General features: G+C 35.1%; 1 non-coding gene across 1 annotated transcript; it reads right to left on the reverse strand.

Annotated features, from left to right (window-relative positions):
* Positions 1-19,355: 19,355 nt before the first annotated feature.
* Positions 19,356-19,431, reverse strand: TRNAN-GUU (transfer RNA asparagine (anticodon GUU)). The gene has a single exon. It is a non-coding gene; the product is annotated as a tRNA-Asn (tRNA).
* Between the last annotated feature and the right edge of the window lie 52,658 nt (positions 19,432-72,089).

Here is a 72,089-nt window from a genome sequence, read left to right on the forward strand (position 1 = left end):
AAAGAATTATTTTGAAAAGTTTATAAGTGACTTTATCATAGTTCAGGAAAGAAACAGGAAACTTAAGGATAGGTCATTATAAATTACCCATACTGAACTATGTAACAAGGAGTATTGTAGAAAAAAATAAATAAAGGAGAGCATTCAAAATCTGTGGGACAACTGAAAAAAAAAATGTATATGATTAAATCCCAGAAGACAAGGGAGAAATCAGGGAAGAAAAAACAATTAAAAGAACAATGGCTGAAAATTTTCCAAAAATAATGAAAAAAGCATTGAACTTCAGAATGTCATCACAATATACACCAAAAAAATGACAACAAAAAGTCACAGAATCACAAATGCACACATGTACACACATATAAACACACACAATCACTTATACATTTCATACTTAAGGGGCTGAAAAATCAAAGATATAAAGTATCAAAGGTAGTGACATAAAATGATATATTACACACGGAGAAACATAGATAAGCATAGCAAGCTTACATTTTAAAACTGTGCAAGCCAAAAGACAATGAATTGACTTCTTCAGAAAAGTGAAAGAAAAAACAATTTATTTTTTTTTGTATTTCTCTGAAGCCGGAAACGGGGAGAGACAGTCAGACAGACTCCCACATGCGCCCGACCGGGATCCACCCAGCACGCCCACCAGGGGCAACGCTCTGCCCACCAGGGGGCGATCTCTGCCCCTCCGGGGCGTCGCTCTGCTGCGACCAGAGCCACTCTAGCGCCTGGGGCAGAGGCCAAGGAGCCATCCCCAGCGCCCGGGCCATCTTTGCTCCAATGGAGCCTTGGCTGCGGGAGGGGAAGAGAGAGACAGAGAGGAAGGAGGGGGTGGTGGAGAAGCAAATGGGCGCTTCTCCTATGTGCCCTGGCGGGGAATCGAACCCGGGTCCCCCGCACGCCAGGCGACGCTCTACCGCTGAGCCAACCGGCCAGGGCCGAAAAAACAATTCTTGATCTAGATTTTTACAGTCAAAATATATTGAAAAATTTAGGAAGAAAAAGACTCAACTAAAAAAACTGCTGGCAAAACATTTATTGCCAGCAGATCTGTGCTTTAAGAAAAATTAGAGAAAAAGTACAAGCTGATAAGCTTTTTGCTCAAGTACAGGTTGTAGGTAGAAACTGATATAAGTACAAAAATGAAGATTTCCAGACTTGTTAAAAATATAGAAAATTTAGAAATCTCCTTGCTTAAATCTAAGGAAATTACCACAATGTTTCAAAGGGAAGTACAGATAATGTGACATTGTTTCTATGCAGAAAATAGGCCTCTCTCTTAAATTTTCAACTGTCATTCATGAGTAGATTTAGCATGTATACTAACATGTATGCTAATTAAAAGATAACTCTTCAAATCTCTACTAATGTACTTTGATTATATTGAAACCAGCTTTTAACCAAATCGTGAAAAGTATAAAAAGCCTATTGATGATACTTTATTTAAAAAGCACTTCAAAATCTGTGAAGCTTTTGAGTTTTGCATTGCGTAGGTACGTGCATACTCTATTCATTTTAACTATATGTATTTGATATTGAATATATAAAATGGATAAGATAATATAAGCACTTTTAATATATATGATACACTAAAATATGAGTTATTTTAATTAATATTTAAATCACTCCTCACCTATCATGTAAAAGGAAAGCAAAGGACATAATGTCAAAATAATATGATGAAGATGTATTTGTGGTTAATATGCATTGAAGAAATACATTTATTCCAGTGAGGAATATTGAGACAATTAAGATACTTGCTAGAAAAGATAAATGGGGAGAAATAAATTTGTAATGAATTATTTGACTTAGAATGACATTGTGCAAAATACAGTGGTATACAATATTCATGCCCAAGAAAGCAATCTGGAGAGGAGTTATAAATTTTGGTGGGATAGCCAGTTAGAGGAATGTAACAACCCTGTCATCATCTGGAAACCGTTTGCAGATTGAGAAGTGTACTGGAATTATGGTCACAAAGTTGAGTCCAGATACAGAGAAATCAGATAGGCTAATTAAAATGATTTATGTGAGCAGTACTAAAAAAAAATGATTCAGAAAGATGAAAATGGGATAAAAAAATAATAGATTAGAGAAATATTTCAGTAATCAAATGTGCTTAACGTGATGATAAAGGAATCAATACTTTTAAATTTTATAATAAAATAGCTTTGTAGAGTGTTCTTTACTGACTGTATGTTTTGAATATTGCTAATACACCCAATATTAATATATATTATATTTTTTAAAATAAACACATATTATAATTTTAATATAAAATGATTAGATTTTTAAAATTTCATGTTTTTGAATTTTTTCCACTCAGTGTATTACTCATTTATAGATTTCTTTAAAAAATAAATTGTTATAACGTTTGTTCTTTATATTAACTGCAAATGGAAAAAGCTTTAATGTAGATAAGCACTTTTCAGCTAAATAAGTTTAGTGCTTCTCAGACTGTAATGTAAACATAAATCACATAAAATCTTGTTAAAATACAGATTTCTGACATGGTATCAGGATAGAAGTTGAGATAATGCAATGCAATCATACACACTGGCAGTATCTTGCTATTGTCTGAAAATTATAGTTTTAGTAACAAAAAACAAAAATAAATGGTATGCAAATTCAAATTTTTTAACTGGTGTGATTAATGAGACAGCAAATGTGATGCAATCAGAGGCTCCACAAGAAGTGTTTGTTAATTAAATTTCGCACTTTCTTGCTGCTCTCAGAAACCAGAAATCACTAGGTAAACATTCAGAGGTAGCCTGACTAGTTGAGACATAATAAATTGAAGAGAATTGGGTGCATCATAAAAGAGTCATCTAGTCAAATACCAAACATATGAATAAAGGCATCTTAGCTCACCCAGGCACCAACAAACATACAAGCTGCCTACAAATTAATGAGAGAGCCTAGCAGAGGTCATGAAAGTTGTCTGAGAGAGAAAACTGTACAACAAACCCACAGAATTGTCAACTAAATAAATTGTGATGGTTTTAGTGTATAAGTATTTGTGTGATTTATTAGTCAGTAAATGCTACATAGAAAGTTTAAAAACCTAAATTTCTGTAGGAGACAAATGGTATCACATTAAAAATATCAAACTAAATTTTTCTGCCTCTTAAATTATCAATTTACATATGATCTTAGATTCTATTAAAATCTTCCTTGTTTTATATTTTTAGGTTCATGGAGGTTATTTCTTTTTTCCCTCTACTTCAATAATATTCATGACCTTAGTTTCCTTCATCTTGTTGGTTGCCTATAAAGTCATTTGATATGGGGAGAGAGCTCAGAATTGTTTATATATATGGTGTTCACTGGATCAATGTCAATGTCTGTACTTGTTGTGCTATATTCTGATTCCACTAAGCTAGGTCACTAGCATGCCAAGGTAGTATTGTTTTTCTGGGAATCCTGAATAAGTTTCTCTCCAATATCACACACTGTCTTCCTCTTTTTTGTTTTGTTGTTTGTCCTCATACTTAAAAGAATTTTTGAGGGGAACAAATTCAGCTTATAACAAGCATTCTTTATGCTTTCAAATGGAATTAGTGCCTGACAACATCATGAAACATGAATTGCTTTACAATTCTAATCTAAAACATTTAGGATCCAGCCCTGGCCAGTTGGCTCAGCGGTAGAGCATCGGCCCAGTGTAGGGACATCCTGAGTTTGATTCCCGGCCAGGGCACACAGGAGAAGTAACCATCTGCTTCTCCACCCTTCCTCTGCTCCTTTCTCTCTATCTCTCTCTTCCCCTCCCACAGCCAAGGCTCCATTGGAGCAAAGTTGGCCCGGGCGCTGAGGCTCCATGGCCTCCACCTCAGGTGCTATAAAATGGTTTCAGTTGCAACAGAGCCATGTCCCAGAAGGGCAGAGCATCGCCCCCTGGTGGGTATGCCAGGTGGATCTTGGTTGGGGCACATGCAGGAGTCTCTCTGCCTCCTTGCTTCCCACTTCAGAAAAACAAACAAACAAACAAACAAACAAACAACAAACATTTGGAATCCTTTGCAGGGGTAGGGTGTTGTTACTCTATGAGTTGATTCCAAAGGGTTTATTTTAGCTTTTTCTTTCCCTAATTCTCTCTGTTAAACTTTCACCTGGCCTGGCTTATAATTTTCTTATTATTTGTATCATAGAGCTACCAGTTTCCTCTTGTCTTTTAGTCATGAACTTACCCACTCTTTGTTCCAAATAACGGCAGTATCCTTTGACACCCAGGATAGAATCTCAGGACCACTGGCCTATGTTGAGGTTGAAGAGAGTGGCCTATTTCTGCTGAGTAACATTCTTGCTCTCTAAACAGGTCACAGTCCAAAGGTGGTAGTCACTGGTCTCTTGGCTTGTTCCACCCAGTATGGAGCCTCAATCTCAAGAGCAATCTGCAAAGGGGCAATGCAGACCCAGTCTTCTCAGCCTGTTGTTTAGTATAGAGCATGTGCTCCAGGGATGGGATTCAAATAGTTTAACAACCACTTCTCTGATCTAATGACCATTTTAAGTATTAAAACTACAATATACTGAAGGGTAGTTTATTATTTCATGCATTTAATACTTAAATAAGAACAATAAAAGAAGTACACAAAACTAAATTATAAAAGAAAATTTTAAAATATTAATGAAAAAATATTAAATAACACCTGACAAAAAACAATATAGTAAACTGTTATTTAACATATTCCTATCCTCACTTACAATATTTTTCACCTATGAATGGATTGAACATTACTACGGGCACTTAGAATACACTGTTGTGCAGATGAACATTAAAAAAAGAATAAGAAATGTAAATTTGGGAGTAGTTTGTGGAGTACATACACAAATGGATAAAACATACCATTTAGAAGTTTTATGAAGAGGCTTTGATCATGTTCCATTCTGTTAGTTATTTGTGTTAGTAATTCTATTCTACTAAGACAATTTGACCTGGTGGTTTAAAAATGAGTTATTTCCTTATAGTTTTGTCCTTATATGGAGGGGAAATATTTGGCTATCTACGTACACAATGTTTTTCATAATGAAAAATATGCCCCCTCCTGCCAACTCAATCCCCTCTTCACTATATGTTAGAGAAATATGATTACACATAAAGTTGAAAAGATTCACAAGAATTATTGATAATGCCATAAATTATCAATAATCACAGAATTAAATTGTATACTTTAGATAATATTGATTAACCTTTCTATTTCATTTATTTATTTTTATAACTATTTTTTTCTCTTCAATTATATTGATATCTATAAATTTCTTGAAATGCTTCTCTATTATAATCCAATTCCCCTTTTGTCTATCTAGCATTTTTGTTTGTTTGTTTGTTTGTTTTGTATTTTTCCGAAGCGGGAAACGGGGAGGCAGTCAGACAGACTCCCACATGTGCCAGACCAGGATCCACCCAGCATGCCCACCAGGGGGCGATGCTCTGCCCATCTGGGGTGTTGCTCTGCTGCAATCAGAGCCATTCCAGCACCTGAGGCAGAGGGCACAGAGCCATCCTTAGTGACCGGGCAAACTTTGCTCCAGTGGAGCCTTGGCTACGAAAAGGGAAGAAAGAGACAGAGAGGAAGGAGAGAGGGAGGGGTAGAGAAGCAGATGGGTGCTTCTCCTGTGTGCCCTGGCCGGGAATCAAACCCGGGACTCCTGCACGCTAGGCCTATGCTCTACCACTGAGCTCTATCCAGCATTTTTAAGCATCTGAATCTTAAATTATTTTATATTTCTAAAGTAGTATTATATATGTTTCTGAAGCTGGATAAGCTTTTCCAATCCTACACTTAATTTTCCTGCTTAGGTATTTCTTTGTCTTTAGAAGTCCATGTTTTAGTCTGTAACATGCAAGTAGCTTCCTATAGGAGAGAAGAGTCAGTTTCTTAAAGAATAGAATTATTCAGAGACAAGAGGGCACCCAAGTAGTTTTATAACATTGTGTTCACCTCTCTTTTATACCATTGACTCAGTTTTACTTATATTAGATTTATATATTTTTATAAAAATATTCTTCAGAAATTACAACTTTAGAAAATAAGCTTGTCCTCCACTGATACTTTACAATGACTTGCTAAAAATCAGAAGCAAATAAACTTAATTTTGACTCATTCTGCATCTGTTCTGTTTCTACCTTTTTATGCTTTATTTGTCATTCTTTAATCTTCAATTAGATCAGAACCTAATAAGAAAATAGATAAGGTTATCAGTAAATACAATAGAGGATAATTTATGCCATGGTACTATGGTGGTGAATGTTCTCCACATTGTATACTCTGAAGAAATTCTAGGCTTCTCCTCTGGCTCCTAGAATTAAAGCTCTCGTGTGGCCCAGGAATTGGGAACTGCATTATACCATCAAGCTAGATGCAGAATATTTAGTGGGAAAACTCAGTTTGTCTTAACAGCTTTTTCCCCTCTGGTTTTTATCTTGGAATTCATTATTCCTCATGTAACTTTTTCTACACATCTGATGCAGGTAGAAAAATTGGAATTGAATCTTCTCACACTTGAGGTGAATGTATTAGTCACGTTAGGCTGCCTTAAGAAGATACCACAGGTGGGTTTCTTAAACAGAGTTTTTCACAGAGCAAACATTTTTATTTTTGATGATATCTAATTTATTATTTTTCTTTTTTTTAATCTTTCTTTTGGTGTTAAGTCTTTGCCTCACCCTAGGCTTTCAAAATTTTCTCTATTTCTTTTTCATTTTTTTCCTGTTTTTATTTTTAGAAGTTTTATATAAGTACACATTTTTGGAAAATGGTTTGATAATTCCTTTATAAACTAAAATTAAACTTACCAATGATTTCACAATTACACTCTTGGGCATATATCTCAGAGAAATAAATGTCAATTTTAACACAAATGTTTATAGCAGCTTTATTAGTAATAACCAAAAACAAGAAACTGCCCAAATATCCTCCAGCAGGTAAATGTTTAGACAACTTGTGATGCATCCATACCATGAAATACTACTCAGTAATAAAAAGAAAAGAACTATTTATACATATTACAACTTCAATAAATCTTAAGGAAATTACACTGAAGGCAGTTTCAGAAGGATATATTACATGAGTTCAACTTTCTAAGATTTGAGAAATAACAACTATAATAATGAAAAACAAATTAACAATTGTTTCCTTAAGTTGTTTTAATACTTATTACCACCTAGTTTTGGTCAATATATCATACACATAATAAATATATTGAACCTCTCACAAAATTCAAGAGGCAGGATTTGTAACATACCTATGTGGCTCTGACTTTGACTTATCTGATGAGCAATTGAAATCCATAATCTATAATGGAGCAAGGGGCTGAATGCTTTGTAATTTTCCAGAGACCAATATACAATCACAGTTTTACAAGATCAATGCTTTTGTTTTCTTCACGTTATTTGTTAGAAAACCAACTAAGGGCTCAGAATAGATTCTAAATAACAAAAAGAATAAAGAAAAATTAGTGATTTTGTATACCATCTAACTGTAAGTGGAAGGTTTATAATTTTGAGTATTTTGCTTCAATATTGCGAGGAATTCAAAGTGGTACAATTTTTCCTGTATTATTTTAATTGATTGTTTAACATTTCAGTTAAGAGTTTTATTTTCTACCTCGATAGTAAAACATAATATAATAATAAAATGGAAACGCAAGAACAGAAGATAAGTTACTGGCAATTATTTTACTCAAATTAGATATTGATTATTAAATTTAAAAAATCAACTTCTAATGACAGTTTAAATATTTAAAATCTGTTATAAATAAATGCCAATGAACATCTCTTAAAGAGTCTTTCTAATCATTAGTAAACAACATAAACAACTATCATCACCTAATCCAAGTATTAACTCCTCTCCATTTTGCCTTTCAAAGGGCACAGAGGAAAGAAGAGGCTGGGAGATAATCAAAGAACTCTTAAAGCTAATAAGACTTCCACATGTAATCTTGAAAGTGCACCAAAGGTTCAAGGATGTATTTGAGTATCATTCACCATCAAAGCCACACAATCCAAACTCTTAGTTCAAGAATACAAATTAGGAGATTATAGGGCAATTAGATCATCTGCAATCCTTGCTTTTGATCTATAATATATGATAGAATTTTTATGACATCTCAGATTTAGTTATACTAAAATCTTGAAGACATAGGGTAGTTGCATGGAGAGGAAAATTTTATATACATATATATTAATTAAATAATATATATTTAATAATAATGTATAATATATATTAAATATCTATTTAAACACATATATTATTTAAATGCTGACCTTTTTTGACATCACAAGCTGTTCAATATATTTGCATTAATCACCCATTTTTGAGCGTCCTTTGTAACTCAAAAGAATGTGGCTTACACAACAGCCTAGAGAATAGGCACACAGGAACAAAATTAAAATGTTTTATAACAGATGTATAGCTAAGATTTAAAAAAATCAATTTGTAGTCTTGGGTTTGAAGTAGGATTATGAGTATTGGGATAACTAAGATATAAATATTTCTATTATTGCTATATTTCTAATGTTACTATTACTGCAGGTACAATGACGGTACAAAATCCTTTCTTCACAGTAAAATGTAGAGGAAATCCTATATGTAAAACTGACAAAAGCAGATGTCTTCTGTAGTAATTGAGGGATATTGTATCTGTGCCTCCTCAATTGTGCCTTACCATACCTCCAAAGTCACCACAGGTAAACCATCAGGCATAGAGGGAGTACAATTTGGGACCTCTGAATAATGACACTTTATGACAAAAATTGTGTTATAAAACAAAAATAAATCTATTTTAACAGATTTAAACCAGTACTTTTGTTTGGCTGTGTTATCAGAAAAAATATAATGCAAAAAAACTCCACAAAAAAACAGGCACCTAAGTATTGAGATAAAGTAGCTATTGAATAAATAAGTTTTTTTTAAATTAAGATTAAAAATAGCTTGGCCCTGGGTGGATACCTCAGTTGGTATATATTGTCCCCATATACCAAGATTACAGTCCAAGCCCTGGAGTCAGTCAAAAAATAAGTAGAACAAGAAATTGATCTTTCTCTCTCCTTTTCCTTCCTCCTCTCTCTCTATATAAATAAAAACAAACAAATAAATAATTGCTTAAATATAGAAAGAATAAATGAAGTTTGGTAACTGATAAACCATGACAGAGATAAGCACTTAGTTAAGAAAGATGGCCTATAGCTGTGTCTACTAATGGTCAGTGATTTTCAACCAGTGTGTCATGGCAGGCACAATGGTGATCTACAAAAATTTTTAAGATATGTAATACCTTACTATTTAGTCAGGGGCACTGGCTTTTTTTCCCTTAGATTGTCAAATCAAAAATGACAACAGGGCCCTGGCCGGTTGGCTCAGTGGTAGAGCGTCGGCCTGGCGTGCTGAATTCCCGGGTTCGATTCCCGGCCAGGGCACACAGGAGAGGCGCCCATCTGCTTCTCCACCCCTCCCCCTCTCCTTCCTCTCTGTCTCTCTCTTCACCTCCCGCAGCCGAGGCTCCACTGGAGCAAAGATGGCCGGGGCGCTGGGGATGGTTCCTTGGCCTCTGCCCCAGGCCCTAGAGTGGCTCTGGTCGCAACAGAGCAACGCCCCCTGGTGGGCAGAGCGTCGCCCCCTGGTGGGCGTGCCGGATGGATCCCGGTCGGGCGTATGCGGGAGTCTGTCTGACTGTCTCTCCCCGTTTTCAGCTTCGGGGGAAAAAATAAATAAATAAATAAATAAATAAATAAATAAATAAATAAATAAAAAATAAAAAATAAATAAAAATGACAACAGGCAACAGAAGAATAGTTGTCTGATGTGAATGATTCAATATTATACTGATTTTTTTTTGGTCAGATAGGCAAAAAACAACATATTTTTTGGTGTACCACAGAATTTTAGTAATTGATTTGTGTGCCATTAAATGAAAAAGGTTGAAAATCCCTGTTTTAGGTTGTATAGAGATATATGAACCTTAGACTCCCAGTTCTGATATTAATTAGCAATGTGATAGTGGGCAAGTTACTGAAACCTGGTTAGCTTGAGATTCTGCATTGGTAACAATAACAATAACTTCCTATTCCAAACATTAATTTGTTTGTTCAGCAAATGCTTATTGACCAAATGCTATGTAGCAGTCATATTTTTATTGATTTTCCCATTAAAAAAGCAGATACATGTCAAGAGGATCTTTAACATGGCAAAGATTCAGTGGAAAAAATATAAACTAAATATATGTTTTCAGTTGTAATGAATATGAGAAAAGATAAATAGAATCTGCCATGGTATTATACAACAGGATTATTGTGAGTAATTAATATGATATAACATAGGTAAAGGTTACAGTACAATTCCAGTTCTGGGTGGTCTGAAATGTCAGTGATTATTGTTATTGTGTTGGCTTTGGAGATAAATAGGGAGCCTGACCTGTGGTGGTGCAGTGCATAGAGCATTGACCTGGAATGCTAAGGTCGCCAGTTTAAAACCCTGGGTTTGCAGAAGTAACTATTATAAATTGATGCTTCCTGCCCTCCCCACCACCTCCCTTTCTTTCTCTCTCTCTTCTCTCTATAATCAATCAATAAAAATTATTTTAGGCCGTGGCCGGTTGGCTCAATAGTAGAGTGTCGGCCTGGCATGCAGGAGTCCCAGGTTCAATTCCTGGCTAGGGCACACAGGAGAAGCGCCCATCTGCTTCTCCACCCCACCCCTCTCCTTCCTCTCTGTCTCTCTCTTCCCCTCCTGCAGCCAAGGCTCCATTGGAGCAAAGTTGGCCCAGGCGCTGAGGATGGCTCCATGGCCTCTGCCTCAGGCACTAGAATGGCTCTGGTTGCAACAGAGCGATGCCCCAGATGGGCAGAGCATCGCCCCCTGGTGGGCGTGCCAGGTGGATCCCGGTCAAGCACATGTGGGAGTCTGTCAGACTGCCTCCCCGTTTCCAACTTCAGAAAAATACAAAAAAAAAATTATTTTAAATAGAGAAGCATTGATACTAAAAATGTTTGAATGATGCTTCATAGGATAGAACCACAAGAAACTGAATCAACTGATCTGAAAGGTGAAAGATCTCAAAAGATAAAACAAATTCTGACTATACATATTAGATTTGAGAATATGATTTAAAGAAACTGTCTCTAAAACTGAAAAGTATAAACCTGAAAAGATAGAAAAAATTAAAAGAGAGTTACAAATTAGTCATTATACATACATGGTGGAAAACAAACAAAAATAATCATAAAATATTAATTTGAGCTAAGGGGTTTAACAGAAAAGAACTATAAGTCTATGATAGAATATTAAGTCAGAAATTCTAAGTTTTATTGAAATGGTTGAATTTTACATTTAAAAATGTTGCTGTGATTTTTGTTGTTATTGTCATTGCAAAGCAATGATTAAAAAGGAGCTAGAATTTTATAGGGTTCATTTGGTTATATAATGAAGATTAATGTTCTCTAGAGTTGACCTAAATTATCAAAATAACACTTTTATTGGAAGTTTTATCTAAGTGCAAGGGATTGTCAGAATCTAATAAGATAATTATTATTAAGTGAGTTTTTAAAATCAATATTACTTCTATTATTTTTTCTATTTATATTATGAAGATATGACAATCATTTTTTTGCTTATTGGGTAATTTTGATTGGTTATAAAATTATTCCCATTATTTTTTTACAAGTACATCTATTGAGGAAATAAAAGAATGTATAGGGATAGAAAATTATTCAATAACTTTTAGTACACTGCATATTTTTGGCTATACCTATTATTTTTTTGGCCCAGACGTATTTATACCAAAGTGGGAGATAAAAGAAACTATTATCAATGATCTGTAATAGATAATAGAATAGGTATGTTGTTTAAACTAATGTAGACATCATTCTAATTTAGGTTCAAAATAAAATAGAATTCTCAAGTCATATGTACTCATGCTCTGATTACTTCATGTTTCCAGTTCACCATATCCCTAAGGCACCAAGACCTAAAGATTAGGCACAAAATAAATTAATTAGTAAAACTAACTATATTTACTCTATTAAACCAATAAAATAGAAAGTTAGAATATCTTGCATTCTATAAAGCTAAAATGTCTGTTAATTAGTTTAATACAATGTTTATTCTTTGATTGCTTCTTTCCACACATGAGAAAGTAATTTATGTGAACAAGAGCTGGATTCCGTACAGGAAATAAGGGGACACAGAGGGAAGAGTCAATCTGCAAAGTATCTTAGAATTGTTTGGCATATCACTTAACCTTTCTACATTTTTTCCTCTCGCAATTCCTTTTTAAAAACCCCTCTATTCTTTTTTGGTGTAGGGGAACCTTCTGATTAATATGCACCCAGGCACCACATGGTTGCCTATCTATATAGGTCAGTTTTGAATCACTGATCAGAGCTTAAATTGAGTTGAAATTTAGCCAAATAGTCAGCAACAATGACCTTTAAACCTGTCACGGCTGACTGATGGGTAGCTCTAGAGAATTTAATTTGTTTTAAAGCTTATATCTCATATTCATTTCTTATTTTTAAAATACATTTATCTCCCCTATTGATCTTTGCTTTTTGGATATTTAAGTTTTAGAACTGTATCTTTCAATTCCCCAAAGCAAACTCATCAAATAACATTCTATGAAAACAATAACTAGAAAAAATCAATAATTCAATAAAAATCTATATGTATTTATGCAATTTTGGTAAAATAAATACTGTCTTCTTTTTTTCTTTTATTAGGTAAAGGCAATTCATCTATGTGTTTCTCCCTTTAATCACAGCTGACATACTTCAATTAATAGCTAGAATTTATTATCTAGAATAGACAAAAAAAAGTTAATTCATTTAAAAACTAGGATAAATGACCTTTTAAAAATGAATTGAATTTGGCTAATTATGTACATTTTGAAAGAAAACTAAAAGCTTATATTTTTATATCCTTTATTTGAAAAATAGATCTATAAAATTTTCTAAGGCAAAACAAAGTTAATTATCTTTTTATGTTCCTAAACCATTCTTTTTGTGTGTGACACAGACAGAGAGAGACGGAGAAAGGGGAAGATAGGGACAGATAGACAGGAAGGAGAGAGATGAGAAGCATTAATTCTTCCTTGCAGCATCTTAGTTGTTCAGTGATTGCTTTCTCATATGCGCCTTGACAGGGGGCCCACAGCAGACCGAGTGATGCCTTGCTCAAGCCAGTGACCTTGGGTTCAAGCTGGTGAGCTGTGCTCAAACCAGATGAACCCGTGCTCCAGCTGGCAACCTTAGGGTTTTGAAATTGGGTCCTCTGCATCCCAGTTCGATGCTTTGTCCACTTATTCACTGCCTGGTCAGACTTCCTTAACCATTTTTATTTTTTTATAAAATTGATGGAAAGAGTTACATGTCCCTAGATATTTCACGTATGCAACCAATATAATTGTTATATTGTTCAGTATCAGATATCTGTATCAGAGGGGAGAAAATTTTAACAATTTTTTTTTACTGAGAGAGGTCACCAGAATCATCAAAAATCTTCACCTTCTTGATCTATCTTTCTTTATCTCAATTTAAAAAATCTAGAATATGCTACCTCTTTTCAAGAGGAACAATAGAAATAAATTCAATAGATTCCTTTCAAGATAAGATTTTTCCTCATATTGTAGGTGGTGCTAAGTGTGTCCTCGTCATGTATTCTCATTCTGCATCCCAGCTGGAGAAGTAACACCTATATCTAGGATATGCAATCATCATGAAATAGGCAACACAAGGAGTAACAGAAGGAGCCAATCATGCCTTTTTAAAATTTGTTCTTGGTTATAACATATATTATGCCTACTCACATTCCATTAGACAAATGGTCTATCTCAAAAAATCAACAGGGTTAGGATATATATTTCTCTTACAAGATGCATAGCAATGGGTGAAGAAACAAAGGGCATGATCAAACATAATCTACCACAGAATTCTATCTTGATTATGTATATTTGTTTCTCTTTTATAGAACTCAATATAGCACCCATACATGGTATAAACTCTTAGCAAAGTAGAAATAGAACTTTCTCAACTTGATAAAAAAAATTTACAAAGAACCTATATCTGACATACTACTGTATGTAATAGAGAAACTTGAGGCCATCCTAATATCAGATACAAGGCAAGGATGTTTCTTTTCACCACTTCTTTGTAACACTGTATTGGAAGTACTTGCTAATGCAACAAGACAAAAAATAAATAAATAAAAGTACACAGATTGGGAAGAAATAAGTAAAACTATCTTGTTCAAAGATGGCATAATTACCCATATAGAAATCCAAAAAACATTGACAAATATCTTCTCAAATTGATGAGGTTTTAGGATACAAGGTTAATATACAAAGTCACTTACTTTCTTACACACCAACAATAAACGGAAAATGAAAAAATACAAAACACCTTAACACTCAAAGATACAATTTTCTTTAGTATAGGTCTAATTAAATTTGTAAAAGATCTACATAAAGTAAATTATAAAACTGAAAAAGCAAATCAAAGAAGGACCAAATAAATGAACAAATATTTTACATTCATGGAAAGGAAGACTCAATATTGTCAAGATGTCAGTTCTTCCCATTGTATTCTATAGATTCAATGCAATTCTCACAAAATTTAGTCTATACACTATAAAATCTTATCTCATATATTATTTTATAGATAATGACAAACTTATTTTAAATTTTTATAGAGAGGAAAAAAATATACAAACATAATAATGGAGAATAGAAATTTGGATGACTGACCAATGCTACAATAATCAAGGCAGCATAGTATTGGTGAAAGAAAAGACACATAAATAAATAAAACAGACAAAGGGCTCAGAAATAGACTCCCATAAATTGAATCAATTAGTCTTTGACAAAGGCACAAATGCAATACAGTGCAGCAAAAATAGTCTCTTCAACCAGTGTGCATCTAATTTCAAAACCTTATTTAAAATTTACAACCATAGTTCTGCACATATACCAGTACAGGTACTTACATTTGATTACAGTAGCCCCTTCTCCCCCCACTTTAACAAGAAACGCATTTCAGGATCCCCAGTGATTGCATGAAACCATGGATAGTAACCAACTCTATATATACTAAGCTTTTTTTCCTACACATATATCCTTATGATAAAGTGTAATTTATAAATCAGACACAGTAAGATATAAACAACTCATTAAAATCAAACAATCATAACAATATATTTTATTAAAGTAGGTAAATGCGGTGTCTCTCTACCTCTTTCTCTCTTAAAATATCTGATAACTAATATGATAACAAAGACAGTTACTAAGTGGCTAATGTGTGTGTAGCATATAGTATACACAAGGTGAATACACTGAACTGAAGAATGATTAATCTCCTGGGCAACATGTAGCAAAATAATGAAAGATTTTATACATTATTCAGAATGGAATATAATTTAAAACTTGTGAATTGTTTTCAGAATTTTTTATTTAATACTTTAGACCACAGTTTACCATGAGTAACTAAAACTTCAGAAAGAAAAATTGCAGATAAGGGAGTCTATTGTATTTTATTTATTCCTTTAAAAAAAAATGTTTACCAAAGTATGATTATCCTAAATCCTGGTACAAGCTCACATGTCTTTCTCTTAGAAGACTGCCATGGCCTGCTAACCGACCTAAGAATTTCTACCATTGGTCCTAGTGTTGGCTTTCAATCTACCAGCCAAAATAGTTCTGTCAAAGTTAATTAGATCATAACATTCCTCTGATCAAAACTCTTAAGTAATTGCTGCCCAATGAATGTATGTTTACATGTTAATGTAACAGACATGTAATTAATGTGTGCTATTTAAAGATTTTTTTAATTAAAAAATAAACCATTATTATCAAACTGATGGGTCAAATTATAAAATCTTCATGCATTATTTATGTTCATTGTGTTGGAGTCACTTTTCTCTTCACATAGAAATATGTAGTTTCTAACAATAAATTATGTTGTCACCCTACCCTTAACCTGTGGAATTCTAGACAGTCTTATTACTATATTTATTTTCACCTTATCTCTTAACTAAATCTCCTTTCTCCTACAAACTCTACCTCAGCCACTTCCTTTTTTTCCCTCCTCCACACAGCTAGGCAAATGCATGCTTCAGTGTTTACAGACCACCTGTTCTTTCAAGCAGCAGAAAGATTTTTTACTAGATATCTATATGGTTCATCCCATTGTTTTTCAAATGTTTTCTCAAATGCCAACTCTTCAATGAAATCTACTACCCTGGATGCTGTATTTAATTTGCAAACAAATAACCCACATTCTTACCACCATACACTTTGTAAATTTTAATTATTTTCTAGAGCACTTTATTACCTTATTACATATATACTTTATGTATTTCTTATTCTTATATTTTATTATTTTACCATTAACATTTAAGTTATGCAAAGGCAAAAACTTTTATTCATATTTGGCACTTGGCACCTTGTAATCACACAGTAAATATGATACATGTTAAATTGAATTTTTGGCAATTTGTTTTTATTTTAACATAGAAAAATGCATGAAAGATTTTAATGTCCATAATAAAGTTTAATGGATATTTATATATGTAATAAATTAAATTCCATGTATAATATGTACTATTGTATAAAATAAATTTAAAATAATTGATTATCCAATAGTACATTGATAAAAAAAATTTTTAATTATAATTTAGAAACTGAGCCTTGGCCAGTTGGCTTAGTGGCAGAGCATCACCTGGGCGTGTGAAAGTCCCAGGTTCAATTCCCGGTCAGAGCACGTAGGAGAAGTGACCATCTGGTTCTCCCCCTCCTCCCCCACCTCTCTTCCCCTCCTGCAGCCATGGCTCAATTGGTTCAAGCAAGTTGTCTGTGGGTGCTGAGGATGGCTCCATGGCCTCACCTCAGATGCTAAAATAGCTCAGTTCCTGGGCAATGAAGTAATGGCCCCAGATGGGCAGAGCATCACCAGGAAGGGGGTTTTCCTGGTAGATCCCATCTGAGGCACATGCAGGGATCTGTCTCTCTGCCTCCTCACCTTTCACTTAAAAAGAAATTTTTTTTTAGAAACTGAGATGCAACTAAAATCTTTGTTCTTGAAATCTTGTATATATCTGCATCCGTACAATGGATATGTATAAGTGGAATTGCTGAGTTAATTTTTATGTATATTTTGTATTTTCATAGATATTTTTAAAAAAATTCTGTACTTTCTCCAGATAGTTGCATGCTGGAAGGATTTAGTGAGCACATTGTTGACTATTGGTCATTCAGTAAGCACCCTCATACAAAGTATAACCTAAACAAACTTATATGATGGCCCTTACTCTCCGAACATGTTGTATAATTTCTTATATATTAATTAATGAATATTAATGCATGATATTATATGTGTATATACACATGTATATTGATAGATAAAGCAATTATTTTTATAATATATTGTTTTTCATTCTGTAATCTTACTGTATAAAAATCTATGGCAAAAATATTTTGATATTTTTATCTTATTTCTTCATTATACAGTTTATGTAGATTAATATAAATTAACTTATACACCATTACAAATACTTATTCTTTATAATGCCATTAAAATATATTTTCTAGCTACTAATTTAAAATACCTTAACTATTTATTGTTACTGTATGTATGAGTCTTTAATATTATTCTGTTTACTTATTATACTTCTAGTATTAAATTTAGATATAACTGAACTTTAATATATTGAGTCTTTCCATTTATTAACATGGCACTTTTTTGTAAGTTTTTAGAGCTTATTTCTACTCTTAAATAAACTGTCATCACTCTCTTCATAAAGATTATGCATGTATCCTGATAACTTTATTCATAAGTGTGTTATTGTTTTTCTTTGCTATCTATGAAAAATTATTTTTCCAAGAGATATTCTATCACTTCTTTCTGACTAATTGGATTACTATTATTTTGTATACTGATTGTACAGCAAGCTACCCTGCCAGGCTCCCATATTAATTCTAGTAGTGTTTTAGCTGGTTTTTTCTACCTCTCACATGATGTTTCAGGCCAAACATCCTGGTCGCTATGGTGACAGGTTATATCCTGATTCCATACTTTAGTTTCTATCTTGGAACAAGCAAATGAAGAGAGGTGCCAATTAACAAATAGTTTACGATGTAACAGGAGTCATATAGCGTTACTAGCCATCAGCAGGCATCTTTATTATCATGATGAACACTCAGAGCAAAAGAATGATCTGCCCTGAGACAAAACATGGGATATTATGGAAAATGGTATTTTGTTATTAGTACCCATGCCTTTGCCTACTGCAACCGTGAAGTAATTCTTTTAAAAAGCAAGTGTTTAAAGTTTATTGTTTAGAATGCTCAACTTAATCAGCTAACAATGGGCTAGCTAAAGAAGAGAATTGTAGAAAAAAATTCTTTTTCTCTTAGACTGCTTCCTTCTAATTTTCATGGCAGTTGAAATCCGTATACTTAGAAAATATTCAACTATTTCTTAAACTCTAATATAATATACTATAACTCTAGTTGAATAAACATACTCTGTAACAAATATATCCAGTTGAAAATATATCAATTGCAAAGATAACCTGAAAATACCAAATATATCTGTAATTTTCCATTTTTTCTCATTAATTTTTACTCCTATTTACCAACAATTCTGAGTTAAAATTTCATTTTATTGTCCCGGAAGTCCTAGCTTTCCCTTGGGTAAGCTTATTGTCTCTGAAAAACATAAATCTAATGTGTTCTTTTTGGTGCACTCTTCTTGTTCAATTTCCCAGATCTGCCCAAAGGTTATTTCTAAAAAAAGAAGAATTCTTATATTTGCCCAAGTATAAATATTTATTTTTCTCTGAGGCTGTTGTGTTTTTTCTTTATACTTTATCATTTCTACCCAACATCACTATATAAGAAAAATCTTTTTCTTTACAGTTTAATTTTCAGTTTTGTCCTTCAGTACTTTATCCTTAGTAAAAGCATTTGGGCTATTAGAGCTTATTTTCAAAAAATAAAAAAAAGGAAAAAACAACTTAGTCATTCTCATAATTAACTATATACAAAATCAATTAAATATACTCTTTTTTTTTTCTTTTTATTCTGCAGCTGGAAATGGGGAGAGACAGTCAGACAGACTCCCGCATGCGCCCAACCGGGATCCACCCAGCACGCCCACCAGGGGGCGATGCTCTGCCCCTCCGGGGTGTCGCTCTGCTGTGACCAGAGCCACTCTAGCGCCTGGGGCAGAGGCCAAGGAGCCATCCCCAGCGCCCAGGCCATCTTTGCTCCAATGGAGCCTTGGCTGCGGGAGGGGAAGAGAGAGACAGAGAGGAAGGAGGGAGGGGGTGGAGAAGCAAATGGGCGCTTCTCCTATGTGCCCTGGCCGGGAATCGAACCCGGGTCCCCTGCACAACAGGCCGACGCTCTACCGCTGAGCCAACCAGCCAGGGCAAATATACTCTTGTGTACCCTGGAATGAAATTGCCATAATATGATCAAAAAGTACAACAAATTTCATAGCCACATTAAAAAATGTAATCATAAATGGGGTGATACTGGAGAACACCAAAAACAATCTTTTTTTCATAATATTATAGCACAACCTTATCATGTATACCTTCTTTATAAAACAGTTTCCCTGACTTCAGTGACTGCTTCCAAAACCACCATTTATACTACACTACAGTCTTCTGTTATGGATTACTATAGTAATTAAAAATATTAGCATATTTTATTTTTTACTTTTTAACCCTTCTACCCCCTCAAAAAATAAAGAAAAAATCTCCTAGAGCATAGACAATGTTTCCACAGCTCTTAACAAAATGACAAATACATATTACCAACAACTAAAATATGGATTGAAGAAAGAAAAGAAAATTTACCCCTCACATATATACATATACTATATATATATATATATTAATGTTATTAAACACAGTGCTATAGATTAGGTCCTTTTTGTTTTCCTGTTCATTATTATTATGCTTGCATAATTCTAAAACATAAAAACTATGCTTAGAATTATTTTTAATTTTTTGTTTTGACCAAGTACAAACAGTTTACAAGTTGAAAATAAATGAATATGTCAAGCTCTCTGCCAATATCAGTTCAAGTTCTAAAATCACCAGTTCTTTAAATGAACAATATGGTAAGCATCTTAAAAAGCTGTGGTACATATACACAATGGAATACTAGATGGTCATGAAAAAGAAGGAAACCTTACTTTTTGCAACAGCATGAATGGACTTGGAGACTATTATGCTAAGTGAAATTAGCCAGGCAGAGAAAGACAAATATCATATGATCTCACTTATGTGAAATCTAAGGAACAAATTGAACTGAGGAATGAAATAGAGGCAGAGACAGGGTCATAGGGACCAGAGGGGCAGCTGTCAGAGGGAAGGAAAATGAGGGGATTAATGAAATTATACATCTATAACACAGAGATACAGATAACAAGACAGCAAATCCCAGAGGGAAGGGGGGAGGGAATTAGAAGAAGGGGAAAAAAGAAGTGTAAATAGGGACACAAGGGTGGGGGGTGTTATATTCAATAGGACATTTGAATCCATGTTAACAAAATAAATTAAAATTAATAAAAAATTGAAAAAAATTAAAAATAAATATCTAATAATTATAGATCTAATGAAAAAAAAATAATATAAAAAATATGCTCAAGACATTTTTTTATTAAAATAACTTATGTTATTACAAACTTTTAGCTTTTTACTCAATTTATATTCTTTGGATTGCAATAAAACACAAATAGAATAGATAATCAACAGTAATAGAAAACTTCAAATACTGCATTGTCTGTGTGCATGGTAGAGTAACAATAATTCTGGTCTTTGCTCTAAAAGAATATCAGAGTAAATATCATTATGAGATCAAAAGCTAAAGATCTAGTGACAAAGTATCAATGCTATCTTTCTTAGGAATGGGGATATTTGTAAGATTTTTAAAAATATTTTTTATATAAAAATCTAAGTGGATGGGTATAAAAAATAGATTTGCTGGTAAGAAAGAATAACATATAACATAAAATAATCTCAGACATCATACTACAAATTGAAAATTTATAATGGATTATCACCTTTCCAATGTACTTTTAAACACAAAGAAAAAATTGATATCTACCTTTATAAGCATGTTTGTTTTGGGTATATGTACTCCCTGGACTTTTCAGAGTTGATGACCAAACACAGTGATTATTTATTCTATTACATAATAAAAATCTGTTTTTCATTATCAAAATATGTCATATCCTATATGAACACACATTTTACTTTAACATTAGTATTGGTAGTAATAGCCATGAATACACACATACATACACACATATTTTCTTTATCTTTCTGTTGCAAAATACTGTATAATCTGTTTACAAACATTATAAGTCTTTATCTTGACTTTTCATGTAGCTGGTATATAGAAAGCTATTGCTTTGTATATGCAAAGTTTGTTATGAGGTCAAATTTGCTGAATTCTTCTTTTAGGCAGAAGTTTTTTGTTGACTGATGATTAATTCTATTGGCTTTCTGTGTAAATAAACATATGCTTTACAAATAATGTTTTAGTAATTGTGTATGATATTTATAGTTTATTTTTTTCTTTTTCATTGTGGTGTCTAAAATGTACAATAAAATTTTTTGAAATGGTATTAAAGAGCATAAATTAACTTTCAATTCTAGGTACTAGAAGTCTGAAATGAAGATGTCAACAAGGTTAGTTTCTTCTAGGCCTCTCTCTTTGGCTTGTAAATAATTATCTTATTCCTTTATCATCTTTCCTCTCTGTGTCTGTGACCTAAATTATTTTCAATCTCAGCATGACTTCTTTATATCCTTAGTTATGTAACTTTTGTTTAGCTAATATCAGGTGACTCGCAATGATGGCTGTTCTAAAATTTAGTTGCAATTTTGACGCGGACATGGGAGGAGACAAGCACAACATTGACCTAATCAGCCATCTTGACCAAAAGTAAAAAAAGTCTGAATGTATATTTTGTTGGAGGATACCTTTAAATTTGACTTTAATAAGTATCTTTAAGTATTTTGATTTGGATTTATTTTTCCCTACTTAGAATACCAATTTATATCATATTAATCATTTATTTTGAAAAATCAATATATTTTCAGTGCCTATATGAGTTTTTCCCCATATTTTGAGAACTTGAACACATATTGAATGATTAAATATGTCCAGGGGATATAAACTAAGGAATCCTAAAGACAAATTTATTTAGTGTCACTAACACATATAGTTGATATTGATTTCTCAAACATTTTTGTATTAATTTAATTAATACAATTTAACAGAGAAAGATAATAAAATATTATTTTCTGCATGCCAAATATCTCTTTTAATAACAGCAACCCTATATTCATAACAATGTCATCAATCCTCCTCAAAATGAGCATAAGGATAATCCTCAAAAGGAACACAGTTCAGGGGTTGCTATATGTAGAGTAGATACCATCTGTGCAAAGTCTTAATGATTCCAGGCAATGAATTTTGGGGGAAATTTTAAAAAGCAAAAGAATCACATGAGTACAGTGATATGGTGACACTGGGACATAATGTAATTCTGATCATGCAGATAAAGAAATTAGCAATTTTCTCTAGCTCAGTGCAAAGAACAATGAGACATCTAATGCTCCTTTTTACAGCTTGCTTTCCCCTCAGAGGCAAAATATATTTGAGCTCATAGAGTTTTACATCTGTCCATCCTTCGTGTTTTTCAAATGCTGTTCATAGTCATTGGGCTTATGTTCAGAGAATTGATGTGGAAAAATTGGATTGATATAAAGGGATATGTGCAAATTTATACAGAGAAAATAAGCAATAACTTGCACCTGTCAGCCAGAATCAGTTGGATTTTGTTCACAAATATTTATAAATCCATTTTCTTTGTCAGGCACTATGTTATATACTACGAATAAGAAGGATTATGTGCTTTCAAGGCAAAAAGATATAATTGGGAAAAATCTCAGAAGTAGATAAATTTTACAAATGGATTCAAGACTATGGTAAAAAAGAAATGCAGGTATACACAAATAGGTACGAGAAAGAGTGAAGAGTTAATAAAAACAACCTTATGGATGGGTGTTCTGAAAATTTGTACTTGTGTATTCTTAAAGGATAAGTAGAAGACAATTAGACAAATATTAGGGAAAGATAATACATACATTGTAATTCAAACACTCCAAGTTGCAGAGACATAAAACAGTATGGTTGATACTAAAGAACAGTTTCATGTTACTTGAAGTAAAGTGCAGATAGCATGTAGTAAAAATGAGGAAGAGGGGTAAGATGGGTTTACATAAAGAAGAAGGTCGGTTATAATTTTGGGAAAGTGTTAAGAGTGTCTGTCAAATGTTTAAGCATGTATTATGGTCAGATTTATCTTTCAATTAGATTAGGATGGCAGCATGGTAGAACACTGGTCTTAATGAAGTCAAGCAGGGAAGTAAATTAGGAGAGATTATATTTGTTCTAAGACAAGAATGTACAGAACAGAAATGAATGTCCTTATATGTCCACACCACCAGAAAGAAAGCAATTCTCTAGATGTCAGCGGAGCATCTTACTATACAACTAAACTCTGACACTACCTGGAAATAGAATCAGATTCCACAGGTTATGGGCTCAGCCCCCAAGACCACCCTCCACTTCAGGTGCCAGTTGCAAGCCTGTGTTTTAGGCCAAGTACAATAGCTATAAACAGACCCCTTTTTTATGTTTGATCAATTTGCTAGAGTAGTTGACAGAAAGGGAAACCAATTTGCTGACTAGATTACCTTTGATAAAGAATATCAAATGGTACAAAACAATAACCAGATGAAGAGGTACATAGGGACAGGTCCTGAACTGGCTCCTTGTTTTAGGGCTTCTGATTGATTTCAGTCAATGTGTAGCCCCAGAATGCAATTGAAAGGAGGGTTCAGAGTATGATGAGGATATAGAATTCCCTGGATTTCTCCCCGTAAGTCTACTTGGTTGGTATGTCATTCTTTAAGGGAGTGATTCGCTTTGCTTTCTCTGATAACTCCGCCTTCTTATAATGTCTTTGGTTCTCAGTAAGGAGGCAATTTGTGGCTCTCATACATACTCTCCACACTTTTCTAAACAGTACCTTTATTAAAGATCTTTTGATTTGTTTTAACTTAAAAGTGTCATCTTCTTCCTATAGAGACAATGACTAATGAAAGTACTAAAGCAAGCCCTTGAGAAAGGTAGCCTGTCGTGAGGGGAGAGGTACAGAGCATGAGGTGATACAAAGTGACTTGGAACAAATCCTTCTGTAAAGTTAAAATTATCTAATAAAAAAATAGAAAAATATTATTTTTTAAAATTATTTCATTATTGTACTTTAATTATTATTTAATTATTATACTTTAAGTATTATACCCCCGATCATGCATGTAGTATTTGCTTGATTTATAGTATAAACTTTGTCAATGTAATTTAATGTTTTATAAGAAGGGAAAGAAAAAATATATAAATTTAAAATGTTATTTAATTAAGATTATTAAATAAAAATATTTTTATGAAATAAAGATAGCATTAAAAGACAGGTTTAGTTTCATGATAGTAATAGGTTAGCAATTTTTTTAAATACTCAAATGTGGTGCAATATTTTGTTATCTGTTTTTTAATATCAAAATTTAATATTGACTAAGAGTCAGAATTGAATCAAAGTTACAATCATGGTCACTAAGAACTACACACACAAAATGTTTTAGTTTTCATTTACTCCAAAATGAAGAAGATATAAATAATGCATAGAAAATTTTATTTAACATTTAATTAAAATTCCCAATTTAATACTTTCCTTAGAATCTGTAATGAAAAAATAAAAAAATTAAGTCATTGTGTACATGTGGTAAATTCTCATTTTGGAACAAGAGTGAGGTTAGTTTTAATATTTGGCTAATGTGTGTAAATTAAAAAAAAACAAATTAATAAATTTGTTTTTATATTATTATTTTTGGTTGTTTTTATATTATTATTAGCAAAAGTAATTTTGTGTTAAATTGAGCATTAAAATTTATATGTACTTGAAAATGCAAAGATATGGAATTCAAATACAAATAAATTTATTTAATGTGATAATTGACTTACAAGCTTTAACTTTCAAGACACATCTCTTTCTTTAAATGTGAAGTATATACTGTGTGTACAAATATATTCATATGTATATATCAGTATATACACACTTAGAAATAGATACTACATATATACAATATATATATGTTATTAATATGATTTACAATCGCTTAAGCAAGAAGTTACGTATATTTTGATAAATTCTTTCAACTTTTTCCTATTAAAGTATAAATTTTCAGAAAGGTTTAACAAACAACTTATTACCTGTTGAAAAGAGTTTGCTCATAGAGAAAGTATATGTACATATTGTTATAACAAAAATCCTGTGTTTTAAAGATAAAACTCCATTCACTAATACAGTAAATTTAAAAAGGATATATTTTGGTACATGTAAGTAGTATCATAAAAACTTTCTTCAAATCTAAAAAGAAATATTTCAATGAAATGTAGACATTTCAATTAGTTGATTCATTGTTTTTAGAAAATTAAATAGTAGATTCCTGAACTAATTGGCTCATTTCTTTTAAACTTGGGAAAGATTAGTCAAGAAAAGTATGAATTTATCAAGGATTTTCCTGCTGTATTTTTCTGGCTTGAATGTCTTGTTTCAGCTTCTATTCTTCCCTATCTACAGTTACGATAGAGGAAAATGGTTTCTGAGAGTCCCTACAGACCACCAACCACTAGCAAGTTGCTTTTGGGAGTTTTAGAACTAAAAGTAATTTTATTGAATAAAACTTGTGAAAATTACTTTTATGAAATGTCTGTAAAGACATAATCTCTTTATCAAGTCAGAGAAAATCAGGGTTATTTATAAAAGCCACAATATTGTTGTTTTGGTTTTTTTTGTTTTGTTTTGTTTTTATCTATGACAAGGATGTTTGCATTGACTCAGTTTTTCCTCACTCTATTTTCTAAATATTTTGTGTATGTATTTTTCTGAAGCTGGAAACAGGGAGGCAGTCAGACAGACTCCCGCATGCCCACCAGGGGGCAATGCTCTGCCCATCTGAGGCATTGCTCTGTTGCAACCAGAGCCATTCTAGCACCTGAGGCAGAGGCCATGGAGCCATCCTCAGCGCCTGGGCCAACTTTGCTCCAATGGAGCCTTGGCTGCGGGAGGGGAAGAGAGAGAAAGAGAGGAAGGAGAGGGGGAGGGGTGGAGAAACAGATGGGTGCTTCTCCTGTGTGCCTTGGCTGGGAATCGAACCCGGGACTCCTGCATGCCAGGCCGATGCTCTACCACTGAGCCAACCGGCCAGGGCTCTAAATGTATTTTTAACTCATGGATATAAGAGCATTACACACACACCCAACCCCACTCTCCCACACACACACATTCACACAAAGAGATTTAAATTGCTATGTAAAACAAAAAGTGGTCCAGTCAGGAAGGAAATCTACAACCTGTGATCTTGTTTTAAATATTCATGATAAAATAGAATAATAAGTAATAACATCTCTCCTATGGAAAAAAAAATGTTATTTCATGAATTATGGACAGACCAGCAACATAAAATCTAAAATAACAGAAACTCAGTACACCCAAATCTTTGTTATTTGAAAAAGATGGCTTTTTTGTTGAAAATTATTAATCTATATCATAAAAAAGTATTTTTATATCTAAGAATACAATAAATAGGTTGGTATACCACATTTTTTTAGACATTAATTTTGAAATACAAAATTATTTAGGTAGGTTTTACATTTCTTTATTTCTTGGAATAAAACTTTGGTAAGGCTATAGAAAAATCTTTGAAGAGAAAGTTGTATGTTCTTGTAATAAAGTTTAGGAAAATTTATTTGTTATACTTATAAGTTATGGCTCTTTTATTTAAAGTACCAAAATGCAGGAGTCAGCACTTTCATTTGCCTACATTGTTAATTTTAATAAATTATAGTTCCCATTCTTCATTAATCCACCACACTTTCTGGAAGAAAGGAAGTAGTTATTGTTCTGCTTGCCTTTTACTTAAATCCAGTGGATATAGATCTTTTAATGAGCATTTGAAATGAATAGCTAAGCTAAGCTTGACTCATTTATAAATCTCTCTAGCATATAATTTGTTTTTCATGGCTTGATTAGTGTTTTTGCTAGTCATGATTAATTTGGTTACCATCAAGTAATGATATTGAAAAATTGCATTATTATTATTTTTTAAGTTTAGCTACTTGAATGTTCTATATATATTGTTCTCTAGACCACTCAAGTTAAAACCACAGGCATGCAAGTATTTGAATTTTCAATGTCTCTGAATGAAAATATATAAATAAAAATTACTTTCCTTATTCATTTTTTCTTTTTGAGGTAGAAAGTATGAATACAGATATAAAGGCTTTCTTAATATGCATTGTGCATATATTTTTACTTATATGACCATGTGGAGTGATATAACCTTATACGTATCTACCATATTAAGACATTTTAAAAGATATAAAATTAACTGTTACCAAAGTTTTAATGTACCGAACCACACTTCCTCAACCCACACTATTTAGGCACAGTTTGTATGGTAGGCAAACTTCTAAGATGGACAACACTTTCTTCAAATAGTCACACATTTGTATAATTCCTTTTACTTGAGTGTGAGTTGAACCTAGTGACTCACTTTTAAAGAAGAGAAAACAACAAAAGTAATAAGATATCAGTTCTGTGATTAGGTTACAAAAGACATGGACTTCCATCTGTTTGTTGGCTGTACTCAATGCCTTTTTTGTTTGGATATTTGATGAAGCAGACTGCCATTTTTGAGAGGCTAGCATGGCAAGAAAGTGAGAAGCCTGTAGCCATTAGTCAGCCTGAGACTTTTAGTTCGATAACTCACAAGAAACTAAATTCTACCAATAACTACATGGGTCAGTTGAGAAGTGAATCCTTCTATGTTCTAGTTTTAAGATGAATGATTGCATCCTTGTCTGACATCTTGATCATAGCCTTGAGAGTCTTGAAGAATAGGAACCAGGTAAGCTGTGCCTAAATTCCTATACCACAGAAATGACGAGATAATAAAAGTGTGCAAGTGTGTGTTTTAAACCACTAAATTTTGATTACTTATAATATGGCTGAGAATCCTATGCACTTTTGACTTTTGAAGCTATAGCGAATCTCTAAATTATATGCAAGTATACACCAGAAGTAATTTTTTCATTCAAATAGAGATGTTGTCAATGGATAAATGCTTCAGTCTTCTCCTACTTAGTGGGATAAGATTGAAGCATGTTCTTTGTGGTTTTTAAAGGGTCTACTGTTCAAATGAGTGCTTTTTTCTTACTATGTGACAGATAAATAAGATGGACAACAGAGCCTCCAGGAAATATAGGGTATTAGAGTATGTTGCATGAGGTAAACAGAGAAGTAAACACCCACAGTTTAATGAATATTCTTAAAACTGTGGGAGCTTAGCATTCTCTGGTATCTTGCACAAAACAAAATGAGGAAGGAGAAGAAAGGAAAAAGAAAGAAAGGAAGGAAGGATGAGAGGAAGAAAAAGAGAAAAGGAAAGAAAAAGAAAGAAAGAAAGAAAGAAAGAAAGAAAGAAAGAAAGAAAGAAAGAAAGAAAGAAAGAAAGAAAGAAAGGGAAAAAGAGGGAGGGAGGGAGGGAGAGAGAGAGAGAGAAAATAACTGGTTATTTAAGCTAAGAGTTTACTGAGGAATCATGTGCCAAAACATTTTTTATGCAAGCCTACAATTTCACAGAGAAGACAATGTTTACATTCTCATGAACGTTGAAAGATCCTGGAAAATAAGCCTTTTGCCCCAAATGATTCATTAAACTTCTCATATGTCATTGGAGATTGTGAATATTTTATAATTGAGTGGCTTGTGTGGAATGAGAGTAATAATACACAGTACCTTTCACAGCTATTATTTATTAATAAAATTATGTATTTTCCTCTGTCCTATTATGATCTTTGTGTTTGAATCTTACTCACTTGCTTTCCCTCTCCCCCTACTGAAGAAGAATTAATATTTCATCTCTAATTTTATTAAGTCTTTTATATATCTTTATTATAGCATTTAACTCACCATTTTCTGATTACATATGTTTATATTTTATTCTATAATATAAAAACATTGAGGAGAATAATATAATTTTATAGATGCAGTCCAAATTAACACTTAGCAAATGGCAAATGTTGTGGTTAGACTTTACCATTTGTTTTTGAGTTCCAAATGGAGGACGGTTCTTTAAGAAAACCATGCCTAATTTTATGCTACACTCTCTTCTCTATTCCCCAAGAAAAGAGAATGATTTATATGTTTGGTGTGTTTTAGAGAAAAAAATTGAAAATGAATGTTTCAGTTCCTTCTATTTTTCGTTTGTTTGTTTGTTTGCTTTTACAATTCTCCTGCTTGCAGAGTACACATGTACTCAGCTCATTGCTATCAGAAGGTTAGGGATGGACTTACTTGGAGAGACTTGCCATTACCAAGCTATAACTGGGTGCATATGTCTTTCTATATTAGGAAACTCATGTGCCTACCTAAGAAAGTTACATTCTCCAGTCAATCCTTATTACTATTAAAGTTGATATTTGACCCCACCTCTCTGGACTCAGAGAGAAAAAAAAAAGATTATTATTCATTAGTCCTATCCAATCACAGCATCTAATTCATTGGCCACAAAAACTGAAAAATAGTGAATAGAATTATAGAAATAAAACATATATATTATGTTGAGCAGAACTGAAATACTGTGTAGTGTTCAAAGATATCTTCAATATCAAATCTCAGACCAAGCAGCTCACAAATTATTTTATAATAAATAAATATCTACAATATAATGCATATTTTCAAAAGGCAAAGAATAAAGAGAAGAAAAAATGGAAAGGGATAGCATTCAGGACAAAGGTTTTATTTGTTTTACATATTCAACAGAATAACATAAAGTGTGCAAAAAAACACAAAACCCCCCATTAATTAAAACATGCCTAAATGAATGTTACAATGGGTATGTAAAAAATAATATATATATCGTCATCTTCACTTTTCTTTCTCACCCAGAGTTTATACTACTACAGCTCTTCAAAGGCCCTATGTTTTCTTTGATCTCTAGTCCTTAATACAAAATAACCACTTCCTGAATTATCCTTCCTTTAATTATTCTTGAAGCTTAGCTGTCACTTTGTCCAGAATTCCATTAAGGCAAACCTACATATTTGTTAATGTTATTCCTATGTTAATCCATGCCAAACTATAATTATCACATCAAAGCATTTACAACACTAAATTATAAATGTCTTTTTACTAGCCTATCTTCCAGACATGATGCCTGTTTAGAATAGAGGATTTATCCATACTGCTTAAATTCACTTTCTAGTTTGGTGATCTTAGGACTGTTACCAAAAGCTTCTCTGCCACTGTAATCTTTATTTGTATTTTGCATGTAATGATATAAAAATCTACCTTTGTAAGTTAAAATCAAGCATTAAATGAGTTAGTATACATAAAGAACTTTGAACATTATTTGTGTAATGAGTTAATGTATCATGCATAGACAAGTTTGGAAAAGTGCATGGCAAAGATGAAAAATTATTATGTTCATATAATAGAAATTCAAGTGATATACTATTTTATTTTATATTTTGTTTGGTTTACTTCTTCATTTTCTAACTTTGATACATTTTGCATATATTATTTCACAAGAAAAATTATGTCCATTGAAACATGTAAAATAAATTAATTTATTTAAAGTAAACTTGAGGCCTTGACTGGTTAGTTCAGTCAGTTAAGAGTGTTCTATAGTCTGACCAGGCAGTGGCACAGTGGATAGAGCGTGGGATTGGGATGCAGAGGACCCAAGTTCAAAACCCTGAGGTTGCCAGCTTGAACATGGGCTCAGCAGCTAGAGCACAGGGTCACTGGCTTGAGCGTGGCATCATAAACATGACCTCATGGTTGCTGGCTTGAACCCAAAAGTCACTGACTTGAGGAAGGGGTCACTTGCTCTGCAGTAACCTCCCGATAAGGTACATATGAAAAACAATCAATGAACAACAGTTAAGGGGATGCAATAAAAAAATTGGTGATTCTCATCTCTCTCCCTTTCTTGTCAGTCCCTCTCTCTGTCTCTCTGTCTCTCTCTCTCTGTCTCACACACAAAGTGTTCCCTAGAAACACAGTTGGGGTTCAATACCTTGTGGGTGGAGCACAGAGTGCATTCCTAGCAGCTGTGGCTGATGCAATGCTGTGAGAATACTCCAGCTCACTGAAGCCTCCTGGGCATACCCAGGAAGGAAGCTCGCCCGCTATAAGGAAGTGACTCAGCGCCAAGCACGCAGCTCCCTGATCTTTTCAGCCATTGGCTTTGAGGAACACGCTGTAACACCCTATAGACTGAACCTGTGTATATAAGCTAGCTTACTTCCTAAATAAAGTGGATCTGCATCACTAAACCTGGTCCCCGGAGTCAGGTATTTGTGTCACCGTCCCCCTCACCCCCAGCAGGACTTGTCCACAACTGGCACCCAACATCGGGCAGGGGCCTAACTGGCATCCAAGGGACCGGTGAGTGACCCTCTGCAGTGGGAAACCTTCTCCCCCACTCTCGAGCCCCGCAGGCTCGAACCCTGCACGCCCTGTTGTAGAGTAGGCGGGTTAAAGTTAGTGAAAAGGATCTCTGTACTTACTGGAAAATCCTCTCAGGTTTCAAGGCTTGGCTCCAGGATGCGCCTCTCTGGGACCCACATACTTGGGCCCGAGCTTTCCAGCGCATCCGTTTGGCCAAAATACATGAAGGACAAACCTTCCCTCTCGGCCTCATTCCTGCCCTGCTAGCGATACATGCCTGCCTGACCAGTGCTCCTGCTGGGGACCCTCTGCCGGTGCCAAAGATATTGCAGGCTGCCTATCTCTCTGAGGAGCCCCTACCTCCCTATTCGCCCTGATCCACTGAGGAGGAAAGTAGTTTAGCCTCCAAGTTTGACAAAATCATGACTGAGTGTGCAGAAACAAAACCAACAGAATTGCTAACTGCGCCATCAGCTCTGCTGCTGAAAAAAGCAGAAGTCGCTACTTCCGCATTCCCTGCCGGGGCTCAGTGCTTCACTCCAGCCTCTCAGATGTCATTTTCTACCCCAGCTTTAACTCCAACACATGTTCCTGCTACAAACCCATGGGCCAGCCTATACGTCCCCATGTGTCTTTTTTCTTTCTGTCTGTCTTGTCTATTTTTCTGTATCTCTTCTCTCTCTCCTCCTCCTCCCCACTCTCTGAAATGATGTTGGAAGGATCCAGCCATGGCACAGTGGAGGGGATCACACCCTCTTCTAAAGCAAGGGAGAGGTTATGCTTGTGTTTTTCAGCCAATTTGGATCCCAGGAACCCCCCAACCTGCTTGACAAGTTTTCTTGGGGACCCACTAAGTGGTTCAGTCTTCACCTGTCCAAAGCCACAGGCCTGGCCTTCTCCATACTGACTACGCCTGAGGGGAGGAGGTCCTCAGTGCTCCAGAAGAAGACCTTGTGGCCAGCGTGTGTGCCCCATCACCTGGGGGGATATGGAGGCTTTGGTGGGGCAGGCTCAGAGAATTGCCCTTGGGGCTCTGTTCTTGCTTATGTGTGCTACAGTAACCGCTGACTCCCAGACACAGGCAGCGGCAGCTCGGGGCTTGAGCCCAGCAGCGCAAGCTGATGTTTTCAATTCCTCTTTGGAGGATGAGGAGAATTGGGCTGTAGTTGCCATTTGCAGACTCCAGAAGATAAATGGTGGCAGCCTTGGCGGGAGCATGAACGGAAGCCAGGCTTGCATGGCTGAGTGGCTGCTGGAACAGAAGGGAGTGCCTGCTAAACTGCTGGTGGTTTTGCTGACATTTTGGGACATAGGGTGGGTGCCGTCATGCTCTCTGGAGCAGAGATGGAAATGCTGACTGCCATTGCCATGTGCTCCTCTTTCAGACAGTGTAAGACCTGCCAGGATGGCAGGGATGAGGGGGGTGGCTGAGGCCCCATGTGCATGGACTGATTTCCTGGACTACGACCCTAGTGAGCACTGGCTCCTTTGTTGGATGGACTTACAGATTTTGGACAATGTGAAATACCCTGATGGGGGTAGGAAGCAGCTTTGCTGGAGACCCTTCCCGTGCCCCGTGAAGCTTTTCCCATGGCTAGGAAGTAGGCCAAGGACATTCTGTGCTTTTGGAAAAATGTTCAGAGACTGGTGAAATATACCTTTGTAATTGTTGAAATTGTATGATTTGTCATGTTGTTGTAATTTGTGTAATGTGCCTTGCAACCATATGCAGTACACAGCTCACGGCAAGCCATCCATTTTGTGTTTGGATGCTGGGACTTTTGTGGGAAGGGGGTGTGCATGAACCTACGTCCATTTTTTACAATCAAAATAGAACTATGTTTAACGGCACCTAGAAGTTCTCTGTAACACAGTAGGAGGGAAATGACATCCCAACCCCTAGGAGGAACCCCCTGTTTAAGACTCCCATTCTATTTCCTAACTAGTCAAACATTACAGAAGCTTGCCTCATTGTTTAATCCAGCTAATCTATTAGCATATAGTATAATAGGTATTATAGTTGTTTTACTTCTACTAGGGTTCTGTTGCATAATGCGCAACATTCAGAAGCTACAACAATAGCAAGCTGTCATTCATCAAGTCCAATTGGCCTTAATGAAAAGAGAAGGGGGAGATGTGGGTGGAGCACAGAGCGCAATCCTAGCAGCTGTGGCTGATGCAATGCTGTGAGAATACTCCAGCTCCCAGAACTCTCCTGGGCATACCCAGGAAGAAAGCTCACCCACCATAAGGAAGTGACTCAGCGCCAACCACGCAGCTCCCTGATTTTTTCATCCATTGGCTTTGAGGAACACTCTGTAACACTCTATAGGCTGAACCTGTGTATATAAGCTAGCTTACCTCCTGAATAAAGTAGATCTGCGTCACTAAACCTGGTCCCCGGAGTTGGGTCTTTGCATCTCCGTCGTCCTCACCCCCGACAAGACTTGTCCACAATACCTAGTCAGGGCAAACATGTGAAGCCACTAATTAATGCATGACTGAGTAGAATAATAAATGAATGCTTCTCTTCCTCCTCCCCCTCTCCGTTCCTCTCTATGTTTTTCTAAAAATAAATTAAAAAAAAATACTAATCCCTGACCAGATAGCTGGATTGTTTGGAGTGTTGTTCCAGAGCATAGAGATTGCCAGTTTGATTCTCTAGTCAGGGCACATACAGGGGCAGCTCCAGTGGTAGGATTCAAATAATTTAACAACCAGTTCTCTGACTTAGTGAGCATTTTAAATATAAAAAAAATATATATAATACTGTTATTTAAGATATTTCCATATTGCTTCCTTCTTTTCTTTTTTTTTTTTAGTGAGAGAGAACGACAGAAAGAGGGACAGATAGGGAGAGACAGGAAGAAAGAGCAAGAGATGAAAAGTATCAATTCTTTGTTGTGGCACCTTAGTTGTTCATTTATTGCTTTCTCATATGTGCCTTGACCAGGGGCTACAATTGAGCCAGTGACCCCTTGTTCAAGCCAGCGACCTTGGGCTAAGGTCAGTGACACCATGCTAAAGCCAGCAACCTTGGGATTTCAAATCTGGGACTTCTCCATCCCAGGCCATGGGTGTATCCACTGCACCACCACCTGGTCAGGCCCGTATTGCTTCTTAATTGGCATCCTTACTTGCAATTTTTTTACCTTTATCTGAGTATTATCAGTTGTGTGATTTATCCTTAACCATCTTTTCACTGTAGGAGTATGATCCCATTTCTTTACCTGTGGACAGAATGAACATTACTATGGGCACTTAGTATACGCTAATGTGCAGAGGAATGTAAAAAAAAAAAAATAAGGATTGTAAATTTGTGATTTACATATTGTGCAGCTAGCTGCCCAAGTGCCACCTTTTAGAGAACCCTGATTATAAGTGTTGTTTTACCAACCAGTTCGCAAAACTTAAAAATAAAGTATCGGTTCTTCCAAAGAAGTTTGAGCTGGCTGAATCTCACCACTGAGCAGCTCGATGTTCCTGTCTTTCACTGCCTATCTCAAAATAAATAAATAAATAGTAAACTTGAGATATAATTGTGTTATAGATTATTGTTGGGCAAATGAGTTTGTAAAATCTGTATTTTCTGGTTTTGCTCACTTTAGTTTTTAAAAAATTCACGTACTGCCCACGTGAATGGCCACTGCCAGGTATTACAGCTAATTACTCTCTTGTTTGGGAAGGGGCTTGGTTATGCTAATGTATGCTAGAGGTGGGGTTGTCGAGGGGAGAAATTTTAAAAGGAGTAGCTGGGAGGCCATTTTGAGGGAGAGGAGATCACATTGTTGCAGGAGAGAGAGGCTACATGGTTGGAGAGGAGGCAGAGAACAAGATGGAGGCATGCATAGAGAAGGAGATGAGGAACAGAGATGATTAAGGCTGATGAGGCTTTTGATTCTAGGAAAAAACAGAGAAAATCAGTGGCTTTGGGAGCTCTGAATGGAAAAGGAAATGTTTTCCCATTGTGTGTATTTTCTCGCCTACCAATTGCAAGCTGGAATAAAGGAAGGCCAACAGTTCTTGGCTCCATTGTTTTATTACGATCTATCTGAATCAAATGGGAACCTGCACAGGCCATGCGGCTGTGGTGGTGGCTGCAGATACTGGACTTACAATTATTTTTTTGTATTCTGAGTTTAAAATGTTAATCCTATCAATCACTTGTTGTATTAAAAATATCCTGCCAGTTAAGAGACCTTATTTCTTTCAAGAATTTTTAAATATTAAAATATATTTCCAATGTTTATGATTAAATTTTCTTACAATAAAATATTTAATCTATTCTAGGTAATGATTCATGGCTCTTAAATTCTTTGTTTACTTTAAAATACATCTAGTCATTATTTTCAACTTGATCATTTTGGCACAACAACCAAACAGGTGCCAAACACCATTTATCTACTTATTTTCTATGCAATTAAAAAGAAATGTGTTTCTGTACTCCATAAACTGATCCATTTATATCCTTGATAATTTTATTCCAATACCAATATACATAAAAAATTAGCTATGAAATTAATGCAGGGGGTTTTCAGCAACAGTAAGTTTCCTCAGATTTCTCTTTTATTTTTCTTTTCTCTCTCCTTTCCTTTCACCAAAAAGATATAAAAATTCATTTCTTTTGTGACTAATACCAAATGTTCAACATTATTAAGTCAAAATTGACAGAACTATAAGAGCAAATACAATTATTATAGCAGATTTGTTAGCATAGGGAGCTTGATATTAAGAAAAAGGAAACAAAGGGAATCAGACATTAAAAAGCCTGTTTTGTTAGAAAGGTACAGCCCCCTGGGCTCCCCAGGGGACCTCTGTATTCTCTTCCCTAGGGACCTAATCCCTGAAGCAGCAGGCAGGAGGTGGGAAGAATCATTACCAGTCATTATTGAGGGAAAAGTAAAAACAAAAGGAAAAATTCCTCGGTTGAGTCATACCCAATAGAGTCAAGAAAGCACAGGAGGAGGTAGGTACATGTGCAATAAAAGTCAAGATGGTGCAAGGGGCAATGCTTCCACTTTGGGACAAGCACAGTAGGAACTAAGATGGTGACCATAAGAGGTGGAGCTTAGTCTAAAAAAAGATTGGTTTGGATAAAGAACACAGAACCCTGGAATATACAGAAATAATGGGAAGGACCCATCAGAAGCCTCAGAAGCAGTGGGAAATTGATTGGTTAGTTTGACAAAATTGCCTGGTTCATCTCAAGCCCCAAGAAAATATAAATAAAGCTCTCCCTCTCCTTCTCTCTTTCTCTTCCCCTCCTCACCCTATGCACTCATGCTTTCTCTCTGCATAGCTGCCATGCTGCCCTACTGCCCTAGCTGTTGCCTAGGGTTGGTAGCCACATGGATTCTGGACAGGGGACCTGAGCACATGTAGACTGAAGTGCAGCCAAAGAACAGACTAAGTTACCCAGATGAGGACAGCAACAGATATGGACCGAAACAATGGTGCAAATATTTGGATACTGGCACTATCTCTGGGCCTGATGAAGACAAAGCTGAACGTTTTTTCACAGTTGGGTGGAGCTGAACCAGGGTCAGTCCTTTGTGTTTGTTCCAACTTCAATAAACATTACCATTACACTATATCCTCTTATAGGTTGGTCTCCCGAAATGTGACCCCATGAAAGAGCCCCATATACATATACAACAGATTAACATACCTCTTTCAGTAACTGATTAGCATAAATAATAAGCAAGCATATTGAATATTTGGCCAAAACATATTAATAGAACACTACACCTATGTAGAATGTACATTTATATTCAAGAGCACATAAGATATATACAAGAGTTGTTTGTATGCTGAGTCACAAAGTAGTTCTCAACAGATTTTAAAGATTTGAAGTGACATGATTCTCTGACTTTGTATTTAATGTAAAATGTCTATTTAAAAGATAACTGGAAAAGTCCTTATGTTTGAAAAATTAAGGCATATACTTACATCTAAGAAAATGAGAATAAAAGAAGAGAAAAATTTTAAAAACTTCAAATTAAGGAGGCATTAACAAACATTGTTGTAGTCATTTTTCAATATATGTGTATCAAACAACATGTACACCTCATACAATAAATTATGTCAATTATATCTAAATAAAGCTAGGAATATTAATTTTTTAAGCCCTGGCTGGTTGGCTCAGTGGTAGAGCATCAGCCTGGTGTGTGGAAGTCCCAGGTTCGATTCCTGGCCAGGGTACACAAGAGAAGTGCCCATCTGCTTCTCCATCCCTCCCCCTCTCCTTCCTCTCTGTCTCTCTCTTCCCCTCCCGCAGCCAAGGCTCCATGGGAGCGAAGTTGGCCCAGATGCTGAGGAAGGCTCCATGGCCTCAGCCTCAGGCGCTAGGATGGCTCTGGTTGCAGCGAAGCAATGCTCCAGATGGGCCAAGCATTGCTCCTTGGTGGGCATGCCAGGTGGATCCCAGTTGGGTGCATGCAGGAGTCTGTCTGTCTGCCCCCCCCCCACTTACTTCAGAAAAAAAAGAACAAGAAAGAAATATTAAATTTTTAATTAAAAATGATAAAAATAAAACATAGCAACTTATGAAATGTAATCAGTACATAAAGGGAATTTATTGTTAACAATAATATATTAAAAGGTAAAAATATGTTTGAAAATCAATGATCTATGCAACTATCTCAAAAATATAGTGACAGAAAAGAAAATTAATAAAGAAATTTTTAAAAAGTAAAAATCTGAGTAGAAATTTTAAAAAGTTTTTAAAGCTTTCATTCAATGACCAAAAATTTTTATAGTAGGTTATTAAAAGACAATTTAATTGATACACCTGTAAAGAAACTGATCAAAAATGTTTAAAAAGAGTACACATAATCACTATCAAGAATTTAAAATTAACTACCATTATAATTTTGTTATAAAATTAAATTTAATAATATAATTGTAATACTTTTTATTAAAAACAGTTATAAAGGTCATAAAATTATATTGATATAAAAGCTGTGGTTGTCAAACAAAATGAAAAGAAAAGGAATATCAACACCTTTTACAAAAACATTCATTTGATCGTATATGTAAAGAGAATAAAGCAAGATCTAAATTATATATACTGTTGTGTTATGTACACAAGTATTTGTCTTTTACTTTATTTATTAATTTATACATTAAATTTCATGCAATAAGAGCTATAAAAGAAAATATAAAAATATATACTAGTAGTGTTTATGTGATGAGATTATAAGTGGTTGTAGTTTTATATTGTACTTTAGCACATTTTGTTTAAAATTAGTCATTGATAAATAACAAAAATGGCCATATGTACGAACCAAGTTATGGAGATGTTATTACATAACACTGTTGTTTTGTTTTGTGTTTTTCTGAAGTTAGAAGCGAGGAGGCAGTCAGGCTCCCACATGCGCCCAACCGGATGTACCCGGCATGCTCATCAGGAGGCAATGCTCCGCCCATCTGGGGCATTGCTCTGTTGTTGCCGGAGCCATTCCAGTGCCAGTCTCAGCATCCAGGCCAACTTTGCTCCAATAGAGCCTTGGCTATGGGAGGAGAAGAGAGAGATAGAGAGAAAGGAGAGGGGGAAGGGTGGAGAAGCAGATGAGCACTTCTCCTGTGTGCCCTGTCCAGGAATCAAACCCAGAACTTTCATATGCTGAATCAATGCTCTACTCCTGAGCCAACCGGCCAGGGCACATAATATTGTTTTAATAAGACTTTTTTCAACTTGAGTTTGCTAAACACCATACAGTATAGATTTCAGTTTTGTTTGAAGCTTTGGTAAAAAAGAATTATATTTTGTCATACACAAAGCTTGCAAAAGCATACAAAAATTAACATTATGGGAGCTCTCTGAAGGCTCTTTTAAAAGGACACTAAGAGTAATGGCGGGGTAGGAAGTGATACCAATAAATCTCCCCCAAAACTCAACAAGATCTTCAACCAGAAACAGAAAAAACCTATCCTTGGAGCCTCCAGATGTTTTGCAATACACCCAAAGGTATGATCGAGCGAAAAATTGGCTAAATATATAACCAAACCCCGAAGGAAATAGGGAGTAAGAAATGCTTTGCCTTCCTCACTAACCTAAACAGGGCGGCTTTCACTGGAAACTGAGAATATAGAAACTAAGGCGGGCAAAGGGGGTGAATAGATCCAGGCCGTGGCACAAACGGCCGAACCAGGCTGTGGCACGGAGATCCAAGCCAAGGAAAAACTGTTCCTGTGACAACCCGGGCAATACAGCTAACACTCGCGCCAAACCCAGACAAAGAAAGACAAGCAAGGCAGCCATTTTACCCGATCTCCTGGTCGGCGCGCAGATAGTGGGCGAGAGATTCCTTCCAAAGCCCCAGGAGGGTGCGCCCGTGTTACCCCACAGAGAGGCAGAGTCAGAGGCCTTTGTGTGGGCCAAAAGTCTCCGGGCCACCCCTGCACCCTGGGAGAGCCGCACACGGGGAGGGAGCGAGAACTAATTCCAACGCTGGAACTTTTCCGTATGGACGGGGGTTTCACTCAGAGGGTGAGGCCGCTGGTCTGATATCCTGGTCTGCGCATGCAGATAGTGAGCGAGAGATTCCTCTGAGTGCCTCGGAAGTGCCTGCCCATGTTATCCCACAGAAGGGCAGAGTCAGGGGCCTTTGTGTGGGCCAAAAAGCAGAATCTCGGGCCGCCCCAGCACCCTGAGGGAGCCGCGCACGGGAAGGGAGCGAGAGCTAATTCCAATGCTGGACTTTTTCAGTGCAGGCGGGGGGTTTCACTCAGAGGGCAAGACTTCTGGACTGACATCCTGGTCTGCGCGCATGGAGAGTGGGCAGGAGACTCCTCCCAGCACCTCAGGAGTGGGAGCCTGTGTTGTCCCACGGAGGGTCAGAGTCGGGGGCCTTTGTGTGGGCTGAGGGAGAAGTCTCAGGCCACCCCAGCACCTTGAAAAAGCCGCACACAGGGACGGAGTGAGAGCCAATTCCAACGCTGGAACTTTTCAGTGCGGGCGGGGGTTTTCACTCAGAGGGCGAGACTTCCGGTCTGACATCCTGGTCTGCGCACGCAGATAGTGAGCGAGAGTTTCCTCCAAGCGCCCCGGAAGTGGGTGCCCGCCCGTGTTACCAGAAAGAGTGGCAGAGCCAGAGGTCTTTGAGTGGGCGGAAGCCCCGCCTGATTATGCTAGCGGCTCTGACTGACTGAACCTTACCCAGAGCCCTGTGCTGAGTGGGAATAGAGTGGGGAGTTGCCAGCTCTCTGAGTCTCTTACTTTCCAGACAGAGGCAGCAGCAACCCCATAGCCGGATTATCAGGCTACTAGTTGAGGAAGGAAAGACTAGGAGAGAGGCTCCAGGAACATGAACTCTCTCACTGTTGGAGCCTATAAATGCTAATGAGCCTCGACTGCCAACGAGACTGAAGCACAATACATGACATTGCCATAGAGACTTATCAACTGCAAACCTCTACCTGAGCATGCCAAAGGGGCAGAACCCGGGGTACAGAGTCACCGACCAGGAAGAGGGAGAGAAAAGAAAAAGCAAGAAGATAACCTCTCAAAATCAAGAATAATCCGCAGACTTTATAACCTATCCCATTTTATTATATTCGTTCATTTGTTTCTCTTATCTTCATCCTTGATTTTTTTTTCTTCCTCCAATTTGGTCGTTTAACTCTCTACCAGTCTTACTCTCTCTACCGGTCTTACTCTCTCCTCTCCTTGAACTACACTACCCATAAGTGTTACATCTCCCATTATCTTTTCTTTCCTCTTCCTTTCTCTCTATGAGGGTTGCACTCCAAAACCCTTAACTCTCTCTCTCTCTCTCTCTCCTCTTTTTTCTTTTTTCTTTTTTTAGTGGTTCCCTCTTTTTTCTCTCTCTCTCTCTTTCTTTTCTCCCTCTATATTAGTTTCTTCCTTTCTCCTTTACGTCTCCTCCCATTCAAACCTCAATAACGAAAAAATTATCTTATCTGGGACTCAAACTTATGTTTGTGGCATTTTGGGGGTTTTTTACATCACCTTTTTAACTCACTAGCAGTGCTCCCATTCCTGGCTCTCCATTTTATCAAGCTCTTGTTCCACTAAATACAATAGTAATTTTTTAATTTGTCCCCCCATTTTCCTGTTTCCCTCTTATTCCTCTCATCATAACTCTTAGTCAACCAACACCTAAAAGCAAATCATTTTATTCTTGATCCAAATTTTTTCATTATTTGCTTTTTGTGGCTCAATACTCCCCTTTTTTTTCTATTTTTTTTATTATTATTTTTCTTGCCCCTTTATTACTTTTCCCCAATTCAGGCCCTCCATTACAAGCATTGTTTGTTCTATTAAATACAATATAATTCACAGTTCACCACAAGATTTTCTCAAGAAAGAGGGGAGAGGAGAGGAGAGGAAAAAAGGAAGGGGGGAATAATTTCCTTTTTTTAATTTTAATTTTATTTTATTTTTCTTTATTTCATTATTAATTTTTTTAGAAAAAAACTTTTTTTGATTTTTTATTTTTTTAACTTTTTATTCTTTATTAAATCTCATTAATACTATCAACAAAACCACCCTCAGATGCCATTAAGGAAGAGAAAATCGAATATCATGGATACAAAAGAAAGAGAGGTAACACAGATAAATGAGGAAAAATCTATGGAGAAAAAATTTAATATATTGGAAATCTTGGAGCTAAATGACAGGGAATTCAAGATAGAAATCCTAAAAATACTCAGAGATATACAAGAAAACACAGAAAGTCAATTTAGGGAGCTCAGAAAACAACTCAATGAACACAAGGAATATATGTCCATGGAAATTGAAACTATAAAAACAAATCAAACAGAGATGAAAAACTCAATTCACGAGCTGAAAAATGAGGTAAAAAGCTTAGCTAATAGAACAGGCCAGATAGAATAGAGGATTAGTGAAATAGAAGACAAGCAACTTGAGGCAAAACAGAGAGAAGAAGAAAGAGACTCAAAAATTAAAAAAAATGAGATAGCCCTACAAGAATGATCTGACTCCATCAGAAAGATTAACATAAGAATAATAGGTATATCTGAGGGAGAAGAGATAGAAAATGGAATGGAGAACATACTCAAACAAATAATAGATGAGAACTTCCCAATCCTATGGAAAGAACTAAAGCCTCAAATTCATGAAGCAAACAGAACTCCAAGTTTTCTTAACCCCAACAAACCTACTCCAAGGCATATCATAATGAAATTGGCACAAACCAATGGCAAAGAAAAAATTCTCAAGGCAGCCAGGGAAAAGAAGAATACAACATATAAAGGAAGGCCCATTAGATTATCATCAGATTTCTCAGCAGAAACTCTACAAACTAGAAGAGATTGGACCCCAATATTTAAAGTCCTGAAAGAGAGGAACTTTCAGCCACGAATACTATACCCATCAAAGCTATCCTTCAAATATGAAGGAGAAATAAAAACATTCACAGATACAGAAAAGATGAGGGAATTTATCATCAGAAAACCCCCACTCCAGGAATTACTAAAGGGGTTCTCCAATCACATACAAAGAACCAAAAAAAACCAGAGCCACAAGTAAAAGCTCCAAGAAGAAACACAATAAAACCAAATTTAAACTGTGACATGACAAAAAGAAAGGGGGGAGAGGATGGAGATTAACAGTAGCAAAGGACGATGGAGTGCAAAAGTACTCACAAAATAGTGTGCTACAATGAACAGGGTAGGAACCCTTTTCATTACTTAAAGGTAACCACCATTGAAAAAACCACCACAAAAGCACATGAGATAAAAAAGATAGCAACAGAGGAAAGATGTATGGAATACAACCGAATAAAAACAAAAGATAGAAAAACGAAAGAGAAGGATCAAACAAGACACAAAACTAACAGAAAGCAATCTATAAAATGGCAATAGGGAACTCACAAGTGTCAATAATTACACTAAATGTAAACGGATTAAACTCACCAATAAAAAGACATAGAGTAGCAGAATGGATTAAAAAAGAAAATCCAACTGTATGCTGCCTACAGGAAACTCATCTAAGTAACAAGGATAAAAAGAAATTCAAAGTGAAAGGCTGGAAAACAATACTCCAAGCAAATAACATCCAAAAAAAAGCAGGCGTAGCAATACTCATATCTGATAATGCTGACTACAAGACAACAAAAGTACTCAGAGACAAAAATGGCCATTTCATAATGCTAAGGGACACTGAATCAAGAAGACATAACAATTCTTAATATATATGCACCAAACCAAGAAGCACCAAAATATATAAGACAGCTACTTATTGACCTTAAAACAAAAACTGACAAAAATACAATCATACTTGGAGACCTCAATACACCGCTGACGGCTCTAGATCGGTCATCCAAACAGAGAATCAACAAAGATATAGTGGCCTTAAACAAAACACTAGAGCATCTGGATATGATAGACATCTACAGGACATTTCATCCCAAAGTGACTGAGTATACATTTTTCTCCAGTGTACATGGATCATTCTCAAGAATTGACCATACGTTGGGCCACAAAAACAACATCAGCAAATTCAGAAAAAATCGAAGTTGTACCAAGCATATTTTCTGATCATAAAGCCTTGAAACTAGAATTCAACTGCAAAAAGGAGGAAAAAAATCCCACAAAAATGTGGAAACTAAACAACATACTTTTAAACAATGAATGGGTCAAAGAAGAAATAAGTGCAGAGATCAAAAGATATATACAGACTAATGAAAATGACAATACGACATATCAGGATCTTTGGGATGCAGCAAAAGCAGTGATAAGAGGGAAGTTCATATCACTTCAGGCATATATGAAGAAACAAGAGAGAGCCCAAGTGAATCACTTAACTTCACACCTTAAGGAACTAGAAAAAGAAGAACAAAGACAACCCAAAACCAGCCGAAGAAAGGAGATAATAAAAATCAGAGCAGAAATAAATGAAATAGAGAACAGTAAAACTATAGAAAAAATTAATAGAACGAAGAGCTGGTTCTTTGAAAAGATCAATAAAATTGACAAACCCTTGGCAAGACTTACCAAGGAAAAAAGAGAAAGAACTCATATAAACAAAATCCAAAATGAAAGAGGAGAAATCACCACGGACACCATAGATATATAAAGAATTATTGTAGAATACTACGAAAAATTTTATGCCACTAAATTCAACAATCTAGAAGAAATGTATAAATTCCTAGAATACAACCTTCCTAGACTGAGTCAAGAAGAAGCAGAAAGCCTAAACAGACCTATCAGTAGAGAAGAAATAGAAAAAACCATTAAAAACCTCCCCAAAAATAAAAGTCCAGGCCCTGACGGCTATACCAGCGAATTTTATCAAACATTCAAAGAAGACTTGGTTCCTATTCTACTCAAAGTCTTCCAAAAAATGAAGAAGAAGCAATACTTCCAAACACATTTTATGAGGCCAACATAACCCTCATACCAAAACCAGGCAAGGATGGCACAAAAAAAGAAAACTACAGACCAATATCTCTAATGAATACAGATGCTAAAATACTAAACAAAATACTAGCAAATCGAATACAACAACATATTAAAAAGATAATACATCATGATCAAGTGGGATTCATCCCAGAATCTCAAGGATGGTTCAACATACGTAAAACGGTTAACGTAATACACCATATCAACAAAACAAAGAAGAAAAACCACATGATCTTATCAATAGACGCAGAAAAGGCTTTCGATAAAATACAACACAATTTTATGTTTAAGACACTCAACAAAATGGGTATAGAAGGAAAATATCTCAACATGATAAAGGCCATATATGATAAACCATCAGCTAACATCATATTAAATGGCACAAAACTGAAGGCTTTCCCCCTTAAATCAGGAACAAGACAGGGTTGTCCACTCTCTCCACTCTTATTTAATGTGGTACTAGAGGTTCTAGCCAGAGCAATCAGACAAGACAAAGAAATAAAAGGCATCCATATCAGAAAAGAAGAAGTAAAGGTATCACTTTTTGCAGATGATATGATACTATACATCGAAAACCCCAAAGAATCCACAAAAAGACTACTAGAAACAATAAGCCAATACAGTAAGGTCGCAGGATACAAAATAAACATACAGAAGTCAATAGCCTTTCTATATGCCCACAATGAAACAATTGAGAACAAACTCAAAAGAATAATCCCCTTCACAATTGCAACAAAAAAAAAATAAAATACTTAGGAATAAACATAACAAAGAATGTAAAGGACTTATATAATGAAAACTATAAACCATTGTTAAGAGATATCGAGAAAGATATAATGAGATGGAAGAATATTCCTTGTTCTTGGTTAGAAAGAATAAATATAATCAAGATGGCTATATTACCCAAAGCAATATACAAATTTAATGCAATTCCCATCAAAATTCCAATGACATTTATTAAATAGAGCAAAAAATCATCAGATTTTTATGGAACTATAAAAAATCCCGATTAGCCAAAGCAATCCTAAAGAAAAAGAATGAAGCTGGGGGCATTACAATACCTGACTTCAAACTATATTATAGAGCCACGACAATCAAAACAGCATGGTATTGGCAGAAAAATAGACACTCAGATCAGTGGAACAGAATAGAAAGTCCAGAAATAAAACCACATATATATAGTCAAATAATTTTTGATTAAGGAGCCAAGAACACACAATGGAGAAAAGAAAGCCTCTTCAATAAATGGTGCTGGGAAAACTGGAAAGCCACATGCAAAAGAATGAAACTGGACTACAGTTTGTCCCCCTGTACTAAAATTAACTCAAAATGGATCAAAGATCTAAGCATAAGACCTGAAACAATAAAGTACATAGAAGAAGACATAGGTACTAAACTCATGGACCTGGGTTTTAAAGAGCATTTTATGAATTTGACTCCAATGGCAAAAGAAGTGAAGGCAAAAATAAATGAATGGGACTACATCAGACTAAGAAGTTTTTGCTCAGCAAGAGAAACTGATAACAAAATAAACAGACAGCCAACTAAATGGGAAATGATATTTTCAAACAACAGCTCAGATAAGGGCCTAATATCCAAAATATACAAAGAACTCATAAAACTCAACAACAAACAAACAATCCAATAAAAAAATGGGAAGAGGACATGAACAGACACTTCTCCCAGGAGGAAGTACAAATGGCCAACAGATATATGAAAAGATGCTCATCTTCTTTAGTTATTAGAGAAATGCAAATCAAAACTGCAATGAGATACCACCTCACACCTGGTAGATTAGCTATTATTAACAAGACAGGTAATAGCAAATGTTGGAGAGGCTGTGGAGAAAAAGGAACCCTCATCCACTGTTGGTGGGAATGTAAAGTAGTACAACCATTATGGAAGAAAGTATGGTGGTTCCTCAAAAAACTGAAAATAGAACTACCTTATGACCCAGCAATCCCTCTACTGGGTATATACCCCAAAAACTCAGAAACATTGATACGTAAAGACACATGCAGCCCCATGTTCATTGCAGCATTGTTCACAGTGGCCAGGATATGGAAACAACCAAAAAGCCCATCAATAGATGACTGGATAAAGAAGGTGTGGCACATATACACTATGGAATACTACTCAGCCATAAGAAATGATGACATCGGAACATTTATAGCAAAATGGTGGGATCTTGATAACATGATACGAAGTGAAATAAGTAAATCAGAAAAAACCAGGAACTGCATTATTCCATACGTAGGTGGGACATAAAAGTGAAACTAAGAGACTTTGATAAGAGTGTGGTGGTTACGGGGGGAGGGGGAAAGGGAGAGGGAAAGGGGGGAGGGGGAGGGGCACAAAGAAAACTAGATAGAAGGTGACAGAGGACAATCTGACTTTGGGTGATGGGTATGCAACATAATTGAAAGACAAGATAACCTGGACTTGTTGATCTTTGAATATATGTATCCTGATTTATTGATGTCGCCCCATTGAAAAAATAAAAGTATAATAGAAAAAAAAAATAAAAAAAATAAAAGGACACTAATCTCAAAAAATAACAAAAACAAAAATTAACATTATGATACTATATCTGCTCTCGTGCTGGAATATTCACAGGTACTGCAGTTGTTTTTGGTCACAGAGATTTTAAGCAGATAGAAAATAATAAACTCTGGGGACTAAGGTTGTGGGTGGACATAAATGGGCATAGGTGGTAGTGTGATCTGTTATTTGAAGACTAATAACTCCCACATCATGCAAAATTCTACTGGTCAGTGGAAAAAATTATTGTAATTATCCAGTCACTTTAAGAATAGGTTGCAAAGTATTTAAAACCAGTTGGGTTTTGCTCTGCAGTCATTCAGTATTTACACAGCATCACTAACCGTAATTGTTCTTATATAAAAAGTAGAAATGAGGCAGCAGAAAAGTTTCCAGGATATTTTTTAAAAATAGTACATTTTTCCAAAAGCCAACTGGCTCCATTGGAGGTTATGGTATTTTAATAATGCTACACTAAAAGTTTAGCTACAGAAACCCAGCAAAAAAACAACTTTTTTCTGATATAAGTCAAACTGTTACTTATGCATAAAACTGAGCAGTTTAGGGGAAAAATTTAATGCTAATAAATCTTGGAAAATAAAATATTATGGAATAATATTAATATGAGATTTCTAAAGTATATTTATTCTCTTTAATACTGAGGCAAAGTTTTATTATTGACATAAGCTGAAGGGTTAAGTAATATCATCTGGCAAGGCAGATTTCATTACTTGAATACTAAAATAATTGAAATTTACAACTCTTAAAAGTAATTATATTAGATGATTAGTAAGGGCAGATCTCGTAAAGCCAATCACAGTCTTTAATAGGGAGTTCTCAACATGTATATATTAAGTTGACTAAACCTACATTTTGAAAATTTCTCTTTTATCATAAAGAAATACCAAGGGAAAATTTAATGAAAACCTCATTAAGTGAAATTTTTCGGCTTCAAAAATAGTTACTTATTGTATCCCAATCTTCCTCCCAGCTGCACGTGAGTCTTGAACCAGCAGCTGTGGAAACCAGTGACCTAGCAGAAACTGGAGGAGACAGATTAAGTTTGGAGTTCCTTGGAGTCCCAAGAGAATTAGAAGTGGAATATATGACTACTATTAGGACAATCAGATAAATTTGACTTAAAAAATAAACATTCCTATAAAGACACAAACTACTGGAACTATGAAGAAACAATTCATGAATAGACCTATAACAGGTAAAGAAATTAAGTTAATAAATTTAAAACTTTTCACAAAGAAATAACTGGGCCCAGATGGCTACACTGGTAAATTCCACCAAACATGTTAAAAAAAAATTAGTCCAATTCCTCAGAAATTCTTTCATATGATAAAATTAAAAATACCTCTTAACTTATTCTATTTGTCAGTATCGGCCTGGTGCCAAAATCTAAGACATCTTAATTAGATAATATCACAGACTAATATGTCTTATAAATATAGACATAAAAGTCTTTATCAAAACAATAGCAAATTGAATCCAGTTAACTGCAATTTGTTATTTTAATCCTAGGTATGTAAGGTTTGTTTGATATTTAAAAACCATTCAATTTAATACAGGGTATTAATAGATTAAGAAAAAAAGGATATGATTATTTCAATATGGAGAAAGAACAATACCCCTTCCTGATTGAACATTTAACATATTAAAATAGAAGGAAACTTCTTAAACTTGATAAAAAACATCTAGAAAACTATAATAGATCAACAAAATATGTCTACACAATAAAATATTATTTGGCAGTAAAAAGTAATGGAGTACTAATACATGCTATGTGTGTACCTTCAAACCATTATGTTAAGTAAAATAAGTTGTTTTTATATTGGCATGTATTGTATAATTTCATTATATAAAAATTTCAGGTTACCCAAATTTATAGAGACAGAGTAGATTAATGATTGCCAGTGACTGACAAAAAAGGGGAAATACTTATGTGCTTTTTAGGTGGAATGAATAAAATATTCTAAAATTAACAATGAAAGTTACACAGTTATGTAAATATAGAAAAACAACTAATTGTATATTTTAAAAGGGTGAATTATGTGGTATGCAAACTAGAACATAAGAAACTTTAATATCCTTAAAAGAAGAAAAAAGAGCAGTTTGTACTTACATGTTGAAAAAAAATCTCAAATATTGGGATACTAGATTGGAATATATTGAGGTACAAATATTAGTTATGTATATATATATTTCAATACATGTTATTCTAAAAGCATCACAATCAAAACATTTTTATATAATTAATATAACATTCATTTTACTTATAATGAATAGAAATTGTTATGTCTGTAGGAATCCCTCAGTTAACTCAGCAGAGAATGACAAACAGAATGCTTTCATAGTTTCCAAATTTGCTACTGTCCTCTTAAGGATATCTGTGGTTGTACTAATTAAGGATAACTGTGGTTGAATCATAGAACTTTAGCATCGAATATATTAACATGGATTACATTCGATCTAATCAATTGTGTTTTCAAAATTGTTTTGAATTTTTTGAAAATTAAGATAACACTATCTTTCACACTTATTCAAGTTAAATTTAGATAAAAATTTAAGGGAAAATAATATGTATAAGTTATCTAATTAAAAACAAGACAGTAAGTAGAATCCATAATGAACTTAGTTGTACATAGCTACTGTTGTGGACTAACATAATGAAAGAAAAGCTTGTTCTGAGTGCCATGTTTTTGGGAGATCTGAGTTCAAGTCTTAGATCAATGACTAATTTGCTCTCATGAGCTGGTGAATATCAAGTACTCTGACTGTCTCTGACTGTTTTTCTATCTCACTGGTTGTAAAACGAGGATGTGAGGTACATGGTCACTAAGTTTGTTTCAAGCTCTAAATTCTATGTTTTTCACATCTCTAGCTTAAAATTTTTGTTGATATTGTGTTAATGCCACTTAACCTGGAGCATATTCACTTAAAAAAACATGGCAATACATGTAAAGCCTGCCAGAGAAACCTTTAATAAAAAATATAATTCCTTTTAAAATAAAAAATATATATATACGTCACTATATCCACTAAAAAAAGAAACTAAATATTTATAAACAGGTCAATTTTTTCATTGAAAGAGAGAAGGTATAGCAATGCATAGATTAGTAATCACATTCTAATATTTCTACTTTAACATTTTTGTATGTTAGTTTAATTACTTCAAAGACATTTTATATCATCTCTCTCTAAAATCCCATATACTCTACTTATTTAGATTTTTGTTCAATTTCTTCATTCTAGCATTCGTTTATGGTAAATGACTTGAACATATTTTAATATATTTTTATGCTGATTACACAAATTTATAAACGACTGCAACATAACTGGAGCTAACTTTAGGTGAATATAATCTAGATAATAAATAAAATGACTACTTGAATAAAAGACTAGATGCATGTGGATATAATTAATAAGAATTTTCAAGACATCATATAAAATGTAAAACTAATTTGTTTCAACATGTCTATGAACAGAAGAGAATTAGTTTACTTCTGCTAAATTAAATGAATAACAACTTTATAAATTGGAAATAAAACAGCTTTAAAGGAAAGAGATGAACATAAAATGGCCTTGATACTAAATATGGATCATGCAAAATATGAAGAATCTCCAGTGTAAACAATATAATTATAATAATATATTTTAATTTTGTATTTCAATTACTTAACTGAGAAACAGATAATTCCCTGATTCACACATTACATTTCTACATCGTTTATATTTTACTTGTTATACCCCCTCTTTCATTATTGCTGAAGAAAATCACACTTGTCAAACTTTTGTTGAAATAAGTTATAACCAATTTTTGACAATGCAAGTAAGCTCAAAGTATCCATAAAAATAGCTTTTGGAAAAGTAACCAGCAGCATTTTAACCTCTGAGATAGCCCTGTCATAGTGCAGTACAATCAGATAATGGTGTATTGGAATTTAATTACATTTCAAGAATTAAATAATGTAAAAATTGATTTAAAGCTATATTATGATAAAAAAATGATTAAAAGAAGATAATAGTCATCAAGTGATTTCCAATGCACCATAATTAAAAGAGAATTAAAGCAATGATGGTAGGGCCAAAGTTTGATCATGATTTTAAAAAATTTAGTTTGTAAGTAAAGTTAAATCACTAATCTTAATAAGAACTTAGTTTTTCCGATTTCCAAAAATCTTGTGTTTTCTTTTTCAAAAATATAATACTACTAAAAATTATTTTGGATGTGAAAATTCAATCTAAACAATATTCTGTTAACATAAGCAGGCAGCTAGATATTGATGGGGAAAGAAAGCAAAGGGAGTTAGACATTAAATTTTATAAAACTTGGAAAGCCTGCTGCAGTAAGAAGCTACAGCACCCCATTTAGCTTAATTTGCTAGAAGGTTAAAGTATTCAAAGACTCAACTGCACATTTTAAGAATCCATTGTGTCTTCACTGTCCACTCTGCTTCAGTCTTCAAGACTCAGTTTTAGGAGGAATCTCCCAAGGTACTGCCTGTCAGGTGCTGGGGAAAGTTCTTCTGTGCTTCCACCTTAAGGCATGCACAATAGAAACCAGAAGGGTGACCACAGAGGCTTGGCAGTCTAGCTTACAAGAAGAATCTGCTTAATGGGAGAAATCAACACAAGCCCCTGAAATTTTAAAGAAACTAATTGGTTGGCTTAAAGAAAACTGGTCTTTCCCAGGCCAAAAATATAAACACAGGCTTAGCAAAGCAGTCTCTCTCTGTCTCTCGCCCTCCCTGGAAACAAGCTTGCCCTGCTTGTTTGTTCATGGGGTCTCTAACCCGCAGCCATGCTGCATGGGCTGGCAATTGCTTCTGACCTGGCAGCATTTCCCAAGTATAGACTTTGAGCAGGCCCTGGACTAGACTGAGCATGGATACAGAGTAAGCCACGGCACAGAATAGCTGAACTTTGGTCTTTACACTGAGCTTAAGGAAGACAAGAATAAACCTTTTGTTTGCCGGGACAGATGGAGATAAGACGTTGAATACCTATAAGCAACCTTCTGTTTCAACTCTGAATACATTTTACTGTAAAAGCCTAAGCTTCTCCAAGGGCAGGTCCACTAAAATGCTTTTTTATATGACATTGTACACAAATCTCACTAAACCTGCCCCAGAACTGATAACAGTTCTAAGTATAAATTAACATTTTCTGTAGCCAATATAAAGTACAAAGCAAAACTTTTATGACCTGAATTAAAAGATAAGTGTTTATATGAGTACACACTGGAGTATAATTAAATTAGCTAAAAAAAAAAAAAATTAAAATTTTTATACCCCAAACAAGACTTAATTTAAATTGAGGTATAATTTAGGACTGAAGTCAATGAGTGCACTTAATACTAAATCAAAGGATACATTATATATTTTAATTTTTACATTTGTTCTTTATCTTTATCATTAATTTGATCTCTATATAAAATTTTAATATATTTGATTTAAAGTGAGTACTACCAGTTCAATTTATAAAGCTGAGGAACAGAATCTGTTTCTATCACAAATTAACTGGTAAAGCATACAACAAAGCAAAATAAAAGAAAAACAATTACTTTTATCTCCACATGAGCATTACAGTTTGAAATGTGAATAGAAGAGTAATGCCATGAACAAATGTATACTAATAAAAGGTAAATATTAAAGTCCTGGAGCAGTTTTATTCAGTGAGACAGTACACTTAATTTTCTTCACTTACATGTCTAGCAAAGATTGAACACATATAGAACCTTATCACAAACATAAGAACGTTTGATAGAATAATGTGGAAATTATCATTAATAACTGATTTCAGCCAAATGTGTATATAGATATATATAATATTGAGGATGAGAAACAAGTCAAAATGCATCCCCTTTCTATTATTTTTACCTTATTTTATTTGGTTTTACTACACAATTCTGTAAAGCTGAGAAACAATCTTTTGCTGGGCAAGCGAATCGGTCATTCACTGAACTATTCCAGGCTGACATTTCATTAAGTCGCTTCCTTGAGTAATGTATGGGATATACTTTTAAAAGTATTTAATTAGTCATCCTGTATTGCTTTAAATTACTTTTTTAATTATGTAGAAACACAAACTACGATTAATTTACTTAGTATTAACACATAATAAACCTAAAAATCAAAATAATATAAATTTAATAAAACTGATAGTTATTCTGCAGTAATTACATTTTTGTACAGTATATGTGACACATGTTTACAATGCAGTTTCCTTTGAATTTTATTATTCTATATCACTTGAAATTGTGACATCTTAATTTTCTATTTTTTTCTACTCAAAGCATTGCAAAACTATGTTTATTTAGCAAGGCATGGTTTCTTTTGGCCTTATTCATATAGAATATATTATTAACATTAAAAATCAGCTCTGTCTCTGGTCAGTTGGCTCAGTGGTAGAACATCGGACTGGTGTGTGGAAGTCCCAGGTTTGATTCTCAGACAGGGCATGCAGGAGAAGTGCTTATCTGCTTCTCCACTCTTCCCTTCTACTTTCTCTTTATATCTCTCTTCCCCTCCTGCAGCTGAGGCTCCATTGGAACAAAGTTGGCCAGGGCACTGAGGATGGCTCCATGGCCTTCACCTTAAGCCAGGGTTCTGGAACCTATGGCTCGAGAGCCAAATGTGGCTCTTTTGATGGCTGCATCTGGCTTGCAGACAAATCTTTAATAAAAAAATAATGTTAAAAATATAAAAGATTCTCATGTATTACAATCCATTCATCTCCTACCACTCATGTTCATGGTTGCGGGTGGCTGGAACCAATCACAGCTGTCCTCCCAGACAACACCAAATTTTTATTGGATAATACTTAACATACACGGGTTGTTGTATGGCTCTCATGGAATTACATTTTAAAATATGTGACGTTCATGGCTCTCTCAGCCAAAAAGTTTTCTGACCCCTGCCTTAAGCGCTAGAATGGCTTCGGTTGCAACCGAGCAACGCCCCAAATGGGCAGAGCATCGCCCCCTAGTGGGCATGCCAAGTGGCTGCCAGTGGGGCACATGCAAGAGTCTCTCTGCCTCCCTGCTTCTCACTTCAGAAAAACACACACACAAAAAAATCAGCTGTCGTTTTTCATTTATATTGCATATATATTTCACCACATACATTATGTTGGTATTAAGACCTATGCAACTGTAAAAAAACAAAAACAAACAAACATAAAAACCACAGGAACAGAAATATATAGCTTTTTGGCACTTGATTTAATTTGCTTACACAAATGATTCAGAAAATGTTCATGTGAATTTTTTGTGATTATCTAAAATAAAACTACACTGCTCACAAAAATTAGGGGATATTTTATCACCTCATATTCATTTTGAAATACCCCCTAATTTTTGTAAGCATTATACATATTTTACATATACTGGTACATACATAGTGTGTGTACATATGTACTGTATATTTATTATGTATATGTATGAATTTACCCAAATATAATCTAAGAAACCTGCAAAGCTTTCCTCATCTCTAACTTTTTGGCAGGTTGTAGAATTGGTAATCAGAAAAACCTTCTTATCATATTTTTTTGTGTACTGGCAAAGTATAACATTATCTAAGAGTATTTTTTAAAAAAATCTTTAGTATCAGTTGAATCTTTATGGTCATGTTACAAAAGACTAATAAAATAACAATCTACAAAATATACATTACCAAAGATCAGAGAGGTCACTACATATAGTTGTATATGTTGGTAATAGTTGAAATATGGTTCACATTAAAAAGAAACTATTAGAATTACTTCTTTTGCTTAAAGAATGTGAGGTATTACGTTTAAATTGTCAAAGATCATTCATTTTATCTTTAGCTGAATGTTGTCAATTAAATGTGCCTCACCAGTAAGAGTGTGATTGGTTTGTGTTTCAGATGTGTACTGGGACAGCATTAGTTTTATGTCATCCAGAGCTATCTATAGTGATAGAATTAAGGGCAATTTCATTTTCTTAATGAGATTTCTCCTAGGAGAGCTGTACATAATGAAAGACAAGCTGAAGATTTAACAAGAATACATTAAAAAATACCCCTGGGGAAAATGTCATTTCTTCAAAAGTATAAAATAATAATCAACAATTAGATTCAGAGGTATGTCTTTTTTTGTACTTGAAGCTTGAACATTGAAAGGTAAAACTGGAATATATGCCATTTTGGCATAAGTATTAGTTTGATCCAAAAAAAAAAAAAATTCAAAAACAGTAGGTAAGAAAGGCACTCTGACCTCCCCTTTTCTTCCTGAAAGCAAGAGATAAAACTCCCATGTGAAAGGTGCTTTCCCTATTCCAGGAGCATGGGACCATTCGGGTCACCAGACATGGGGAGGAGGGGTCCAGAGAAATCTATACAAACAAGCCTATTTAATAAACTCTTATCTTCTTTTACCCTGCTCATACATTGCCTCTCTTTGATCAACCTAGTATAAAAACTCATATGCATACTTACGTATTTTGGTCGTCATTTTTTATGGGGTTTCCTACGTATATGTAAATATCTGTATGCTTTTCAGGTCCAGTCAGAGACCCTAAGCAGGTAGAGGTAAAGCTTTGCCTGTCCTATAATCTTTAGGTCATTTGGTTTTTTGTTTGTTTGTTTTGACAGAGACAGAGAGAGGGATAGATAGGAACAGAGACAGAGAGAGGGACAGATAGGAACAGACAGGAAGGGAGAACAATGAGAAGCATCAATTCTTCATTGTGGCACCATAGTTGTTCAGTGATTGCTTTCTCATATGTGCCTTGACCAGGGGGCTACAGCAGAGTGAGTGACCCCCTTATTCAAGCCAGCAACCTCTGGGCTCAGGCTAGCACTATGGGGTCATGTCTATGATCCCATGCTGAAGCCAGCAGCCCCGTGCTCAAGCTGGTGAGCCCACACTCAAGCTGGATGAGCCTGTGCTCAAGAGGGTGACCTTGAGGTTTCAAACCTGGGTCTTCCGCACCCCAGTCCAGTGTTCTATCCACTATGCCACTGCTTGATCAGGCTTTAGGACAATTTTAATACAATAGATTAATAAAAATTATGGGGCTGATTTTCTTTTTATTAATTGGTCACTGTATATCCATTGAGATGTCAATTATACATTTTTATTCTATATTAGCCAATATAGTATTGGTTTAAAACCATTCATACTGTTAGTATATTGTATATATTGCTTAATCCATGTTATTAATTTTTCTTTTATTCTTATTAGTCCAGCTTTGAACTCAAAATGTATTAATATTGCAATAAAACACAGTGATAACAACAAATCACACACTACTCAAATATAACAGAAATAGTAGGCCTAAGGTATTAAAACACCTTATTTCTTATCAAATGAACAGGAATTTTTTTTTGTTAACTTTAAAAAATAATTTAGCACATTAAATTTAAGTAGATGCAATTTACATTAAAGATGGAATGATAACAAGCAGATGATGATAGTATATAGAGATAGAAAAATGAATAAAACCAAAGTTATATAACTTTGTCTATGTATAAAAGTACATAAACAATGGTGGATGTTAAGAGTAATGACAAAGGCCCTGGCTGGTTGGCTTAGTGGTAGAGCATCAGCCTGGCATGTGGAAGTCCAGGTTCAATTCCCGGTCAGGGCACACAGGAGAAGCGCCCATCTGCTTCTCCACCCTTCCCCCTCTCCTTCCTCACTGTCTCTCTCTTCCCCTCCCGCAGCCAAGGCTCTGCTGGAGCAGAGTTAGCCTGGGTGCTGAGGAAAGCTCCATGGCCTCCGCCTCTGGTGCTAGAATGGCTCTGGCCGCAGCGGAGCATCGCTCTTTGGTGGGCATGCCGGGTGTATTTGGTTGGGTGCATGTGGGAGTCTGTCTGACTGCCTCCCGGCTTCTAACTTCGGAAAAAAAAAAGAGTAATAACAGAATATTAGCAGCAATTGGTACCTGGAGCTATGACAGAAAAAGAAAAAAATGACCATATAAATTTGAGCTCAAGTAATACAAAGACATCTGAGAATTTCTGGAAACTGGTCAATCACTCTATAAGCCAACACTGAATCTTCCATGAATTGCAATCTGTTTTCTCACCCATCTTCTCTCTTCTTTTGAAATGTGTATCAATAAGACCATCAATGGACTTCTACTGCAAAACCTAGAAAACATTCTCTAGTGTTTTTCAGCAGCATTTGAAGTATTACCCACTTACCTCTTGAAACAAGTTATGCTGGTGTGTCAAGTCAAACCAGAGTGATTTTCTTTTGTCTAATTCTCCAGACTCTTTTCACATTTTTTTTTTGCAGTGTCAATTTCCTCCTTAGTTGTTATAAATTGTTCTTAACTGTTTTGTTGTAAACTGTTTTTCTTCCTGCTCTAGCTTATCTCCTCCTCTTCATAGATGGTGTCAACCATTCATATTGCTCTCTAACTATGTAAATAATCTTCTTTCGCCTTCACAAGCCATCCCACAAATCCAATCTATCACTAAGCCTATAGCATTTACTTTTTAAATTACTTTAAAATATATCTACCTCTCCCTAATAGTGCTATTATTAAGTTACTCAGAGAAATTTTACATGGTAGCAGTTTCTAAGTTTCTCAGTTTCTTGTCTTTCTTCTTCAGAATTACTATTCTTTATTGTGAGTAGAGAACACATTTTTGCAAAAACCTGATTTTGTCAGAAGCTTAAAAAAATTTAGTGACTTGCCTGACCTGTGGTGGCGCAGTGGGATAAAGCGTCGACCTGGAACACTGAGGTTGCCTGTTCAATACGCTGGGCTTGCCTGGTCAAGGCACATATGGGAGTTGATGCTTCCTGCTTCTCCCCTTTCTCTCTCTCACTCTCTCTCTCTCCTCTCTAAAATTGAATAAATAAAATCTTTAAAAAAATCAGTGACAATTCTTTATACCTAGATTAGCATCTAATCTCTTAGAGTTGGTTTACAAGTCTCTATTCTGGCTCTCTCCTTGATTACTTTTCACTACCTCTGAACTTTACACACAGCCACATGACAGTTTTCATTCTAGTCTCCACCTTTATTTTCCCTTCCCTGGAATATGCCTCTCTTCTTCCCTCTCCAAATTCATTTGGTCAACTTCTATCTACTCTTCTTTCCTAAACTAGACATCACTTTATCATTTTATCCAGGGGAAACTCCTGGATCTCTAAACTCCAGGTTAGTGGCCTTGAAGCCTCACAACACTAGGTTGTGCAAACATTATTTTCATCTCAGAAATGAGAAGATCGTCTCAGAGCAGATTATAACATTTCAAAGCAAAAACATCAGAGGTATGCTTTAAACCTATCATATTAATTTAAAGTCTCCTTCTTATTTTAAATATGCTGTCTAACTAATGCTGGTATATACAGAAGATCAAACCAGAGGACTAAATTATGATTGCATTTAATGTAGTTTAATGTTCTCAAGAAAAAAGTTCATTGGGGTATTTAAACAAATATAGATAATGACCATCTAGAATTGATTAAACTTTTCTAAATAAAACATTTTAAATTGACATGTATTAAAATTATTCCATTCACAAATATATTTAGCCTTACCTCTAGCCATCATCTATATATGTCTATTTTTTATCTACCACCTCTGTTATTTATTACCCTGTAAAACAATGACAAATTTCAAATGCCTACTTCAAGTTCTCAAAAAGCTCTCAATTCAGTTATCTCTACTCTGGTAACAAATAATATTAAATATGAAGAACAAATAGTAGCAAAAAAACTATAGGTTACATTGGATCAGCTGTGGATCTTCTCCCTGTGTCTTTTTTTGTTTGTTTGTTATTTTTAATTGATTTTTTGAGAGAGAAAGAGAGAGAGAGAGAGAAATATCAATTGTTGTTTCACTTATTTCTGCATTCATTGGTTGATTCTTGTATGTACTCTGACCAGGGATTCAACCCCAAATCCTGGCATATTAGGACAATGCTCTAACCAACTGAGTTACATGTGTCTATTATCTAGAATTTAAAAGTGGTGAACATTATATCTGTTCTCAAACATGGCTAAATCCAATGTTACTGAGCTGGAACTGCAAGTCACATGGTCACATGATAATGGCATTGAATGCATTATATCTTACTGGAAAAGAGTAAAACTTGGGGGAAAATATTACCTCTGATAACTTTTTTTTCTAAGTAAGATTATTTATTCTTTAATTTCTATCCTCCTTCCAATAAACTCTGACTAATCCCACTTATTATTGCATTGATATTTAGCTGAGTAGAGGGAATATTAAATACAATGTTACAGACTATACCACAGCCAGCTCCATCTTGTACTGAACATGGAAGCTCAACAATTATGTTATATAAAAATTTTATTTCATTTTTCATATACTTATATTATGATTATTTCCTCAACTTTTATTTTTGCCAGTTTGTCAGTGAGAAACACTTTTACAACCAACGTTTTCTCCATCATTTTATCCTGGATTCCTTGATGATTTATTTTCAGCCTCCTCAGAGGCTTCTCCCCACCTGATATTTTTCCCCCTATATCTTGTAGGCAAAGAAACTCAAACTTCTGTATATCTTCTATTTTTATGCCTGTTAGATTCAAGGAGTACTGATATGCTGGGGCTGCCAAGTGTACAAGGTCCCTGTGATGCTGAGAACAAAGAGTTCAGCAACATCCTGCATTGAGTCAGAGACCCTTATCAGAAGTTTATGTTTGAAATTCTCCACTGAGTAATACCCCCCCCCCCCCCCGTAACTGCGCACGACCTCCCTAGCCAATGACTAACAGCCACATCAGCTTCTGTATGATGCTTGCTCATCCTAGACAGCCACCCTATAAAAAGGAGCCATTTTAGGAGCTCGGAGCTGCAGTCCCTGCGCAGGTTTGGGGGGCTGCAGTCCCTGCGCAGGTTTGGGGGGCTGCAGTCCCTGCGCAGGTTTGGGGGGCTGCAGTACCCCAGTCTCTTCGGAGGCGTGGGTTACCTGCAGTCCCTGCGCAGGTTTGGGGGGCTGCAGTGCTCCAGTCTCTTCGGAGGCGTGGGTTGCCTGCAGTCCCTGCGCAGGTTTGGGGGGCTGCAGTGCTCCCTTGCATGGGTTGCCTGCAGTCCCTGTGCAGGTCTGCAATAAAACTTATAAAATTTACTTTGGGTTTGCTGTAGTCTCTCTCGCTGGGATGTAACAATGCCCTCTTTGAGGAATAAGCAAAGTGCGTTTACTCCTAAATTCATCTCTGCTTAAAAGTACATAGAGTCAGTGTGCAGCACATTGGCAGTTACCCAGAGGAAACTGAGTATTTCTTTCTAAGGAAAGGGAAGCACATACATATTGAGGGTTACAGCCAATCCTACACAACCAGTATTTCCCCATTGGCAATATTATTTGTGTTAATGTAACATAACCTTTCATAATATACAAGGGATGAGAATGAGAAATGAGGTATAAAGATAGATAGGCAGATACTGATATCTAGATAGCTGATAGACACCCAGAGACGCAGGGATAGAAATAAAGATATTTTTATTTGTTACAGAAATTTAAATAAACAAAACTGATGAGTCAATCAATGTTTCTCTCTATAAATAAAAAATCCAAAGTGGAGAGAAGTAATGGGGGAAAAACTAAATTATTAATCTTAAAATATCTGTTATTTAGTTTTTTAAAGTATATTTTCAGAGAATCACATAATTTCAATTAAAAATCCATATTAAATAGCACAAATATAAATATATTACATAGAGTTTATATTGCCTTCAATAATCATCAACACTGGAACTACCAAGTTGTGGATATAAGTTTAACATCGCTTATTATCTCTCTATTGTGTTTATAATGAATAACTAGAATAAAATTTTCTTGGAAGGGCCCTGGCCGGTTGGCTCAGTGGTAGAGCGTCAGCCTGGCGTGCAGAAGTCCCGGGTTCGATTCCCGGCCAGGGCACACAGGAGAAGCGCCCATCTGCTTCTCCACCCCTCCCCCTCTTCTTCCTCTCTGTCTCTCTCTTCCCCTCCCTCAGCCAAGGCTCCATTGGAGCAAAGATTGCCCGGGCTCTGGGGATGGCTCTGTGGCCTCTGCCTCAGGCGCTAGAGTGGCTCTGGTCGCGACATAGCAACGTCCCGGATGGGCAGAACATCGCCCCTTGGTGGGCAGAGCATCGCCCCCTGGTGGGCATGTCGGGTGGATCCCGGTGGGGTGCATGCGGGAGTCTGTCTGACTGTCTCTCCCCATTTCCAGCTTTAGAAAAATACGAAAAAAAAAAATTTCTTGGAAGGCTTAAAGCATATATCCAATAAGCAAACAACTTATGCTTCAGTGTTTTAATTATTTTTCAAGATTAATCTTTATTAATCTTGTTAGTTTTTTCAATCTTTTTATATATTCTTCTATGCAAACCCTCTCATCTTAGTAAAAATACTCTTTTCCTAAACTAACATTACAAACATATATATTATATGCCTTCCAACTGTACATGACTGCAGTGCTAACACTTTCTCTCTAAAAACGTTACTACACTGCTAAAAGCTGCAAAAGTCTTTCCTCAGATCACTAGCAAAAATAGAATTGTTTTTGCATGTACTCTTCCAATTACTGTACTATGCATATCCATCAACATGCCCAATAAAATATCATTTAGTACCTACTATACACCAAGGTCTATTTTACCACTGGAGATATCATAATGAAGAAAGTAGTTAATGTCCTTGCTATTTGAGATCTGATATTCTAGTGGAAAGAGACAACAAAATATGTAAACAAAAATAAATATACTAACTTTAGAGTGTAAATAAGTGATATGAAATAATTTAATGATGTAACAGTGATTTCAAGGATGCAATATTATAGAACTGGTGGCCAGGGAAGGCTTCTCTGAAAGAAAGAATATGAGAGCATGTGAAAGCCCAAGTTCACTCAGTGACTAATCATTAAAATCATGACTCTAATAAAAAGTTGTTTAAATTTTTTTCATAATTATCTAGGTTCTTTTAATCAGATTTTTTTTAAAAAACATTTTTGAATGGCCTTTCTTAATTTGATTGCAAAAGTACAGAAATGATAGCAGAGAATCTATTTAGGTAGCTATTTCAGTGACTGATGTGACCTAAGACCAAGAAGGTGGCAGTGGGTTTGAGTTATATTTTGATAGAACTGAAAAGACTTATAGTTGCACTGGACATGAGAGTTCAGTTAAAAAAAAAAAGAAAAGAAAAAGGAAAGGAAATAAGAGGAATCAAGACCTCATGAGTTTTTGCAGTGTCTGTGTTGATTGTAGAGCCATTGTTATGATAGGAAGTATGTGGGGAGAAGCATGTCTGAGAGAAAAACAATCAAGTGTAAGGTATGATGTATGCTAATATTGGAAAATAAATGGGGATATTAAGAAAGTAGCTAGAAAAAATATTTTGATACATATAATAGAGGGCTTCATGAGATACATATTTAAAGACACATGCATAAAGATGACTCTAAAAACATTAGAGGGAGGGGGGCTTAGGCGTTTAGAACATCTCAACATTTAGATTTAATTAGGAGATAGAGAATCCAGCAAAGAGGGTTAACAAGAGGTCAGTAAGTAAAAAACAAAATTCAAAAACAGAGAAAATGCTGTTGTGTCAATAAACATAAAAATGTGTTTTAAAATAAAGTTCCAAATGAGAAAAAAATATGCTAAGATTAAAAAATATACCACAATAAAAATACTTACAAAATTTTACATTATGGAAACTGTTGGATTTGATAGGGTACATTTTAGTGGAGTGGTTGACAGGGAAGTCATTTGAGGCTAAATACCAAACAAGAGTTGAAAAATGCCAACAGTGTTTTATCAGTTTTAAAAGTATACAATTTGAAGGAAATTATTTTTATAAGTGGATATTTGAATCTTATAATTGAGGATTAAGGAAATTATTAAAAATTGTCATGAAAACTACATAATTTCAGAAGCAAAGTTCTTGAGAAACAAAAACAGATTTGATCCAAAACATGAATATGGCTTTGGACCCATGAACATAGTATGGCTGACCCATTATACAACCAGAAAAGGTAATCCACTGTAACATCCAATAAAGATTATAGAAGTAAGAAGGAAAGACATTTTGTAGATTTAAATTCATATAACAGAGGGAGTTTCTGCCTGATTGCTTCCATTTCATTAGAAGACAAAATATGTAAAGCTCTTAGAGCAGTGTCTAGCCCCCAAAAGTTGAGTATAAGTGTTAGCTATTAATTTTTTCAATGAAGTATGAAGCAAAGTCATAAGCTGAACATAAAGGGGAGGGAGGAAAAATGTAAGTAGAAAAAAAAATGTGAAATGATTCTTGTTAGGAAGCAACACTTTTTTACTTCTGGATTTTCCTACCTACCCCCTTTTATGTCAAGGGCCTCATTTCTGTCGCTCCATTGGCCTTTCTCTAATCTTTTCCTCATTCTCCCTTACAGAAATACAAAATCATATCTTAATGGCAAATTTTGAAATAATATACTGCAAATACATATAGTTTGGTTAACCCTAAGATTTCTCTTGGTGGTAATCTCTTTGAAGTGAGCAAAGCAACTCCTTCATTCTTCCATGACATGACATTTTTTAATTGGATTAGATCTCTTTCCATCACTGCCCCACACTGGAGTTTATCATGAGTTGACCTACTTGGCTGTAAATATAAACCCTATTCTCCCACTTGTACTTTAATCACCAAAATGGATGATGTAACTTTTTTGTCTTAGTGGTCATTAGTCTAGAACAAAAGCAAGAAACAAAGTAACATTTAATTGGTCTCCTTAGAGACTATTTTTATCTTCCAAAAGATTTCTGGTTGAGTCTTGGGCAAATTAATTAATATATCTTTAAATCAATTTCCACATCAATTAAATATGGATAATAAGAGCACTGATCTCATGGGGTCATTTCAAACACTTATAGTGATGATTATAACTATGCTTTTGAGTGAGTGTTTGACAATGTAGACTTTTTTATTTAATATAAATCCATAATAAGAATAATAGTTATCTGAGTGAAACTGAGAACCAAGGTCAGAAAAATGATAGTGCAGGAAACAGAAAAATAATATAATTTACATATTTACAAAGTCTCAATTAGTCTATTTGAATATTTTTAGATTCTTTTGGAAAATAATTCTTCAAATGACACATCAAAATTGGTAGCTATTCTCTATTTCATTTCCAAGCTGTTTATATGAAAGGTGACAAGTTAAATGTGGGAGGACTATAAATAGATTTTTAATCCAAGTTGGCAACATAACATCATGAAAATGACAAGATTGTCTGCTAGGGTCCAAATCAGATTATATTGAGTTATTTGTTAAGTTTGGAGCTAAATATTCATTGATGTAAACATGAATTCAACAGTATTATTAGTACAGATTATTAACTTGTTGCTAAGGGGTATTTAATTTAGCAATGTCTAGGATAGTGTCTGAATGATGAAAAGGTGATCACCAAAAGAGCATGAAGTAAAATCATTTGGTTTTGAGATTTACTTTTCCACCAATTTCTCTTGAAAAGAAAGAAAAGTAGACATGATGTAAAACAGATACAAAGGTATAGAAATAAAATAAATGAGAAATATTTAGGAAATAGAATTTAATATATGGGACAATATCAACAGTAAAAGTAAACAAGCTGGGGGTTTACTGATCACAAGAAAGTTTTAATTTTGTAATTGAGATGATAGGGAATGAAAGTAAGATGTTAAAAGAGTGATATGAAAAACTTTTTTTTATTTTATTATTTATTTTATTTTATTTTTTTATAAATTTTTATTAATGTTAATGGGATGACATTAATAATTCAGGGTACATATATTCAAAGAAAACATGTCTAGGTTATCTTGTCATTAAATTATGTTGCATACCCCTCGCCCAGAGTCAGATTGTCCTCCATCACCCTCTATCTAGTTTTCTCTGTGCCCCTCCCCCCTCCCCCTAACTCTCTCCCTCCTTCCCTCCTGCGTCCTCCCTCCCCCCACCCCTGGTAACCACCACACTCTTGTCCATGTCTCTTAGTCTCGTTTTTATGTTCCACCAATGTATGGAATCATGTAGTTCTTGTTTTTTTCTGATTTACTTATTTCACTCTGTATAATGTTATCAAGATCCCACCATTTTGCTGTAAATGATCTAATGTCATCATTTCTTCTGGCTGAGTAGTATTCCATAGGGTATATGTGCCACATCTTCTTTATCCAATCTTCTATTGAAGGGCTTTTTGGTTGTTTCCATGTCTTGGCCACTGTGAACAGTGCTGCTATGAACATGGGGCTACATGTGTCTTTACGTATCAATGATTCTGAGGTTTTGGGGTATATACCCAGTAGAGGGATTGCTGGGTCATAAGGTAGTTCTATTTGCAGTTTTTGAGGAACCACCATACTTTCCTCCATAGTGGTTGTACTACTTTACATTCCCACCAACAGTGTATGAGGGTTCCTTTTTCTCCACAGCCTCTCCAACATTTGTTATTACCCGTCTTGTTGATAATAGCTAATCTAACAGGGGTGAGGTGGTATCTCATTGTAGTTTTGATTTGCATTTCTCTAATAACTAATGAAGCTGAGCATCTTTTCATATATCTGTTGGCCATTTGTATCTCTTCCTGGGAGAAGTGTCTGTTCATGTCCTCTTCCCATTTTTTTATTGGATTGTTTGTTTGTTTGTTGTTGAGTTTTATGAGTTCTTTGTAAATTTTGGATATTAGGCCCTTATCTGAGCTGTTGTTTGAAAATATCAGTTCCCATTTAGTTGGCTGTCTGTTTATTTTGATATCAGTTTCTCTTGCTGAGCAAAAACTTTTTATTCTGATGTAGTCCCATTCATTTATCTTTGCCTTCACTTCTCTTGCCATTGGAGTCAAGTTCATAAAATGTTCTTTAAAACCCAGATCCATGAGTTTAGTACCTATATCTTCTTCTATGAACTTTATTGTTTCAGATCTTATATTTAGGTCTTTGATCCATTTTGAATTAATTTTAGTACACGGGGACAGGCTGTAGTCGAGTTTCATTCTTTTGCATGTGGCTTTCCAGTTTTCCCAACACCATTTGTTGAAGAGGCTTTCTTTTCTCCATTTTGTGTTGTTGGCCCCTTTATCAAAGATTATTTGACCATATATATGTGGTTTTATTTCTGGGCTTTCTATTCTGTTCCATTGGTCTGAGTGTCTATTTTTCTGCCAATACCATGCAGTTTTGATTATTGTGGCCCTATAATATAGTTTAAAGTCAGGTATTGTAATGCCCCCAGCTTCATTCTTTTTCCTTAGGATTGCTTTGGCTATTCGAGGTTTTTTATAGTTCCATATAAATCTTATGATTTTTTGTTCCATTTCTTTAAAAAATGTCATAGGAATTTTTATCGGAATTGCATTAAATTTATATATTACTTTGGGTAATATGGCCATTTTAATTATATTTATTCTTCCTATCCAAGAACAAGGAATATTTTTCCATCTCATTGTGTCTTTTTCTATTTCTCTTAGCAATGCCTTGTAGTTTTCTTTATATAGGTCCTTTACATTCTTTGTTATGTTTATTCCTAGGTATTTTTTGTTGCTGTTGTTGCAATCGTGAAGGGGATTATTTTTTTGAGTTCGTTTTCTAATATTTCATTGTTGGCATATAGAAAGGCTATGGACTTTTGTATGTTAATTTTGTATCCTGTGACCTTACTGTATTGGCTTATTGTTTCTAGTAGTCTTTTTGTGAATTCTTTGGGGTTTTCGATGTATAGGATCATATCATCAGCAAAAAGTGATACCTTTACTTCTTCTTTTCCGATATGGATGCCTTTTATTTCTTTGTCTTGTCTGATTGCTCTGGCCAGAACTTCTAGCACCACGTTGAATAAGAGTGGAGAGAGTGGACACCCCTGTCGTGTTCCTGATTTAAGGTGGAAAGTTCTCAGTTTTACGCCATTTAATATGATGTTGGCTGATGGTTTATCATATATGGCCTTTATCATGTTGAGATATTTTCCTTCTATACCCATTTTGTTGAGAGTCTTAAACATAAAATTGTGTTGTATTTTATCAAAAGCCTTTTCTGCATCTATTGATAAGATCATGTGGTTTTTGTTCTTTGTTTTGTTGATATGGTGTATTACGTTAACTGTTTTACATATGTTGAACCATCCTTGAGATTCTGGGATGAATCCCACTTGATCATGATGTGTTATTTTTTTAATATATTGTTGTATTCGATTTGCCAGTATTTTGTTTAGTATTTTAGCATCTGTATTCATTAGAGATATTGGTCTGTAGTTTTCTTTTTTTGTGCCATCCTTGCCAGGTTTTGGTATGAGGGTTATGTTGGCCTCATAAAATGTGTTTGGAAGTATTGCTTCTTCTTCAATTTTTTGGAAGACTTTGAGTAGAATAGGAACCAAGTCTTCTTTGAAGGTTTGATAGAATTCACTAGTATAACCATCTGGGCCTGGATTTTTATTTTTGGGGAGGTTTTTAATGGTTTTTTCTATTTCCTCCCTGCTGATTGGTCTGTTTAGGCTTTCTGCTTCTTCATGACTCAGTTTAGGAAGGTTGTATTGTTCTAGGAATTTATCCATTTCTTCTAGATTGTTGTATTTGGAGGAATATAGTTTTTCATAATATTCTACAATAATTCTTTGTATATCTATGATGTCTGTGGTGATCTCTCCTCTTTCATTTTGGATTTTATTTATTTGAGCCCTGTGTCTTTTTTCCTTGGTGAGTCTTGCCAAGGGTTTGTCGATTTTGTTGATCTTTTCAAAGAACCAGCTCCTTGTTTTATTGATTTTTTCTATAGTTTTTCTGTTCTCTATTTCATTTATTTCTGCTCTGATTTTTATTATCTCCTTTCTTCAGCTGGTTTTGGGTTGTCTTTGTTCTTCTTTGAAAAAATATTTTTTTAGAAAGGTTTTTGTTTCTTGACAGGGTAGAGTGAAAGCTTGTAAAATGTTTACTACTGTAAGTCAGATGAGACTTAAAGAAATTCTGGTTGTGGTACATTGTGTTATTCTGACACTGAGGAAAAGAACACATCCTAATTCCCCATGTGACTTTACAGCAGGGGTCGGGAACCTATGTCTCGTGAGCTAGATGTGGCTCTTTTGATGGCTGCATCTGGCTCGCAGACAAATCTTTAATAAAAAAAATAATGTTAAAAATATAAAACATTCTCATGTATCACAATCCATTCATTTCCTACCACTCATGTTCATGGTTGCGAGTGGCTGGAGCCAATCACAGCTGTCTTCCAGGACAACACCAAATTTTTATTGGATAATGTGTAACGTACACAGGTTGTTGTATGGTTCTCATGGAATTATATTTTAAAATATGTGGTGTTCATTGCTCTCTCAACCAAAAAAGTTCCCAACCCCTGCTTTACAGTGATTTCCTATAAACAAAGCTCTTACTTCCCTGGCCCACTAATTGGCTTGGCTATATGACTGACCTGTGGACTGGCTGGCTTGGCCATGACTTGCTTTGACTCATGAACTGTACTGGAGCAATAGAGTGTCAGTTCTGTGAAAATGCTTTAAGAGTCAGTGGGTTTATCTTCATTTCAATCACTCATTTCTTTCTGCAACAAGAACAATATGTCCTAAAGTTAGACTGCTTCTTCAGCCTGGGCCTCAGAATGAGAAGATATGCAGCAGAAGCTGTAGCAATCTACAAGCAACTGCTGACATCTAACATAACAGAAAAATAAATAATGTTTCTTGTTGAAGGCCACAGAGATTTTGGGTTGCTTGTTACGAGTATATACTTACTTAAAACTACATCAGAAAGAATGAAAAAAATGAATTAAGAGACACATATATGATCATTAAAAAGTAATCGATGGCTATAAAAAAACAAAGGTGATTCTCAGTTACCTGGGTGGATAATTAACCATTATTAAAATGCAGGCACTATAATCTTTTTATCCTCAAAACAGTGCTGCGATAAGAGCATTGTGTTTTCCCTTTTACAAGTTAAGTACCTTATACACAGAGTGTTTGATCTAGGTAAACCCATCGTCGTAGGAAATACAAGGATGACAATATCACACGCTATTATTTTTTTTATTATTATTTTTTTTTTTTTTGTATTTTTCTGAAGCTGGAAATGGGGAGAGACAGTCAGACAGACTCCCACATGCGCCCGACCGGGATCCACCCAGCACGCCCACCAGGGGCAATGCTCTGCCCACCAGGGGGGATGCTCTGCCCCTCCAGGGCGTCGCTCTGTTGCAACCAGAGCCACTCCAGCACCTGGAGCAGAGGCCAAGGAGCCATCCCCAGTGCCCGGGCCATCTTTGCTCCAATGGAGCCTCATCTGCGGGACTGGAAGGTAGAGACAGAGAGGAAGGAGAGGGGGAGGGGTGGAGAAGCAGATGGGTGCTTCTCCTGTGTGCCCTGGCAGGGAATCGAACCCAGGACTTCTGCACGCCAGGCCGATGCTCTACCACTGAGCCAACTGGCCAGGTCCTCACACGCTATTATTAATGAAAGAAGAAGAATACATTTGTGAGTAATAATGAGTAGTAAAGATAGAGCTTTTCTCAGTTGCAAGAGAGACCGACAGTAAGCATAATCAACTGACCCATCTGTGTTTAAAGATTTAAATTACAGTCATTGTTAGAAATGTCCTCAAATTGTTGTTTTTCTGTCTACATATCTGTAAAGCCAGAAGCCAGGGCCAGGGCCACCACCAAAGCAGCCCGGCCCATGCAGGTTCGCATTGGGTTCGGACAGTCGGTAAAGAAACAAAGGAGCCAAAAGCAGATGGGCTGTCATCTTTAATTCTAGTTTGCACCCGGCGGGCAAGTAAAAACACACAGTGGGCTCCAAAACCCACTCACATTCAGTGCTCACAAAGCCACTGACTTATCCGAGTTTCCTAGAATCAAAGGTTTCCAGCTTACCAGCCTTATTCTCCTCAGTTCCCCATCTCCTTCCTTATCCCAGATACAAACTGTACAAACTGGCATCTCACTCAGCACTCCGCCATCTTGGCTGCTTTTTCTGGCCTCCTCCACGTGGCCTCCTTCCGCTGCTGGCTCTACTCTCTCTGCTCTCTCATGCTAATCATCCCAGGAACCAAGAGGGCAAACTCCCGCTCCGTCCCCATTTTATAGTGTAGAAATCCAAACCCTTAATCTAATATACAAAATAGGGAAGTCTCTAATACAAAGTCACTTTCTGAGGCATGATTGGATTGTACCACCCCACATCAAAAAGGGTAGGAAAGGTTTAATCCCAAAACCAAGCCCCAGGCTACAAGGATTCTCAACACACATTAATATCACCTGGGCGACGGCCTCCTCGTGGGCAGCACCGTCTTTAACAAAGTGAGCATAATATATTTTATCTGCCCAACAATATCTTAGGTCTGATTTCTTTTGCATGGTTTAATTTTCAAGTAGTTTGGGTGACAATAAGGTTACCTGTACTTTAAAGATTATGATGACAGAGAAAAATGTATGTCTTTCTCATAACTTAAAAAATTAATTTGAACAATTTGAATAGGTATGCTATAAATGTATATATTTCACATATACTATGTTTGCTTTTATAAATATGTCATTTAAATTAAAGAAACTGAATTTGAATTTGAATAGCGGATCTTATTGGATCTGTATAGATCTGTTCTGTAAATCCTATACTAATTACAGTGCACTGAAGAATGACTGGCTAGTCCTGTAGCTTCCTATGTTCAGAATAATGAGAAGGACTATATCTTGAGAACTAGTTAAAGTTATTAAGAAAAGTAAATAGTGTCCAGATCTAACAAAGCATAAAATGTGCACTACAGACTATAGTTTCTTACACATTTATTCTGAGCTTTAAGTGGTATATCCAGTAACAGTTGAGTATCTGTTATTGGGACTCACAAGAAAGACCTGCGGTGAAAAAATAGATTTTTCAATTATTGGCAGAGAGGTGACAATTAAAGACAAGTCATTTTGTACTATTTTTTTTAAATATTTTTAGTGAACTTTATATATATATATTTATCTTTTCTAAGAAAAATGTACTTCTCAGAATTTTAAAAATTATTTTGAATAAATATGTTGTAAATGTATATATTTCACATATACCATGTTTGCCTTTATGAATATATCATTTAAATTATTCTCCTATTTAAAAAATATTCATTATATTATAGTTTTTAAACTTTCAAGCCATATTTTGGTAATGGAACAGTAATATCAGCATCATCATGTACAGACAGAGATGTAAAGAAAGAATAAAGTAATTTCTAGCAATCATATTTAAATTGATATATCTGATCTTTGTTCAAATGTTCTTTTAAGCTACCATGGAGAGAAAACTCAAGAATAACCACCCAACTATTATGAAAATGAGAGATTCAATATACATTATCTATTTAAGATTTTCAAAATTGATATTTTACATTCAAAGAAGTTGGCAAGTGTTCTAAGTGTAAGATCTTTTAAAATAAATGTTTTCTTCTTTTGAACCTAAATTGCAAGGAGTGTCTTATTATAAGCATATGCTATTTTAAAGGAAGCAATATAGTCTTGAAACATTCAAACACTATTAGAATTGGCACAAATTAAGCTTAAAATACCAGGTTGGCAAATGTCAAAAAGAAATAACAGGATACTATAAGTGCACTGA

The sequence above is a fragment of the Saccopteryx leptura genome, chromosome 7 (genome assembly GCF_036850995.1).
Source record: "Saccopteryx leptura isolate mSacLep1 chromosome 7, mSacLep1_pri_phased_curated, whole genome shotgun sequence".
Classification (NCBI taxonomy): Eukaryota; Metazoa; Chordata; class Mammalia; order Chiroptera; family Emballonuridae; genus Saccopteryx; species Saccopteryx leptura.